This window comes from Tenrec ecaudatus, chromosome 10, assembly GCF_050624435.1.
Source record: "Tenrec ecaudatus isolate mTenEca1 chromosome 10, mTenEca1.hap1, whole genome shotgun sequence".
In the NCBI taxonomy this organism is placed as follows: domain Eukaryota; kingdom Metazoa; phylum Chordata; class Mammalia; order Afrosoricida; family Tenrecidae; genus Tenrec; species Tenrec ecaudatus.
This window is the reverse complement of record NC_134539.1, coordinates 136055596-136126890: the sequence shown is the minus strand read 5'-3', so window position 1 is coordinate 136126890 and position 71295 is coordinate 136055596. Positions and strand designations below refer to the sequence as shown.

At 45.3% G+C, this 71295-nt stretch overlaps 2 protein-coding genes and 1 pseudogene across 3 annotated transcripts; 2 read left to right on the top strand and 1 right to left on the bottom strand.

Moving 5' to 3' along the window:
* The first annotated feature begins 32295 nt into the window (after positions 1 to 32295).
* On the top strand, positions 32296 to 41472 carry KRT222 (keratin 222). The gene is made up of 6 exons (XM_075559334.1): positions 32296 to 32419; positions 35947 to 36075; positions 36790 to 37010; positions 39239 to 39315; positions 39688 to 39823; positions 41244 to 41472. The coding sequence occupies exons 1-6, from the start codon at positions 32324 to 32326 to the stop codon at positions 41470 to 41472; spliced, it is 888 nt and encodes a 295-aa protein (XP_075415449.1). The 5' UTR covers positions 32296 to 32323.
* On the bottom strand, positions 33487 to 34155 carry LOC142460236 (NADH dehydrogenase [ubiquinone] 1 beta subcomplex subunit 10 pseudogene; annotated as a pseudogene).
* A 6204-nt stretch (positions 41473 to 47676) lies between the features above and the next one.
* On the top strand, positions 47677 to 65657 carry SMARCE1 (SWI/SNF related BAF chromatin remodeling complex subunit E1). 2 transcript variants are annotated; one of them, XM_075561796.1, is made up of 11 exons: positions 47677 to 47830; positions 49837 to 49889; positions 50066 to 50109; positions 52989 to 53093; positions 57168 to 57248; positions 57885 to 58016; positions 58245 to 58416; positions 60624 to 60796; positions 61834 to 61935; positions 63124 to 63334; positions 65424 to 65657. In XM_075561796.1, the coding sequence occupies exons 2-11, from the start codon at positions 49883 to 49885 to the stop codon at positions 65630 to 65632; spliced, it is 1236 nt and encodes a 411-aa protein (XP_075417911.1). In that variant the 5' UTR covers positions 47677 to 47830; positions 49837 to 49882; the 3' UTR covers positions 65633 to 65657. The 2 variants fall into 2 exon arrangements, with proteins under 2 accessions (XP_075417911.1, XP_075417910.1); XM_075561795.1 differs by lacking the exon at positions 47677 to 47830 and adding an exon at positions 47834 to 47967.
* The last annotated feature ends 5638 nt before the right edge of the window (positions 65658 to 71295 follow it).

The window sequence follows — 71295 nt, the reverse complement described above, 5'->3', positions numbered from 1 at the left end:
AGCACAGAATGGAAAAGAGATACCCCATGCCCTTTAGCCATTGGAGCTGAAGCCGAATTCCAAGAATAAAAGCAAAACCTGGGTGAGAACAGCTTTCTAGGTAGGACAGGAGCTGGGTTCCGGTAAAATCTGGATCTGGACATCCATTTCATAATCTTTAAGTGATCCCCAGGGTGGGGGAGGCTGGGTGGGGGAGGGCGGGGAGCCAAAATAACAAACTCATTGCCATCAATTCAATGCTGACACATAATGACTGCCCCCACCCCCCGTGGGTTTCAGAGACTGTAACTTTATGGGAGTAGAAAGCCCCATCTTTCTCCCAAGGAGTTATTTGTGGTTTCGAACTGCCAACCTCAGGGATCACAACCCAACACGTAGCCCCTACACCAAGCCAGGGTACATTGAGGAGGACAATAGTTCACTGAAAGCTAAAGTTTCATTTACAAGAAGAACACTGATGTACTATTTAAGCAAGAACCGTTTTATAACAATAAGGGGGAGAAGGACGGCTGGGGGGTGTTCTGCAGATGAACACACTGCTTATTTTGCAAACCTTAGCCATGTACTTTATAGCTCTTGTACTTATAGCCTATTGGTGCCACTGATAAGTGGGATTATTCGTGCCTGGAATCTGCAGAAGCTCGTGAGAGCACTTTCTCCTAATGCTCACACCTCGGTTGGTTAATCCCAACACACAGCGCCTTGCACTGCATTTTACCCATTTCCTACAGCTGTCTGTGAAGGAATCGCTTCACGGGATTCTGTATTCATTGCCCTAAAGCCAAGAAGCCAAGGGCTACTCCTCCACCTGTACGTGAACAAGAGCTTCATTGCACCATTTCAAGGTGAGGCCACTTTGCTGTACCCCGTGGATATTCCACACCCAAGAGTTTCCATAGAGATTAAATATTAGTGCGGCTGATTTCTATCACAATCATGCCCGAGGTAAGGGGGTAGGGGGTTGAAAGCAACAACTGCCATCGAGTCGAGTCCACCTTAGGGAGACCTGTATAGCCTTCCAGAGACTGCCCATCTTTAGAAGAGCCTCTTTCTGCAGAGGGCAGCTGGTGGCTCTGAAAGATGAGCTTTCCAGAGAGCCGCCCGCCGCTTGGACCCCACAGCGCCACCAAGGGCTCCTTCTCGAAGCGACATAAACTTTCAAGAGTTGGGAAGTGACTTGTAGTCCAACTGTTAGATCTCTCCGGTGAAACATACCTCGGTTCTTGGCTTCAAGCAAGAAAGATTTCACCCCGAAGCCTGTTTTTTTGTGATCCGAGTACGTTTTATAAAGGATACAAGACATTTCAGGTTTGATACAGACGTCCACACGGAACTTCATGCCCGCGCGTGGAGTGCCGAGGCCAGAGGAGATCCCCACAGGCCACCCAAAGATGCTTCATACACACACACAAAAAGAAATTGGGTAGTGGACTTTGGGCTTTTTCAGGCCCTCCGCTGGGAGGCGTGGTCCAAGGTACTGGTTGACCCCGTTGGCTGAATTAAGCTCACCTGGTGTAGATGGGGGCCAATCCAGGCATACCGCCCACCTAGGTGCACCACCCCTTCCTGTGTGGGAGCCCGACTCTGAGCATGCCCAGTGGACACCCTGGTCCCTGTCCTACCTACCACCACCTTCCACCCTGAACCGGAACTCTTCCTGAGAGATCTGTCCAGAACTTGAGGAGCGCAAGGCTTTGCAAGACAGAGTGCTCAATGCAAAAAGCAGCGAATCCAGCCCTAGGACTCCCGACGCTGTGATCGGAAAAGGTGCCCACTGCAGCCACCGACTCCTGCAGAGCAGCTGGGCCAGTCTAGGGAGGGTGCCGGCCTGCGTGAAACAGCAGGTGTGTGTTCACCTGTGTGTTTATTCTCTGCCTCTGACAACAAACATTAGGAAAGCCATAGATTTTGGTACATGGAAACCACGTGCTCTCCCCACGGGGCCGTGGGATGGGGCGCGGTTCGCATGACCTGTCCGAGTGGTCCTCTCCAAGCTTGCAGTACATGCGCTCACAGAACTTTCCCAGAAGCAAGGGCAGTCCCTGCAGAGGTTTGCGAGGACATGGAGACACTCACACTTTAGGTACCTCCTCCTAAATCTCACTGCCAGCGGGTCAACGCTGACTCAGAAGGACCCTCTTAGACAGAGTAGAACTGCGCCGTGGGTTTCCGAGCCTGTACATCTTTATGGGAGCAAACAGCCTCCTCTTTCTCCCACGGAGCAGCCAGTGGTTTCAAACTGCTGGCCTTGTGATGAATGACACAATTCATAACCCACTGCACCACCAGAACTGCTAGTGTTAATGCTCAGGCAGCCTAAAGCCCCAGATGGTCAGCTCCTCTCTGTCTGTTTCACGTCATACTTTCTTAAAAGAAGGAAAAACACATCAGCTATCATTAGTCACTTTGCTAGTCCATGACAAACTTTCAGAAACATTATTTTATCATAATTGACAAAGCTGAAAAATAGATAATAGGCAAGTATTAAAATAATGATGCCTTTTCCCTTCCTACATTTCTTTTTTTTTTTAAACATTTTATTAGGGACTCATACAACTCTTATCACAATCCATACATACATCAGTTGTGTAAAGCACATCTGTACATTCTTTGCCCTCATCGTTCTCAAAGCATGTGCTCCCCACTGAAGCCCTTTGCATCAGGTCCTCTTTTTTTCCCCTCCCTCCCCGCTCCCCCCTCCCTTATGAGCCCTTGGTAATTTACAAATCATCATTTTGTCATATCTTGCCCTGTCTGGCGTCTCCCTTCACCCCCGTTTCTGTTGTCCGTCCCCCACGGAGGAGGTCACATACAGATCCTTGTAATCAGTTCCCTCTTTCAAACCCACTCTCCCTCTACCCTCCCAGTATCACCACTCACACCCCTGGTCCTGGAGGTATCATCCGCCCTGGATTCCCTGGGCCTCCAGCTCCTATCTGCACCAGTCTAAATCCTTTGCTCTATCCAGACTTACAAGGTAGAATTCGAATCATGGTAGTTGGGGGAGGAGGAAGCATTTAGGAACTGGAGGGAAGCTGTATTCTTCATTGGTGCTACATCGCACCCTGACTGACTCATCTCCTCCCCTAGACCCCTGTGCGAGGAGATTTCCAGTGGCCAACAAATGGGCTTTGGGTCTCCACTCTGCACGTCTCCCTTCATTCACTATGGTAAGATTTTTTTTGTTCTGATGATGCCTTATACCTGATCCCTTCGACACCTCGTGATCGCACAGGCTGGTGTGCTTCTTCCATGTGGGCTTTGTTGCTTCTGAGCTAGATGGCCGCTTACCTTCAAGCCTTTAAGACCCCAGACACTATCTCTTTTGACAGCCGGGCACCATCAGCTTTCTTCGCCACATTTGCTTATGCACCCGTTTGTCCTCGGCGATCGTATCATGGAGGTGTGCACCCGATATGATTTTTTTGTTCTTTGATGCCTGATAACTGATCCCTTTGGAACCACATGATCACACAAGCTGGTGTGTTCTTCCATGTGGGCTTTGTTGCTTCTCAGCTAGATGGCCGCTTGTTTATCTTCAAGCCTTTAAGACCCCAGATGCTATATCTTTTGATAGCTGGGCACCATCAGTTTTCTTCACCACATTTGCTTGTTCACCCGCTTTGGCTTCAGCGGTTGTGTCGGGAGAGTGAGCATCATAGAATGCAATTTAATAGAAGAACATAATCATGCATTGAGGGAGTTCTTAAGTAGAGGCCCAAGGTCCTTCCGCCACCTTAATACTAAACCTATAAATATAGGCACATAGATCTATTTCCCCATCCTCAATATATATTTGCATATGTACATGTCTTTGTCTAGACCTCTATAAATGCCCTTTGCCTCCCAGCTCTTTCCTCTATTTCCCTTGACTTTCCTCCTGTCTCGCTATCATGCTCCGTCCCCACCTGGGTTACAGCTATACCTCTTCGTTACCTTACCCTTGATCATTCCCTACCAAGCCTGCCACTCCCACCTCACCACCAATTTGGATCCCTTGTTGTTCCCTTGTCCCTGGGTTTGTTAACACCACTTCCTTACCCCCCACTTCCCCCTATCCCAAGTCCCCCCAGAACTGTCTATCCCGTTTTTTTTTCCTCCAGATAGTTCATCCAGCCTGTCTTATTTAGACAGACCTGTGGAGATAATAACATGCACGAAAACAAGACAGAGGAAAACAAAGCAACAGTATACAACCAGACAACAAAAAAACAACAAACCACTGACAAAGAACAAAACACATCAAGAAAGAAAAGTTTGTAGTTAGTTCAAGGATCCTTTGTTGGCCTTTAGGAGTGTTTTCCAGTCCAGTCTGTTGGGGCACCATGCCCTGGCCCCAAAGTCCACCTTCAGCATTCCCTGGGGACCTTGCCGCTCCATTCCCTTGCTGTTCCGCTGCACTCCCCCAGTGCTTTGCCTCGGTGTGGTGGGATCAGGTTGGGCGCAATTCGCACACTGTGTCTCCGGTGCCCTTCCTACATTTCAATCTTAAATTCTCCCACTATTTAGTGCCCAAAGGGCAGGAAAGCCTTTAATGTCCAAACAGCATCATCCACCCCTCTCTCTTATTTCACCAACTGTCCCTAACATTGATTTCTAATCGTCTTGTCCCCTTTTAAAAATAGCCAAGGCACCATATAATTCCCAAGGAAAATAAATTGCTATAATCAGAGTTATGATAATCGTTAAAAATGTATGAAGGCAGAAATTCTGTAAAGGAACATGTAAATTCATCTAGGCTTCTGTCAAGTTTACGTGCTCTGTTTATATTGTCGGCTTCACTTCTCCCATCTGAGATAATAAGCCAAAGGCACCTTCTGTGCCTTTAAATAAATGACATACTCTACCAAGTTTAATAGTTAAATAATAATATTACAGATGCCATTAAAAATCCTCAAAATGATTATAGCAGAGCTGAACCGTCCGCTCTGCCAGCCATAAAAGGACTCGCCAAGTGGTAACAACCGTAACACTCTCCTTGAAGGCTTCAGGCCCTACAGACCGGAAGCTCTTCCATCAACCACGTCCTACTTGGGTCTGCTCTTGGGAAAGGGAGAACTGTAAGGAGGGAAAGCTTTCCCACTAAATTTTGGAGTACCAGCTTGGGAGAAGATGAGAGTGGGCTTCTCCCTGGTAATGAGAAAGACACAATGCAAATCCTGGATGCCCGTCTGGCAGTTTACCTGGACAAGATACAAGCTCTGGGTCAGGCAAGCGGTGCACTGGAGTCTAAAGAAGAAATCTGGGCTTGGGGATAGCAGCCTAGGAGGAAGACAGGACTCCAAGAATTATTTCCAGGTAACTGAGGAACTCCAAAACAAGGTGAGAAAGTTCTGCACAGAACACAAAAGAACCACATGAAAAACAGCAAACTGAAGAAAGATCTGGAACCTCTGACATTCCTACCTGCCTCCAGTTAGCCAGGTTCAGGAAGCCCACACGGCAACCGAATCTACCTCTCCCTATGATCACTTGTTGTCTAAATGGCTTATGTTCATAGTGTTCGTTTCATGAAAAGAATTTAAATGATATTGAAATTAAACTAAGCAGATGGTTGGCAGTTCTTTTGTTTCCAAAGGCTGAAATACATGCCTAGAAGAAACACTTAAACGATGATTTAATGTGCATAATTCGCCATTAAAGAGCCGTGCACATCTAAAAGTTCTTCCAATGGAATTTGAAGTGCCTGGTATCTTGATGCTGCGGAGCAGCGGGTGGATAAAGATGTGAAAGTCAGGGCCATCAACACAGCTTGTGTGTGTGTCCGGCTTTTCCAGATTTCAATGCGGCCATCAAGACCGCCGGTGACTGGCCCCAGATGGACAGCTGGAAATGAGTCGGACTTCAGGCAAAAGTAAGGTGCCTTCCCGGCATGACAGGAAGCAACCATCTCTGGTGGGACCCCTACATGAAGCTGTATGTTTTCTTTATATTGAATCACCGATTACTTAAAGGGTGTTTTGGTTTTGAGATAGGGTCCTAACAAGTGAGGAAAAAAAAGAATTTTAAAAAATCATTTTATTGGGGGCTGGTACAACTCTTATCACAACCCATCCATCCATCCGTTGTCTCAAGCACATGTGTGCATATGTTGCCATCATCGTTTTCAAAGCATTTTCTGTCGACTTGAGCCCTTGGTATCAGTTCCTCATTTTTCCCCTCCCTTCCTCTCTCAGGAACCTTTGATAATTTACAAATTATTGTTATTTTTTTCATGTCTTGCACAGTCCAATGTTCTCCCCCACCCCCTTGTCTGTTGGCCATCCCCCTGGGAGTGGGTTATAGGTAGGTCATTGTGATCGGTCCCTCCTTTCTCCCCCACCCTCCCCTTACCCTCCTGGTATGGCCACTCTCAATATTGGTCTGGAGGAGTTGATCTGTCCAATATCCCTGTGTTTCCAGTTCTTATCTGTACCCATGTACATGCTCTGGTCTAGCCAGATTGGAAGTGGGTGTTAACAAACCCAGGGACAAGGGAATGAGTGACCAAAAATAGATGGTGAAGAGGGTGTAGGAGGTCTGGTAGGGCTTGTGCAACGGCAATGTAACTGAGAGGAATTACTGAAGCCCATATGAAGGCTGACCATGATAGTGGGACAAGAGGAAAGTCAAAGGAAATAGAGGAAAGAACTAGGAGACAAAGGGCATTTATAGAGATCTAGATACAGGCATGTACATATATTTATAAATGACTATGGGGAACATATCTATGTACATATATTTATAGGTTTAATATTAAGGAAGCAGATGGACATTGGGCCTCTACTCAAGTACTCTCTCAACACAAAAGAATATTTTTTAACTGACTAATTACCCCTAAACCAAACCAGGTGAGTCTAACCCCTTGTGGACCTCCTGTGTCTGGGTAGACACCCACATGGTTTCCAGTGGCCAAATTTGGGGGAGTTGGTTGCTTCCCCAGCGCCTCTGGGTGACTCAGGCCGCCCACATTTCTATCCATCTCTGAGCACCTGTTTGAGCCATGGGGCGGTGCTAGGGGGACTCCCTAGCACCACGATTTGCAAACATGCTATGGTAGAATGGACTTCACCTAATTCATGTTGCTTAAGAATTCTCATGAGCTATGTTTCAACTGAGGTCCTTAGAAAGTACCATCCTCAACACACATGTACAAATGTCCTTGACACAATTGATGGATGGATTTTGATAAGGGCTGTAAGAGCCCCCAATAAAATTTTATAAGTGCCATCCTGTGTGTCTGAGGATTCTTCAATTTCTCTAATGTTGTGTGGACCCAAGGGCTCTGGAGGGCTGAAAACTGCACGGTCAGCGGTTTGAGACCACCAGCTGCTCCGCGGGAGAACAATGAGACTGTGTGCCTCCCCTCAAAGTCACCGCCTCGGAACGCCTCAGGGGAAGTTCTGCTCTGTCCTCTCAGGTCCCTGTGCATCAGAATCGACTCGGTAGCTGTGGGGTTGTGTGTGTGTGTGTGTGTGTGTGTGTGTGTGTGTGTGTGTGTGTGTGTGTGTGTGTGTAGCCCTCAGCAAACAAGAGAGGAAGGAGTGTGGCAACTGTATCCTGAAAGAAAGCATGGCTAAGAGAGCTTACCCCCAAAGCCCCCAACGCTCTTGGCATAAGATAATATGGCTTGGGGCCATCAGATTACAAAAATAAAATGGAAATTATTAATATTTATTAAAATTAATGTCTTAATATTAACATCAAATGATATTAACACAAAACATTGGCATAAAGGCTAGCATCTCTGGAAGAGTTCTAAAAAGAGGATGGCTTAAAATACAATGTACTGTTACCAACCAAATGGCCACTGAAAACATGTAAAACTTCTTCCTGGTTTGAGACTGAGCTGGCCCTGCGCCAGCGTGTCCAGGCTGACCTCAGCAGTCTGGGCTGAGCCCTGGACAATCTGGCTCTGTCCAAGACTGGGCTGGAAACGCTGATGCAAACCCTGGCAGGGGGATTAATTTTTCTCAAACCATGATGACAGATGCTTCTGTACACGAAAGCATAACCTGCTTCTTTCTTACTTAATTCTTGGCTTCAACCCCAATCTAATGAGGCTTAGGAAAACCCTGATACATGAAGCAAATGTGACTGCCATTCAGGTTGGATTTCCCCATTTCTGAGGCAGGGCCAGTGAAGAGGGCGGCTGTTCCTGGAGCTGATTTAACAGAGCTGACCCAGCTCTTAATGACACGAGAGCTCAAAAGGAAGCCACGGCCGGGCAGAGTCACCGAGACGCTGAAATCTGGTTCAATAACAAGGTAAGCCGGAAACACAGTCACGGTCAGCAAGTCTAGAACAACTCCACTGGTAAATGACTGCTTACTAATAATGGTGTTTCAGAGCAGAATGCCTCCACAGAATAGTTTCTCTGTTGCTAATGCACCTGAGTCGACTAAGACTGAGATGTATGAACTGAAGCGGACTTTTCAGGTCCTGGAGCTGATTGAGCTTCAGTCTGCAGCAGCCCTGGTGTGTCAAAAGTCTCTTTCTGGGTGAAAATTACAGGAGCCCTCGTGGCATAAATGGGTTACTTGTTGGGTTGCTAACCACAAGGTCAGCAGTTCAAATCTACCAGCCACTCTGCCAAAGAAAAATGAGACTGTCTGCTCCCATAAGGATTTACAGCCTCCGAAATACACAGGGGCCGTTCTACTTTGCCATAAGGTCACTGTGCGTGGGACTCAACTTGATGGCACTGAGCTTGGGATTTTTGGTTTGGGGTGAATAATCAACAGATCACCATTGTGCACAGAGATGATTCCATGATTTCACCTTAGCAGTATGTTTCTGATATATTATATTCCCTAATAAAGTGGGGAAGGGGTCCTGGTGGTGCTGTAGGTTAGGCTTGAGACTGCTAACTTCAAGATCAGCAGTTCAAATGCACCAGCTGTTACAAGGGAGAAAGATGAGGCTGTTTGCTCCCATACAAATTTAGTCTAAGAAATCCTATAGGGTCGCCATGAGTATCAACTGGACTTGATAGTAGTTGGCAAGGGCAAGGAGGGCATAAATAAAGTGTGGAGTCCCCGGGTGGTACAAATGGTACTGTTAGGTCTCTCTCTCCGGCCTAAATCTCAGCCTCGGTCCTTGGCTCCGCACGAGAAAGATTTCACGCCGAAGCCGTGCTCGTGATCCAAGTGAATCTAATGAAAGTTCAAAGAAGCATCAGGTTTTACGCAGCACCCATAGGATTCCTTTGACCTTGCGGCCTGGCAGAGATTGCTCTGAGACACGAAAGGATCTCTCCCCTCCCACGAAGACGACCAGACCGCACAAGCAAGCCAAGACAAAAGGAGACCAAGCCCCTCTCCCTTCCGGTCCCTGCCTTTTCTAGAGTTCCCGGGGGAGGTGTAGTGAATGACCCCAGGTTGCTCCCATTGGCTGAATTGCTATCACCTGGCCCAGGTGGGCTGCTCCAGGTGTAACGCCCATCTGGGCCCACCGGTGGGAAAATCCAGCTTTTGTCTTTTGCTGGCTCTCCTAGGCATGCATAAATGGACTTCCCAATTCCCTAGGCTAAGCTACCTAACAGTACCAGGCTGCTAACTAGTAGTGATAGCTAAGCAGGTTCAAGTTCCCCCAGACACACCCAGGAAGAAAGGTCTGGTGGTCTACTTCTGAAAAACCAGCCATTGAAAAGTCTATGGAGCACAGTTCTAGTCTCACCCCATTGTTGCCGCGAGTCAGAAGTGACCCCGTGACAACTGGTTAACGAATAAAGCTTCTCTTTAAGGGCTCTTAAGAAAACTCCAAGGTTTTGCCGCATTTTCTTCACTTAGTAACTCAGGTAGAAAAGCATCCATGACCTGTATGAAAGCTAAGTATCTAGAAGTAAAATGATGAACTGCACCTATCAGCCCCTATTTTGCGAATGTTGGGGTGACCTGGTGGCATCATAGTAAAACACTGGGCTGCGAACCAAAAGGTCAGCCGTTCGAATCCTCTAGCTCCTCTGTGGGAGAACAAGGGGCATGGCCGTCTGTGTCTGTGAAGATTTACAGCCTTGGAGACCCTATGGGACCACTGGACCCTGTCCTGCCGAGTGGCCATGCGTCAGAATCAACTCCATGACAATAATATGCACAGAAAAGTGTTTGTGCTTTGGGCCTGGCAATTAAGACAGCCTCCCCGCAGATGTCGACGAGAGATGGCTGCTGGGCAAACGCTGGCCCCCGTTCAGAATGAGATCACTGTTTGCAGGTTCAGGTGAGGCAAGGCAGAGCTCCTGTTTGAAGCGTGTGAGCATTCCTCTCGACAACATGTATGTAGGTCAGCTTGGGAGTCGTTAAATGTCAAGCTCTGTTTTAATGAAGAAGAGTCAATACACTCAAACTTGACAAGCCATGCTTCCTCTTTTAAAATCAAGGTTCACTTACACACACACACACCCCACCACCACCAAAAATACTCCCAGCTTGTCCAAGATACATAATTATTAAATGTCCAGTGTTCCAGGAACAGGGACTTCCATGGAAGCCAGGATGATGGCATCATCCCCATCTTCAGTATTTTTACCATAAAACAAATCAAGCACTTTGTCATCCGGTTGATTCCCACACATACAGCCCTATATGACAGAGTGGAACTGCCCTGTGTCCTCAGAGGAAAGGGGGGGGGCGGGGGAAGTGCATGGGGAGGGGGGAAGGGGGGCGGGAATACAAAAACCACCCCTGGTGGAAAGCCACTGCTCCAAGGAATGAAAGCCGCATTTTCAAATGCTCACTCTGGATGCAGCTAGGTCCCTAAGGGCATCCTCAGCCTGACGTCCCCCCTCCCCATGCAATCACATAACCCAGCCCACCTCCCGGAAAAGAGGAGTCTGGTTGATGTGAAAGCGAAGAGCTTGGAAGGGGAGGAAAGGGCACTGCGAAGCATGTTCTTTTATGGCAGAGTGAAAAGGAACAGTTTGTGATGCTCATCTGTCCAAATGACTCCTTGAGGCTTTATTTTGATGTTGCTGATGATGATGACATACACACAAAGGATACACCCATTCATCAGTTTCCACACGCACAGTTAGGGGCACTGATTAAGTTCTGTGAAGTGTGTAATCATGCTCACCCTCCTTTCAGAACGGTTCCTCCCTCGTGAATATAACCCCCACGTAGGCCCTCGTGAATATAACCCCCACGTAGGTTGCTGGAGTTGCCCTTGTCAGTCTGGTCCCATATCCATAGTTCTAGAAAGAACAAGACCCAAGCATACCTTTTCTTACTAGTCAGCTATGTGGGGGGAGGCCAGGCGCTCACAGCCATCCTCCCTAAGGGCGATCAGTTGCCAGATCAGTTGCCAGACTGCAGTGGCCCCACTCCCTGATGTTAAAGACAATGGACGCCTGCAGACATCTATTTGGTTCCAGTAGGTGGGGTTTACACCCTACTGATAATGGTTCCTATGGAGATCTAGGGAATAGGTCAAAGTTAAACAGACATCCTAAATCTAGGATCCGCCCATCTTGTCACATGTATACCCCCACTCCCTCCTCTTCCTATTGCGTGTATGTCCCCAGACAACCCCCTCTCGTTATCATATTACCTATAGTACAGCCCCTTCCTGGGACGTATGTCCTCACCTGTAATTGGGGGGCTTGCATGTCCCCAGAGAATATAAAAGGCCTGGACTGGCATTAAAGATCGCTCTCTCTCCCTCCACGTGGACCATCGAGTGGGGTGAGGTGAGCATGCTACCATCGATCGTGTCTGACTCCATTTATTTCAATACTTAACTTCTATCTCTCATGCTCTCTATGACTTTACTATGATCTTTACTTATTATCGCTGTACAATTGCGCCTACCGGACCTGTAATGATGTATTAGGGGCTGGCTTCCCCCAACACAGCTAGCTCATCTAAACCAGTGAGTCTCAACCTCCTGACGCCGTGGCCTTTTCATACCGTTCCTTAAGAGGTGGTGACCCCCTCAACCAGCAGGACTTTCTATTCCTCAAAGAGTTACAATCTCGGAAGCCCACAGGGCAGGCAGTTCTACTCTGCCCACGAGGGTCACTATGAGCCGTCACCAACTCGGTGGCAGTGAGTTTTTTGAGAATATTTTAAAACAGGGTAAACAAAAGTGCAAACAGTTAAAATTCAATGACTCCAACTTAGAGTTTTAAAATTCAGGCCTGAGAGAATTCAGTGGCTGAAATCAGCCCCGAGGGGCAGGCAAGTGGGTGGGGATGGGGAGGAGTCACACCCAGGGGTGGGGATGCTACTGGGATACATACTGTCACTGTTTTTCGGAGTTGGGCTGTGCAGTTACATATAGTGTGTTTCCTTTGCGTGTGTGATATTCCACAAATAAAAGAATAGCAATAATGAATAAGATTACAATTTAAAAAGAGAAGGGTCCTAGCCATTAGAAACCCTCCAGACCCCTTCCCCTGTCAGATTTAAAAGGAAGACTGAAACTGACTTCAATTCTTTTGTGACACACAAGCTAGCTTCAAACAATTTATGTTCATTTAAAAATAAAAAATAATAAAATAATATTACAAGTTTTGTGAGCACCTAAAATAATCGAAACAAGAATATAAAACATTCTTCAAGTTCAAGGTCACTTATGAACTTGAAGCTAGATCAAAAAGAGGAAGTAACATCAAGGATAAGTTCTGAAAGGAAAAAGAAAATCCATTATTCTCTTTCATTCTCTTCAGAGCAATAGTACATTCTAGGCTAAGGATTACATGTTTTTAATATCAATTCTTCATTTATATTAAGCCATAAGAGTCAAATGAAATCAAGGCTCTGCTTATGGATTAGTTCTATTCATTTATCAAAGTAATACTATAAATTTTTTTTCAAGATCTATGCTCATAAAAATAAATGTTTTAGAAGCAATTACTACATCACTTTTAAATTATTTCCTTTCAAATGTTCAACTTCAAGAGAGGAGGAGAGGCTTTATTATCATTGACTTTGAAAGATTAAAAGACGTTAAAAAGGAGAGGACATATACTAAATAAATAAAATAATGTTTCATTTGAGATAAAAAAGGGTGATTAAATGAGAAGGTTTAAACTCAGGTTGGTTTTAAGACTGTTTTTCAAGCAGCATGGTGTGACTCATTTGGTAGATCTTCAAAATTATTGGGCCATAATCTGCATTTTTAAGTGGAATGGAGTAGAACAGAAAATACCAAGGTACATCTCACCTGGGACTATCAAATATTATTACATAAAGCTTTGCTTCGATTCTAAATATCTGGATGTTGTATGCTGAAGCCTCTGTGCTAGAGCAGCGGATCTCAACCTGTGGGTCGAGACCCCTTGGGGGTTCCCTCACTCACACTCTCCTGACTTCAGACCCAGTAAATCAGGCTTTGTCCGTTGTTGTTACTGTTTCCCTTCGCTTATTTTAAGTTTAGACACACAGAGTCCGGCAGAATATTCTCCTTTGTGTCTGGCTTCTTCGACGAGACGCCTGTGAGACACGCTGGTGCTGTTGACGCGGTCGTAGATTCACTCTGCCCGTAGTGAAGACCCCGGAGAGGCCAACGGTGAAACACTTGGCTCATAGCCGAAACGCAGGCGGATCGAGCCCAGCCTCAGGGACCGAAAAGACAGGCCTGAAGATCCGATTCTGTAAAAGCCATGACCTTGAAAACCCGATAGAGGTGTTCCACTCTGCACACATGCGGGCTCCTTGGGTGGCATGCGGCTCAAAAACAGCCTGTTAGGTGCCGGTCATACAAAAGTACGGGCCCTGTCTTGATGAAGTTCCATCTGGGAAGAGGAAAAGGCTTTGTAAACAAGAAATGTGCATATTGACCATTAATTGTCATTCTCACCTGGCTTTATCAAAATCGTCCGAATTAGTGAAGCTTTATAAAAGTCAAATGTCATTGGCAGGCTTACTTTTCAGACTACTCAGTAGAGTGGGCAACGAAGTGAATCAATGTCCAATTAGAAAGTTGTCTTCCTTTTGATTCAGTGGAATGCCATATTGGTTGACCTCGGTTCCATCAACATAGACTCGGCACTTCACTTCCTGTTCACAGAGCAAACTAGAATGTCTTAATACAAAACAGTTGTGTAAACGGCAGTTGACGGCATTGTTGTCTTATCACAAAGTGTTCACCAAAGACCAGCTTATAAAGCCATCACACAAATCAGCCACAAAAACTAAGACAGAGCCATTAGATCAGTGGTTCTCAACCTCCCTAATGCTGCGACCCTTTAATACAGTTCCTCTTCTTGCGGTGACCCTCAATCATAAAATGATTTTCATTGCTACTGCATCACTGTCATTTTGCTACTGTGATGAATCGTCATGGAAATAACTAATATTCGGGATGTATTTTCATGGTTACAAATGGAACATAATTAAAGCATATTGATTCATCACAAAAACAATATGCTAGTGAATATTGTGAAATATTTATTTCTAATGAGAAATAAATGAAATTTTGTCTTGAAGCAGGGTGTAATGTAGCATGGGTAACAGTCTTCACGCCGGGTACTCAGATGTGGGAGTATGTGCATGTGGGTGGACCGGTCTGGAGACGGATAGAGCAGCGGTGTCTCGGTTCCTAAGACCATGGGAAATATGTGTTTTCTGATGGTCTTAGGTGACCCCTGTGAAACGGTCGTTGGACCTCAAACCCCCTCCCTTCCTCCAAGGGGTCGTGACCCACAGGTTGAGAACCACTGCCTTAGATCCTGGCCATGTCTGTAGGGCAAGCCCTTTGAGTTGCATCTTCAGAGACTGAAAGTACCAGTTCAGAGTTAAACACTACTGCTCTTGAAGGACGGGACGGAAAGCCAGAAGGATATTTAGAAAGTTTGGGGTGCTTTTGGTTTGCTTTTGCTCATTTTCAATGAAGTTGTAAGAACAGACTCAACAGAGATTTATAAAATCTGTGTAGACGTCTTAAGGTAAGTACATTTTTTTTGTTTGTTTTACTTTTTATTCCGATTTGGGTGAGCGTTGACAGAGCAAACTGGTTGTCCATCCACCAAGTCACACCCCTTTTGTTTCGTGACACTGACTGTAGTCAAGGTAACAGCATTCTGGCCACTTCCGCCCCGTGTTGACCATTTCCCTTGGTCCTTCTTGCCTACGCCTTCCTGCCTCCTGAGATGTATGCAAAGCAGATGCTGCCCTTTTGATCTGGAATGGCTGATGGCTCTGAGGGAGTGCTGATCTGCCTGTGGTTGTCTCCCTGACTGACCTGCCTGTGGTTTGGCACAACACTGAGCCTTAGCGAGGGTGAGTTCAATTCCAGGCCTGAAGGATGCCTAACGACCACAACCTGAGGCCTTCCACCAGTCTCTATCTGACCAGTAAGCCCGGGCTTTGCTATGGTTTCTAGCTTTGTCCCCCCCTAACCAGGACCTCCTCTGATGATCCCTTTCAGAGGGGTTTCTGGGAGCCTGGCATTCCGTAGTCCTGTTTGTTGGTTGCTTGTTTATCTCAGGATTATTGGAGGCCAAGGTCGCTGAGGTCCCTGAGTCCTCTGGACTAATTGTTTCCATGTGCCTTTGATTTTCTTTGATTCAGACAAGGAAAGACCAGGGGTCGCGCTGTGAAAATACGTAAACTTTTAATTCGGGTTTTTTATTCTGATCTGAAGCAATAAACTGGGATAAGAACACTAGGAGATTAACTACTATCTTCCAGATGCTACGATCTAGCTGTAGACGTGACAGATACTCACAAAATAATTTGAAGGCATCAGAAAACTGAATGACACAATCGGATGGAGCAGGGTGCCACGCGGAGTTCACTAGAGTTCAGTTTGACCCAGCGAGGTCAAGGGAAAGCTCACGAAGCTGTAAATCAAAGCTACGAGGAGACTGCTTCACACACTCAGAAGCAAGCAAAAACTAAAAAGAGATTTCAAGTGTAGACGATGATGTGAAGTAGTGGGAACTCACATCTGCTGCGGATAGGAGTATAAGTTGGTACAACTGCTTTGAAAAACAGTTGGCATACAATTGATGTATGTATATGTATGGATGGTGATAAGAGTTGTATGAGTCCCTAATAAAATGTAAAAAAAGAAAAGAGGAGAAAAAAAATGATTAGGGCAAAGACTGTACAGATGTGCTTTATACAATTGATGTATGTATATGTATGAACTGTGATAAGAATTGTATGAGCCCCAAAAAATTGTTTTTAAAAAATAAAAGAAAAAATAAATAAATAAAAGAATTAAAAAAAAAAAAGAAAAACAGTTGGCGTCGTGGCAACCCTTCCTCGTTCCACACATATTCACTGAGCACCCGGTATACACCATGCTCTGTTCTAGGTACAAGGTTGTATTCGAATCCATCCTAGCTCTATGACCTAGCGGCACTTGTGTCCCTGTATGACAGAAAGAATATTCATAGAAGCACTGATGACTAGGGTGGGGGGGTGGGGGAATGAAAGCATGCAAAATGACAATCAGTATTAGTATGGATAAATAAACCGTGAGTTATTTTATAATAACAGAATCCAACACACAACAGAAAATTAATAAGCAAGAAGATACACAATGACAAAAATAAACTTCAAGAGCATAAAAAGCGAATATGAGCAATATCATTCCATTCACATAAAGCTCCAAATCATGTAACACCCTAAAAGTAACATAGTTTAAGTGATGCAAAAAGCAAGAAACAGAACTAAAAAGAACAACAGTCTAGCAAAAGAAATAGAAGCCCCAAATTCAGGGTTGTGGTCATCTCTAAGTAGGGCGGCAAGAGGAGGGGGTTTGGGGACAGACAAGGGGCTCCGTGGTACTGGTAATGATGTTCTATTTCTGAGACCGGGTAGTAGCTCATGGGAGTTTGTTGAAGTGTTATTATATGTTGTAAATATCCGTTTGTGTCTTTGTTATCCAGTGCTCCTCTAACAGCAGTGTCACATGTGGAAGTCTTTCACAAAGAGAAATGTATTCCCTCACACTGTTGGAAGCTGGAAGTCCAAATCCATGGTGACTTTCTGTGTCAGCGCCGGGGGAAGATCCAGCCCCTGGGTCTAGGAGGTTCTCCGTACAGGGACCCTGGGTCTAAAGCATGTGATCTGCTCCCAGCTCTCCTTCCTTGGTGGCAGCAGGTCTCTCTTAGCTCTACTCAATTGTACAATCTAATTTACATCTCAAAAGAGAGTGTATCTCAAGATACAGCCTATTTTATATATATAGCTTAATGCTGTAGATTGCATGCATCCTGTCTCGTGAACATGATGTCGTTCGGTGCCATCAAATCGGTTCTGACTCATAACAATGCTATTGTCAACAGAACATACTCCCTGGCCCTGCACGAGCCCATAAATGGAACTTTCTCTGGTGCAGCCTCATTAGCATCATAGAAGAAAAGACAGGTGGGATAATTACATCAGGTGTGAGTCAAGTGGACCATGCCTATATCGCATCTGGAATCATGATACATGATTTGGGGGACACAATTCAGTCCATGGCATTTTTAAAAATCATTTTATTAGGGGCTCATACAACTCTTTTCACAATCCGTACATACATCATTTTTGTCCAGCACATTCGTACATAAGATGACATCATCATTCTCAAGACACCTGCTTTCTACTTGAGCCTTTGGTATCAGCTCCTCATTTTTCCCTTCCCTTCCTGCTCCCCCCTCTCCCTGAACCCTTGTTAATTTATAAATAATTATTATTTTATCATATCTTACACCATCCCACGTCTCCCTCACCCAGTTCTCCGCTGCTGTCCATCCTCCAGGGAGGAGGCTACATGTAGACCTTGTCATCTGTTCCCCCTTTCTCCCTCAACCTCCCTCCACCTTCCCGATATAGCCACTCCCACCACTGTTCCCAAGGGGCTCATCTGTCCTGGATTCCCCGCATTTCCAGTTCCTATCTGTACCATTGTACATCTTCCGGTTCAGCCGATTATGTAAGGTAGAATTGGGATCATGATAGTGGGGGGTAGGAAGCATTCACGAACTAGAGGAAACTTGTATGTTTCATCATTGCTACACTGCACTGACTGGTTCATCACCTCCCCACAGCCCTTCTGCAAGGGATGTCCAATTTCCCCCAGATGGGCCCTGGGTCCCCACTCTGCACTCCCCCTCATTCATAATGCTATGGTTTTTTGTGTGTGTCTTTGATGCCTGATACCTGATCCATTTGATGCCTTGTCATCTCACAGGCTGGTGTGCTTTTTCCATGTAGGCTTTGTTGTTTTTCAGTTAGATGGCACCTTGTTTATCTTCCAGCCTATGGGACCCCAGATTCTATATATTTTGACACTGGGCACCATCAGCTTTCTTCACCACATTTGCCTGTGCACCCATTGTCATCAGCAATCGTGCCAGGCAAGTGAGCATCTCAGACTGCCAAATTGTTAGAACAAAGTGTTCTTGTGTTAAGAGATTTTTTTCTACTTTTGTGTTGATGGCATTTTTTTATCTACTGCTTACAAGTTGAACAAAGTGATCGAGCTTGAATTTTTAAGGGAGAACTTGAATAGGCAAAAAGGAAGCCAGTCAATTGACAGGACTGGCCATGAAAAGCAAGGGTCGGTGACAATGAATCTGGCAGCGTGAAGCGTTCACCTTGGAAAATAACAAAAGATAAGGCTAGAGATGTGGAATAGGTAGGGGTCACATCAGGAAAAATCTTCAGAACCTCTATGAAGCAGATAGACTCTATGACAGATCACAAGGAGCTCTTAAAGACACCAGGTTCAGGATTAACCTGATCATGGGGTGCATAAGCAACAAATCAATATGGGCTTTGTATGCCAGATGGATTGAAGTGTTGGAGACCAGAGAAAAAGTTAGAAGCCGACTGCACCAAAGCAAGCAGAAGTTCAAATGTATCTGAACTGAGATAACCGTGGAAGAAGCAGAGAATCTGCAACACTGAATTTAGTTCATTCTTGGGCTTTAAAGGGCTAATACACAACATTTTTAGATTTCAACGTGGCATAAAAATTGCAAACTTGAGAAGAGCAACATTACAAGGAAAGACAAAACAGTCAACTGTAGGTACACTGAACTTGAAGTCATGATGGAAACCCCAAGTAGAATTATCCGACAGAAAACCAGAAATACAAATGGGTAACTGCCAGCAAGTCACACAGAGGTCTAGGTGGCACAGTGATTGCTCATTGGCCTGGGATCCAAAGAGTCAGCAGAGTTCTACTCCCATAAAGATTTCCAGCCCCAGAGACCCACAGGGGCCGTTCTACTTCATCCCAGAGTCACCTTGAGTCAGAAGTGACTCTATGGGAGAGGTTGGGGTTTTTTTGGTTTTTTGTTTGTTTTTTTTAAACATTTTATTAGGGGCTCATACAACTCTTATCACAATCCATTCATATACATATATCAATTGTATAAAGCACATCTGTACATTCTTTGCCCTAATCATTTTCTTTTTTTTTTCTTTTCTTTTTTTACATTTTATTAGGGTCTCATACAACTCTTATCACAATCCACACATATATATACATCAATTGTATAAAGCACATCCGTACATTCTTTGCCCTAATCACTCTCAAAGCATTTGCTCTCCACTTAAGCCCTCTGCATCAGGTCCGCTTTTTTTATCCCCTCCCTCCCCGCTACCCCTCCCTCATGAGCCCTTGATAATCCACAGATTGTTATTTTGTCATATCTTGCCCTATCCGAGTTTTTTTTGTTTTTAAGTCATTATTTCTATGAAAACTTATTACACGTAGCAAAATCCTAACCAACGGATGGCCACTTGAAAGTTTAGACAGCATTTCTTTCTTTCTTTTTTCATTTTTTAGACTGCATTTCTAAAATCACCTTACAACACATCAAAATTCTAAAATTCCAGGGGCAACATTCCAAAACTCTAAAATAGGGTGTTTGGGGAGTGAATTGTCTCAACCCAAAAACTACAACACGGAGGCCTTTCCAGTAGGGAGTCACACGTCAATCATGATAATCCTGTCACATTCCAAAAAGAAGCCTTCAGATAAATCTGCCTTAAGACTCAGCTCAACTGTTTTTGATGTATTGATTGCTTACAATATACAAGGTACTTACCATATAGACTCGAGTATTAGCCAACCTGAGTATCAGCAGAGGCACCTAATTTTACCACAGAACCTGCATAAAAATGTGCTGGGAAAATTTGGCTGATACATGAGTATGTACTTAGATATTATAGCACTCTTATCATATAGAACCACGCAGCTCAAGGAAGGATGGAGTCTGGTTTTACCCTTAAGATTAACTAACATTCAGGATTAGCAAAGACAACTAAAAATGTGTCCCTAATTCTGAAATGCATCTTTTAAGAAATGCATCCCTAGTGTGGGGTTACTTACAGAAGTTTCCAAGATACCGACTTTAGAGAGTAACTGACTTCTTGGTCCCCAGGTCAACATATCACTGAACTTCATTTCTGGAGTCAGCAATAACAGGTGGCACCAGGCCACCAGGAGATGAGCCATCTGAGGAGATGAGCCATCTGAGAAGGGTAATTAAAACAGAGCTGGCGCTTGGTGGATTAGTATAATGAGCTTTTCGGAAGGCATCGGTATGAAGAATACTTGGGAAAGGTGTGGCAAAATGTGGAATGTGTCTAAAACTACTATTCCCCTGCTAGCCATTTGAGGCGCTTGTTTGGGTTTGTTTTGAGTGGTGGGTGGGATGGGAGAGGTTGGGTCTGTTTTCTTTTTCATACAGGCAGACAGTAGCTCAGAAATGTCATTTCTTCCCAAATATAATTGTTTGCCATTTAAGCTAAGAGCTTAAAACTTCCAACTCAAACATTGTGTTTGTTTTGTTTTTAACTAAATGGTGAGTGAAATAGGAAACCAAGAGAAACAAGAGTGAAAATCAAGGACCAAAATTTTAGATAGATAGACAGATAGAGTTCATAAATGTGCAAAGCACCTTCTGTACCACAAAAGAGCTTCACGCTGAGGCCATAGCCTACCAGAAATGAGCAGCTGTGCTAAACACCAGATCAGAGAAAAACCAAGCACAATTTTCTCTAAAAACCAAACCGGCTTTCATGGATGGCTTAGCAGTTATTGATCACTCCCTACATGAAGGTACCATGGTAACAAAATACAGTGAAACCATCAAAAGTATCGTATAGAATCATTCTTTGAAAAAAAGGGGCGGGGATGTGTTTGGGTCCACTCAATTCTTAAGCGTAACACTTTGGATTCATCAAAAGCAACTGGAACTATTTCCTTCATTCCGAAACAAGACTGATTTCTCTTTGAGTCCTAAGTCACTGGTCTTGCGGCTACTTGAGGAGGTTTCAAAGGAAATGATGATCTTTTGGGGAGTAAACACTACAGACCTCAGCATTTTCTTCATAACTCAAAACTACTCAGAGGAGGATTAATAGGATTAACAGTAAAATAATGTGGTCTGTCGCTGTCATTTAAACTGAGTAATTGCTGCCATGCTATATTAACATAATATAGCTTATGCGATCTTAATTGGAATACGGCCCCACCCCCAAAACACAAAGATGATCGGGCTCTCCAGGGAACGACCCTCCTGGCGATGCATTCAGGAAGCCAAGGAAAACCTGAGCCATGTAGTCAAGATTTTCAGGACTCAAGGCATACTTTTTTATTTTTTCATCATTTTATTGGAGGTTCATACAACTCTTACAGGAATCCATACATACATACATTGTGTCAAGCACATTTGTACATATGTTGCCATCATCATTCTCAAAACATTTGCTTTCTACTTGAGCGTTTGGTATCAGCTCATTTTATTCCCCTCCCTCCCCACCTACCCTCCCTCATGAATCCTTGATAATTTATAAATAATTATTATTTTATCATATCTTACACTGCCCGATGTCTCCCTTCACCCACTTTTCTGTTGTCCATCCCTCAGAGAGGGGGTTATATGGAGAATTTTGTGATTGGTTTCCCCCTTTCTACATCACCTTCTTCTACCCTCCCAATATTGCCATTCTCAGCACTGGTCCTGAAGGGATCATCTGCCTCCTGGATTCCCTGTGTTTCCAGTTCCTATCTGTACCAGTGTACATCCTCTGGTCTAGCTGGATTTCTAAGGTAGAATTGGGATCATGATAGTGAGAGGGGCAGATTAAAGAACTAGAGGAAAGTTGCATGTTTCATCGGTGCTATACTGCACCTTGACTGGCTCATCTCCTTCTTGTGGCTTTCTGTAAGGGGATGTCCAGCTGCCTACAGATGGGCTTTGGATCCATACTCCCCCTCATTCACAATGATATGATTTTTTGTTCTTTGTGGCCTGATACCTAATCCCTTAGACACCTCATGATCACACAGGCTGGTGTGCTTCTTCCATGTGGGCTTTGTTGCTTCTGAGCTAGATGGCCACTTGTTTCTCTTCAAGCCTTTAAGACTTGAAGCTATATCTTTTGATAACCAGACACCATCAGCTTTCTTCACCACATTTGCTTATGCACCTGCTTTGACTTCAGCGATCGTGTCGGGAAGGTGAGCATCATAGAATGCCAGTTTAATAGAACAAAGTGTTATTGCATTGAAAGAGTACTTAAGAGGAGGCCCAATGTCCATGTGCTACCGTAAAACTAAATCTATAAATATATGCACATAGATCTATTTTCCCATCATCATATATAAATATATTTACATATGTACATGCCTGTATTTAAACCCTTATAAATGCCCTTTGTCTCCTAGCTCTTTCCTCTAGTTCCTTTTACTTTCCTCTTGTCCCACAATCATGTTCAGCCTTCATTTGGGTTTCAATAATTCCTCTGGGTTACACTGCCTTTGATCAAGCCCTACCAGGCCTCCTACACCCTCCTCGCCACTGATTTTGGATCACTTGTTGTTCCCTTGTCCCTGGGTTTGTTAACACCACTTTCAAGACATACTTTTTTTGTTTGGTTTTGGGTTGTTTGGTTTTTTTTTTTTGCATACTTTTATAAAATGTCTTGACACTATCATAGCAGATTATTTTTCAAGACTAAATATAAAGTCAATTAAATACTGGCTATGCTGATGTCCACTTGTTGGTTCAGAAGTATCGAAGGTTGCAACAACAGCAATGACAACCAGGAAATATGTATGAGGCTACACAAGGAGACGTGTGTGTGAGAGAGTAAGTGAATATGAGGGCAGGTCAAAAGGGGCTACAGAATCATTGAAACTTTCATTAAACAAGTAGATCAAATTGCGGAGCAATTGTTACTCAGGATATTCTCCATCTGGGTCTTTACACTTCTGCAGGCAGAAGAAATCTGAGACCTTCCATTTATATCACACCAAAACAGCAGTTTGGTCATCCTCCAACATCTCCAATTGTGTTTCTTTTAAGTGTTCTTTTAGTGTTAGGAATAAAAAAAAAAGAAGTCTGAAAGGTGGGGGAGTGATAGGGCAAGATCAGAGTGGAAGAATAGATGGGGCGAGGGCTCCCAACAAAGTTATTATAGAACAGTCCTTCCTACACTCTTAAGAATGAGCATGATGGAAAAAATGTTTGTGGCAACTTTCTGAGCCTTTTTCCTCACCCTTGCAATTTTCATGAAACTTTTTCGTAATACGCCCCCATGATTGTTCTGTATCCTTCCCGAAAATGTATCAAGATTTAACCCCTCCCCCTCAGAATAAATAAATAAATAGAATATTACACTCCAAAACCAAACCCACTAGCATCAAGTTGATCCCGACACACAGGACCCTGTAGGACAGTGTAGACCAGCCCCCCTGTGAGTTTCTGAAGCTCTACATCTTTACGGGAGCAGAAAGTCTCATTTTTCTCCCACAGAGCGACTGGTGGGTTCAAACTTCTGACCTTGCAAGAAGCAACCTAACTGTGCCACCAGACGTCTTTCTGATTAAGCTTTTCCCTTAGAAGGGCCCCCAAAATAGTCATCAAAACCTTCTACACTGACCTGTCTGCCTTGAATTGAGCTAGCCCAGCAGACTCACGGTTTTGATTGGACATGGGTTTCCCCAAATTATGCAACCACACTGAGCTGCTGAGGAGCCTCCATTGCTTAGACTGAGAGGGTGGAGGCAGGAAAAAACAAATAAGATGGGGAGAGTGCCAGATACCAGCGACACTTGACAGCATCTGGTAGGGAACAGAGTCCTGCCCAGAAAAGGTTGGAAGAGTCTTCCCTGGTATCTGAAGAAAGTCAGTGCACCAATGGGAAGCTTGGCAAAGCCGAAACCCAAAGACCAAACTCATGCCATGAGTCGATGCCAACTCATAGTGACCCTAGAGGATAGGGTAGAACTGCCCCCTGTTAGTTTCCAAGACTGTAACTCTTCCAGGGAGTAGAAAACCTAGTTTTTCTCTCATGCAGAGATGGTTTTGAACCACTGACCTTGCAGTTAGCAACCCAGTGAGTGTCCACTATTCCACCACAAGGAGAGGTCAACGTGAAGCAGGGGCAGTGAAGTGTTTGCTTCTGGACTAAGCAGTAACCAGTTGCCTTGGTGTCGACGCTGACTCATGACCATCCCTTGTGCGTGCAAGTGGCCTGTCAGCAGCTGACTTCAGAAGTTGGTCACCAGGCCTTTCTTCTCAAACACCCATGGGTGCGCCTGAAACTTCAATCTTGTATTCAGCAGCTGGAGTCATTAACCCACTGACCCACACCCACACCCAGGGACTCCAGTTAGGAAAGGTGGTCTAAATAAATATAGAGAGGGGAAAAATGACCGAGAACAGAGTAGCCAGAACCCTTCATAGAAATGAGAAACGGAATATTCAGACCATATTGAAAAAGAGAATCTACCTCACAAGTGTGCAGCAGGCAGCCAGAGGGCCACGCCACAATCTTGGTAGAATCTGCTCGACAAGGTGGGGACATAATCGATAACCAAGTGCCAGCTTCCCTCGATGGTTTCCCCACTTCCACCTGAGGACCAACCAGAGAAAGCCAAACATGCTCCCCTGGCTAGTCATAGACGATGCGATGCCTCACGGCTGGTTAGACCCCCTCCGGCTTCTTCAAAAGCCCCCAATCAGGGCGTGCCAGAAGCGCTCTCTCTCTCTCTCTATATATATATATATATATATATGTGTGTGTGTGTGTGTGTGTGTGTGTGTGTGTGTGTGTGTGTGTGTGTGTGTGTGTGAAAACGTATGCCCTCCCTTGCTGGCCTTGTGTTTTTTGAGATTTTAATTTTGTTTTGTATTAGATTTATTGAGATATAAGTAGCATAGCATACAATTGAACAGCTGGATCCTATGGAGAAGAATTGTGCAAAGTTGTGGAATCCACTTTGGCACGTTTGCTTCCTTCTTGTACCCATTGCTGTTGGGGGCCTTTGGGTTTTTGATAAACTGCTTGAGTTTATCAACTCCTTGAATGGCAGCCGACTCCCTTACTACAGCAAGCTCTGGATAGTGTTTCTTTGTTGTGGTTTTCATAGACTTCCATAGGGAAAGGTCGGTGTCATAGGTCAATGAAAGGAAGTCGTTGTTGTTGTTTTTAATTCTTTATTCCAAAGACAGAAAGAGCTAAAGATACACTTAGGCAGAGGTAGATGTACTTAAGATCCAACAAAGATTCTTCTTCCAGGGATGAAAATGGAAAGGTAACTATTACGGTACACAGGAAGCTAGGTGATGGACAGAGAACTATCATTCAAAGGTCTAGGCTGAATTAAGGTACTTTGGGGTGAAGAGGCAGTAAAGAAAAGGAAAGTTAATTCCTAGGTAGTTTTAGTTAGTCTTCAGAGCTAACATGACAAGAGGAATTGTACTGAGGATACAGGCAGTCCCCAGACTACAAATGAGGGCTGTCTTTAAGTTGGATTTGATAGCCCAGTTAGGTATGCTTCCTATCTAATGGCTGCTAGCCAAAAGTTTGTCTTAGTATGTTGTGCAATTTTTATATATATAAAACATTACTGAAACACTTTCCGTTACACTAAAACATGTTTAGCAGAGTAATACAGTAATAATGATGTTTTGATGCATGACACTAAGCTGGGGGAGACCCAGTGGGAGCCAGCTGGGCACTGCAGGTCAGCTCGAGGTGGTCCAGTCCAGCCATGAAGGGAGGCGAGAAGTCTGAGGGTCCAAGAGTTAATGTCTGGCTGATGGGGGGTCCTGGAGAAGACCACCACAGAGTAGAAAAGTTGAGGAGACACCACAGCAACCTGAGCAGGGAAAAAGAGGAGGAAGTGGCTGCATGGTGCTTGGCCAACAAAGGTCTGGAACTTCAATTAACCAGGCAATCGCATTTCCTCCCAACACAAGGTGGAGAGAGTGGGGAAGAGAGGGACAAACTAAGAAAGGCCACCCCGTGGAAGATGCCAGAGAAGACTGGACCCAAAGGCAAAGACCTTGATTGGATCAATTTCTCTCCTTTTTACCTTTCAGTGACAGCAGCAAAAAAAAAAAAAATCCAGAATCTTCTAGGAACAAGATGGTGTGTGGACTTCTATGACCTGCTTCATCACATCAAATGTATGTGCAGGACATATAAAACCCCATGTAAGCATTTCTCACGCACCGTGAAAATATGTTGGGAAAATGCTGGCACACGCATTCCACTCTTTATTGCTTCTTTATATAATTATATTCTTAACTGTTACATGAAGCACAGGATTAAACTATATCTTGTAGAGGCATGCTGCGGTGAGCAGAAAAGTCAATAAAACAAAAAGAGCCAAACCAATAAGGGCCTGTCATTTATAGTGATTCTTTTAATGCAAACACCCACCTTGATTTACTAATTATGCATCTATAATATGATTTAAATGTGTGCTTGATTAAAAAGAGGGACTCCCAACAGCCTAAACTGCTAAAGAAATTACATTTCATAAGCAAGGTAATATCTAAGGGATATGGGTTGAATTATGCACCCCCCAAAAAAAATGTGTGAACTTGGCTAAGCCAAGATTCCCAGTGCTGTGTGGAATCTAGGGCATTACATGGGTTGTAAGTCTTAATGTCTCTGTGTTAATGAGGCAGGGTCAGTTGAGGTGTGTCTTGAGTCACAAGCTTATCCAAGTCACGCCCTTCCTTACTCAAGTTGTTCTCTTGTACATCTTTTATCTTAGAAAGATCAAAGAAATGAGGGCTGCCCAGAGAAGAGGGTCTGTACTACTACCAAGAAAGAAGAGCCAAGAGTGAAGCACATTCTTGGCACGCAGGGTCCCCACAATGAGAACACCCTAGACCCAGAGCGAAACCGATGCCAATACAGCTGGAGATCTCCAAGGACTGTCAGCCCCACAGATGTGGAAAGGAGACAAGGACCTTCCCTTAGAGCCAATACCCTGAATTCCAACTCCTAGGGACCTAACCTGTGAGAAAAACAACTCTGATAGCGCAGTGGTTTGCTGGGTACCAAGCGTCAATGGCTTGGATCCACCTGCTACTCCACGGGAGGAAATGGAGCCGTCCACTTTCTTAAAGATCAACAGCTTTGGAAACCTTCTGACGAAGGTCCCCTTTGACCTAGAGGGGCACTATACTTTGGACTCAACTTGATGGCTGTGGGTTTGGTCTGGGGTTTTAACCTGGGAGGAAATAAGCTTCTGTTAGTTGAAATAGTCCACCTGTGGCATGTCCATCTTAGACAAATAACATTCTATGTGGCACCAGAATAGTGGGGTGCTGCTCCAACAGACACCTAACATATGGACATGGTATTGGAATTGGGTAATGAGGACCGACAGGAAGAATTTTTTTAACATTGTATCTATTTATTTATTTGTAAGCATTTTATTAGGAGCTCATATAACTCATTTTTTTAAATCATTTTACTGGGAGCACTTACAGGTATCATAACATTCCATAATTCAACCATATCAAGCAGTATTGTACAACTACTACTACAATCAGTTTTGAAACATTTTCTTTCTTCTTGAATTCCTTGAGATCAGTTCCCCTTTATCCCCTCCCTCCCACACCCTACCCCCTGGGCACCCTTATTTTTTCCCCCTATAATAGTCTTTTTTTTAATCACCAAATATTTTGAGAGGTCACATGACTCTTCATGGAAAGGTGATGCTTGGGTGTATAAAAAGAAACAAGGATTTTCCAATAACTTGAAAATGAAATTTTAAAAGCAAAAATGCTTACACAGTCTTAGATTTGAAAGTATTGCTCCTTTTGGTTTTGAGCCCCTTTCACTTTTCTCCCCAGAGAGAGGTCAGTGTAAGGCGTGCCCTTAAGTCAGTGGCCCAATTTTGAGAGGAACCACTGCCTGCCAAAAACCCTGACCTTCTTGGCATATCAAGAGACGGGCAGAGGAGCAGTGTTTCGGTTCATAAGGCCATCGGAAATATGTGTTTTCAGATGGTCTTAGGCGACCCTGTGAAAGAATCATTTGACCCCCAAAAGGGTCACAAACGAAAGGTTGAGAACCAGTGATCTTTTTTTTATTCATCATTTTATTAGGGGCTCATACAACTCTTATCACAATCCATACAGACATCAATTTGTGTAAAGCACATTTGAACATTCATTGTCCTCATCATTCTCTAAACATTTGCTCTCCACCTAAGCCCCTGGCATCAGCTCCTCATTTTTTCCCTTCCCTCCCTGCTCCATACTCCCTCATGAACCCTTGATAATCTACAAATTATTATTTTGTCATATCTTGCACTGTCCAACATCTCCCTTCACCCACTTTTCTGTCGTCCGTCCCCCAGGGAGGAAGTTATATGTAGATCCTTGTAATCGGTTCCCCCTTTCCAACCCACCATCCCTCCACCTCCTGGTATTGGTACTCTCACCACTGATCCTGAAGGGATCATCTGCCCTGGATTCCCTTTGTTTCCAGTTCCTATCTGAACCAGTGTACATCCTCTGGTCTAACCAGATTTCTAAGGTAGAATTGGGATCATGATAGTGGGGGGGGGGGGGGAGGAATCATTTAAGAACTAGAGGAAAGTTGTATGGCTCATTGTTGCTACACTGCACCCTGACTGGCTCCTTTCCTCCCCGCAACACTTCTGTAAGGAGATGTTCAATTACCTACAAATGGGCTTTGGGTCTCCACTCCACACTCCCCTTCCTTCACAATATGATTTTTTTTTCTGATGATGCCTGATAACTGCTCCCTTCGGCACTTCGTAATCAGGCAGGCTGGTGTGCTTCCTCCATGTGGCCTTTGTTGCTCCTGAGCTAGATCATCGCTTATTTACCTTCAAGCCTTTAAGACCCCAGATGCTATATCTTTTGATAGCTGGACACCATCAGCTTTCTTCACCACATTTGCTTATGCACCTGCGTTGTCTTCAGCAATTGTGCCCAGAGGTGAGCATCATGGAACGCCAGTTTAATAGAACAAAGTATTCTTGCATTGAAGGAGTACTTGAGTGGAGACCTAATGTCCATCTGCTACCTTAATACTAAACCTATACATATGTGCACATAGATCTATTTCTCCATCCTCATATATATACTTACATATGTACATGCCTTTATTTAGACCTCTATAAATTCCCTTTGCCTCCTAGCTCTTTTCTCTATTTCCTTTGACTTTCCTCTAGTTCCACTATCATGTTCAGTCTTCATTTGGGTTTCAGTAATTCCTCTCAGTTACATTACCCTTGGTCACGACCTACCAGGCCTCCTACACCCTCCTCACCACTGATTTGGATCATTTATTGTTCCCTTGTCCCTGGGTTTGTTAACACCACTTCCTTTCCCCCCACCTCCCCTCTCCCATGTCCCCCCGGAACTGTCAGTTTCATTGTTTTCTCCTCCAGATTGTTCATCCAGCCTATCTTTTTTAGACAGACCTGCGGAGATAATAACATGCCCAAAAGCAAGACAGAGCAACCAAGCAACAATATACAACAACAATAAGCCAATGACAACAAAACAACAAGAAAGAAAAGCTTGTAGTTAGTTCAAGGACTGTTTGTTGGCCTTTAGGAGTGTTTTCCAGTGAAGTCTGATGGGGTGCCAAGCCCTGGCCCCAAAGTCTATTTTTGGTATTCCCTGAGGAATTCGTTACTCTGTTCTTGCTGTTCTGTTCCACACCCTTTAGTGTTTTGCCTCGGTGTGATGGGCTCAGATCAGGCAGAATTCCCACAGTGTGTCTCCAGTGTTGTCCCCTGTAAGGCTGTGGGTCAGCGAGGAATGTCGTGTCTCATAGTGGGGCCAGCCATGTGGTTTTCTGTGTGGATTGGCTGCTCTGAGCAGGAATATGGTCCTCAAGAGTTGGTGGGGGCCAGGAAGAATGTTAAGGTGAAAAGCTTAAATGATTGCCTTTAAGGCTGTGTGGTAGAATCTTGAATTCTAACAGAATCTGAGGCTTTAAAAGAAACTGACGAACACATGACTGGACAATGGGGTCAATGAGTCCTATGCAGTTTCCAAGAACTTGTCGGGATTATTTGTGGAAAGGTAGAACATCTAGATTTAAAGGGGCTGCATGGTTTCCCATGGCACTTACAGTGACATGCAAAAGGAAAAAGATGAACTTAAAACAAACTTTAAAATGGGATCGTTGTGCTGTACAAACTAAAGACCATGTCCTAGAATTTTCACCAAGGATGTGGCCGCACAGACGTTTGTTAAAGAGACTAAGCCTGTGACTAAGGGACCTAACCAACTACCACTGCAGTACACCCTCCAGCTTAGCCCAAAGAGGACAGAGAAAGAAGGAAGAGAGAGAAAACGTTCCGCCCCCTTGGCATGCTGTGGACAGGACACAGGTCAGAGGAACTACATACGTTGTGCTCTGAGCAAAGAAAAGATCTGTCGCGGACACCGCTCAGATCAGCAGAACTGAACCAACTAAATTAGACTCCCCAGTAAATTCCCCCAAGCGATTTCAGGTTGACCAGAGTCCAGGGAGAGACCTGAAACTCTCTTCTCAGCACGGGCTGTGAGTCGGTCAGCTTTGCCTGTGGGGCATGGTGGGAATGCCCTGACCTTCAGTGCATTTCCTCAGATACTAAATGAATATAATTCATATGCAGAGAGGCCCAGAGCCAAGGACGGATTACTCCCAGAACTGCTCCCTGAGGAAAATCTCATTCAAGCCATCCTATAAATAATAAGAACAGATCCATTCTCAAAATTGCTTCTTGAAGCAACTTCAAAATTGCAACTCGATGGTCAGATGAAAGTAAACACAGAATTTAGGTGGAGAGAGAGACCGTGCAGCGAAAGACAGGCGACATATCCAGTATACAATCAAAGTTCTTGTCCCAAAAATGGCATCGTGCTACCCTATCACCTTGAGCAAGACACTTGAACCCCTCTGACCTTGGTCTTCCCAAAATGACAGGGATTGTGAAGATTAGATAAATGAGCCCAAAAGTCCTTCTGAAAGTCTGCTGAGGAAAGGGGATGTTTACTGTGCACAAGCTATGTTTACTAACGAGTGAATAACCCAACCACAGATCGGCCTCAATGAATACAGCCTACCAGGGGACCTGCTGCTTCTACGTCGTCAACTTTTAAATGCTGTAGAAACATTGACTCACAGCTACCAGGCCCTGTGAACCCTTACTGGAAAGCATTGGCTCTCTTACAGGGATCCTTTAGGAATTCACCTCACTGCCTCACAGCCCATCAGGCCAGCAGCCAGCCATCAAGCACACCATTTTTTTTTTTTTGGAGAGAAATATGACCTACCTGTCGTTGGCTAACAGGCTATATTTCTCTCCAATATAAATGTACCGTCTGGCTTCGGCTCGAGGAGCCCTGGTGGTCCAGTGATTACACACGGGGCTGTGACCCACAAGGTCCACAGTTTGAAACCACCAGCCGCTCCTTGAGAGCGGGACTCACCGGGACGGTTGTCCCCTGTCCTACAGGATGGCTGCCAGTCGGCATCCCCTCGACGGCCGGAGGCAGGGAATTTGGTTCGGGTCCTTGGCTAATGACTGCTGCCAGTTTAATCGGATCGTCCCTGTTTCCAGTCATCATCAGGACATTTAAGATTTACAGCACAGTCTAAGGACCCACCCTGGCATTCCCGTCAATAATCCGAGGGGTAAGAATGAGAGTGGAAGAAAAAATCAGGCGGCATCCTTTGAAACCAGATTTATTTCCAGGCCATGTCTTGGAAGAATTAATAATAATCTGCTTCCTATGTTCTTTCCTTTTTTACATCCCCTTTCCCCTCCCCTTCCCCCCCACCTCCAAAAAAAATAGTAAGTTAACCTTTTTTCCCCCGCCTCAAGTGCTCAATTTCGCAGGGAATCCATTCAGGCACTCCAGAAAGTCGGACCCAGCTGTCACAACAATAGGCGAAAGCCTTGAGCCCTGTTTGCATAATCCGTGAGAAATGGGGGAACTGCGGAGCCTCTTTTTAAAAGGAATCAAAAACGGAGCTCTGCATCTTTAAGGCTCCACGGGATCTCTGTCTCTCCGCTCCCTACGCAGGCAGAGCCGGCCCTGCGGCAGCGGCGACCCGTCCTATCGATGAGGTTCAGTTTAGCCAAGGTGGAGGATGGGAAGAGAATGGACCTGTCCCAGCTACTCAATGAGGTCAGGGCAAACTATGAAAAGCTCCTCACCAGAAATCAGATAGAGGCGGTGCTCTCAACACGGATCCAGGTAATGATTTCATACAGACAGGCACCTTCCAGGATTAGGAGACAGTCCATGTCTATCCAATTGCTGTTCCCGGCCTCTGGGAGGTACAGTATTCCCTTTTCAGTGCAGCCTCTACTGGGGAAGGAATGTAGGCTGGACGGCGATGTGGCCGAGACTACAGAGGGAAATGCTCGGAGGATGTACCGCTAAATGGCCATTCCGTAAATGGTGGTTGATGCCTTTGCTTGTTGTAGATTAGGAGGTGTCTGCCGTTAACAAAACATCCCAGAAAATGGTGCGCTGTGATCTCGTGAAGCATCCTTCAGAAAGCACGCATTTCAAATACCCTTCACCAATTCAACAGGGTTACTGACAGAGCTCCGGAAGATAGCATCTTTTAAAATGACAAGCGTTATGGGGAGAGTCCTTAGCTTGCACACTCTCTGGAGGTACAAGGCGATAGAATGTTGCTAGACAGTCTCTATCATCCAGCTGAATGAGCTCAGCTTTCCATCAGATGGTTATTAATAGAAATCGTCTCTGTATGTGAGAATGCATTTAGAAACAGCGATCTAAATTATGACCACCGAAACGCTCCAGACCGATGGCAGATTCTTGCTTCTGTACGATGCGATGAGAAATGTGTATTTCTGGTTCGGAGGTTCCTTTGGTGTTGTTTTGTTTTGTAAGAGGGATAACTTAAATAAGGGCGAGAGGTTTAAAGTGACAAGAACTGTGTTAGCAATTCAGTTCTCACGTCTTCCAACAAATTTATAGGGAAATGTTTCAGAAGCAAATATTCAGAAATGTAGTTGGGTTTAGTTTCGATGTTCGCTTCCCTCTCAGATCTGAGCTCAAGGTCTGTGGTTTACTTAAGAATGTTCCCAAGTGGGGCAAAAAAAAACAACAACATATTATCAGGAACTCACAGGTGCTTGTTCCATTAGCAACTCATTTTAAGTGACACTATAATAATTTTATATCTGGATAGCACTTTCATTTCTTTTCTTTTTTTTTTTTTACTTGGGGAGCCAGACTTTTATTTCAGGACAGTAGTCAGACAAAGTAGGCTTACAAAGTAGGTTTCCTCAGGCTGCAGCTGCCTCCTTGGCTGCCTTCTGCTCCGCCAGCATCCTCGGCTTCTGCTTGGCCAGGCACTTCCACGCTGAATAGTGAGTTCGCCGGTCTTGCTCGCTTTGGACACTCGTGTGAACTGCTCCAACTCCAGGCATAGTTGTGCACATAGCTCTCGCCCTCCCGCTGCTGGCAGGCCTTCGTCCTCTCTTGCACGGTGTTGGCAATCTCCCTGTGACTCTGTAGTCCCACCGCAGTTTCGAACACGCATAGGACATCTTTTAGTTGGTACTCGGTGGTAGTAGCGGGTCTTGTTCTTGGCGGGCTGCTGCTCGATGGAGTCTTACACTCACGAGGGTCATGGGCCGGTCCACGAGGAGTCCAAAGACCTTGGTCCTGTAGGTGATGGGGTTGGGCAGCAGATCTGCGGAGAGGGCACCGGTGTGCGGTGTCGGGGTCCGGGTCCTTGTCCCAGCTGTCCCGCACAGCTGCGGCGGGATGCAGGGTCAACTCGCTGGCCCCAGCCTTCCTCCTGAATAACACTTAGTATCGTCACTAAGAATGGCCAGGGTGCTGGAGGAAGCAGCGATACTTGCATATTTGCACTGGGTGTTAGAATAGTTCACTCGGAAAGACCACTTCTGAACTAGATTAACCGCATAAGCATTTAGTTTTGCGCGCATCGTTTGTAAGTCACAATGCTAAAATGTGTACGTTTAAACCAAATACAGCAAGATTACAAAACGTTTTGTCTAAAGCCCTTGGAACATAAAAATCTATGTTAGAGAATTGTTTTCAAAAAGTCCAGAAAATCAACAGGAATAAATTCAAGAAAACCTGATAGATTATTATGAAATAAAAAACCACAGGCTGTTTTAGGTATCTGTTACTGAGAAACAAATCACCCCAAAACTTAGAGATTACAACAGCTGTTTCCTGATTTGAGGGGGGTTGATTGGGCTCAGCTGGTAATTCTTCCGCTGCGCACTGTGTTGACTGGGACCCAGGAAGGCTCCAAGGTCCACAGCGGCTCTCATTCACGTGCCCAGCAAGGAGTTTACTGGAAGACTGGCTCTGCTGGGACAACAAGCCTATTTCTCTGTCTCCACGTGATCTCTGCGTGATCTCTCCAACGGGGTATGCAGACTTCTCACCGAATAGCCTAGGGTCCCAATAGCACCGAAGTGGAACCTGTCAGGACCACTGACGGCCTACGCCTGGAACTGACATGATGCCGCTCCTGCGACAAGTCAATTGGCTAAAACAGGACACAGGTCAATCACCCAGAGACTCGTTGATGAGTGGTTCGTTGGTGGCCGTCTTTGAGACCTAGCTACCACACAAGCTGAGCTGGCAGCCCAGACCCATATCTATCTATCTATCTATCTATCTCTCTCTCTCTCTCTCTCACTCTCTCTCTCTCTCTCTCTCTCTCTCTCTCTCTCTCTCTCTCTCTCTCTCACACACACACACACACACACACACACACACACACACACCCTCTACATTGTCATCTGAGGGCCCTCCAGTGACACAACCATAGGAATATGAATTTTGCTAACACTTTCCCTCCTTACACTTTGTCCACAGATTTTCATTTACTCCAGTAAATAAGAACAGAAGAAAGCTGTGATTCTTACTGCAAAATTTCCGTCTATTTGCTCCCACTTGGGGTTCAATTCTGCCATTACTTCCCACACCAGCAGAGCACTATTTAACACCGAGTATTAAATATTTAACTTGTCGTTTCAGGAGGGCATTTAGAAAACATTTTTAATGTCATTTTTTGTTACTATCCAGAGACTCATGCCTCCTCAAAAGACCAATTTGAAAAAAATAAACCAACAGAGGGTGCTCTTAATACAGAAATCCAATGCAGACCCTCTAATACCTATGGGAACTTCTTTAAATGATTACTAACACGTTCTCCGGCAGTATTTGCTCCATGTCTGTGTACTTCGTCCCAGAATCAGAAGTCACGGATTTAGAGCCTGACAGCTATTTCTAATCATTGATTCAAACATATTTTTTTCCATATTACATAGACCATCCCTGGTGGTGTAGGGGGTATGTGTCGGGCTGCAATCCTCCAGGCCAGCAGCTCAAAACCACAGGGTGCTCCGTAAGAGAAAGATGCAGCTTTCTAGGCCTTCATCTCAGACGAGTTCGTCTCAGGGCAGCAGGTCTACTCTGTCCCCATAGAGTTTCTATGAGCCGTCGCCAACTCGCTGGCGATGAGTTTGAAGCTTATGATCGTTGACAGGAACTTTTGAGTCCTGACAAAATGGAAGCCGAGAGGGCAATGGGTTTGCTCACACAGTTAATGAATGAGCCACTGAGCACTAGGACACGATCTTTGGGGTCCAACCATTTAAAGGGGGGCAATGATACAGGTCCTCGACTACTTTCTGTCAACTTGCTATGAAACGTCTCTCTTTTCTGTGCCTTTGGTATTGTTGTCGGGTCTCCTATAGATGGAAGAAGACATAAGCAGGAAGATGGACAGAGATGAAGAAGTTTTAAAGGCTGCTCAAGCTGAACTCAAAGAAGCCCGGAGGCAGTGGTACCACCTGCAAGTGGAAATTGAGTCTCTCCATGCTGTGGTGAGACTGCTCGCGAAAGGCACTGGCCCAGAGTCCTCAGATGTTATTTGACTTAGGGGATTGTGGGGTCAGGGGGGGCATGTCAAGGAAGACCGTCTATTCCTGCCCAGTGAGAGACTGAAACCCAAGGCCATTGAATACTATTCCTGGTCCTAGCTCCACTATTCCAACGCCACTGTGGCAGCGGGCGGCTGTTGTGGACCCACCCGAGGTCTGCTTCATGCCTACAAAAACGAAGCCAGGCTTGCTCACCACCCTGGGGTGCTCCAGTTGTTGAAACAAGTGGGGGAGAAGGAGGTGCTTGGCATCCAGAGTATTTGCGGTGCCTGCCTCTGGAGACAGTACCTTGCGTTTCCCTAAAGTGCTTTTTCTAGTAAGTCCACTCTCGCTTTGAGATGCACGAGTCTATCTGCTTAATATTTTAAGAAATCTAGTCAATCAGAATGATAATAGGTTAATTGCATGGCAGAGGATATTTTGGCCAGAGGATTCCTTTGAAACGATAAGCTCTCTAGCTAGGTGTATCTTTTTAAAATATGTTTTTAACTTAGGATGAGAGTTTGATGAGCCTCTCTTATGTCAGTGAAGGACAATGATCACCGCTTCCTCGGAAAGATGAGTCCGGCAGAATAAAGACACTCCCCCATTTGATTTCATGACTCTCCCTCCACCCCACTCCCCACTTCCTCACTGAGGAGTGTTTCTTCCACACAGGAAAGGGGCCTTGAAAACTCCCTGCAGGCCAGTGAGCAGCATCACCAGCTGCAGCTGCAAGACCTGGAAGCTGTGATTGAAGGCCTGGAGCGCGAGCTGCAGGACGTGAGGCGGGGCATCGAGAAACAGCTGCAGGAGCACGAAATGCTTCTCAACACTAAGATGAGGCTGGAACAGGAGATTGCGACCTACCGGCACCTCCTGGAGCAGGAAGAGCTCAGGTACCTGGTTCCATGTAGTTCATGCCAAGTGGCCAGGCCTGCAGTGCCACGTCAGCCAACACGGCTGCAGAGAAAGCCGTGAGAGCTGCCATCACAGCATTGCTATAGATACAACGGCAGTGCTGCCCACTGCAAGGGGTAAGGAGGTACCACAAGGAAGGGTTTGCACGGAGGAAGGGCCTTAGTTCTCAAAGGCCTTCCCAGCAACTCCAAGCACATGGAGCTAGAACAAAACGCACACAAATCACAACCGCTACAAAAGTGACCTTTCTCAACTCGCTCAGTCACCTCTTTGTGAATGCAGCTGGGCTTTGTAAGGACCACCCCCATCGAAAGCTGGGGAAATTCACGTGTGGTCACATGACCCCAAGTCTCCCTCCCCTTACATGTACATCAAACATCGAAATGATGATATGCAATATGAAAAACAGGTCATAGTGGAGAACAGGAGCACTGGTGACATGGTGGGTTACATGTTGGGCCACTGGCCACAGGTCAGCGGTTCGAAGCCACCATGGGAGAAAGAAGAGGCTTTCTATTCCCGTAGACAGTGAGTCTCAGAAACCCTCAGAGGCAGTTCTACCCTGTCCTAGAGGGTCTCTGAGTCGGATGGACCCCGTCCTAGAGGGTCTGAGTTGGATGGACCCTGTCCTAGAGGGTCTCTCGGAGTCGGATGGACCTGTGGCAGGGAGTGAGAGGGACACTGCAAAGCAGTACTTTTCCCAGTATATTATTTAAAGGATTTCCAGATATCCTGAATAAAGAAAGATATCCAAATAGGAATTCTTTCTAATGCACACAATTTCCTAATTGCAATAATTTATAAGATCATACAGCGTTGAGCATAGCATAACCTCCCAGTCTCCTTGTTCCTATAAAAAAGCCATTCTTCTTGCCAGCTTCAGACTTTAAGTCCTCTACAGAACTTGATGGAGCCATTTCAACCCGTAATGACACTCGTAACATTCATCAAATCTTTGAAAATATGCCACTTGCTAGCCGAGTGGACCTGGGGCACGTCGTTTTAAGCTGTGTCTTCAGTTTTGCTCCTCTGTAAAACAAGAATGATACCATCACCGACATCCACCAGCAGTGTGAAGCTTGGAAGAGCGAATGTTCACATGGCACCTGGTTGGTGCCATCTTGTTCAATAACTGCTATTGTTGCTAGATGCCATCGAGTTGGCTCTGACTCATAGCCGAAGGAAACCCTGCCCAGTTCTGTGCCCTCCTCAGGATGGTGGTGATGTTCAAGTCTCCTGTGGCCGTCACTGGGTCACCCCAGTGACTCCCCATGGAGGGTCTTCCTCTTGCTCGCTGCTGCTCTAGTTTGAGACGTCCTTTGCCAGGGACCAGTCTCTCCTGATAACCTGCCCAAAGTACATGACACGAAGCCCCTCCATCCTTGTTTCTAAGAGCATTCTGGTTGCACTTCCTCCACGGGGGGAAAGAGGGGGAGTGGGTGTAAATCTTATTTAATGGCTAATTATTCAAGATGTTGACAAACTCGCCCTTTCATATTTCTATAGTATAATTTTATTATGCTATATTTAAGAAGCATAAGAAGATATCAAGTAAAATGTGCACATAATGAACACTCCTGTATCTGCTCCCCACCCCCACCCCCGTTTAAGAAGCAAAGTGTTTTCAGTGCGGTTGAAGTCCCCCGGGTACCTAACCAGCCTACCCTGTCTCCTTCCCTTCCCTTTCTCCTGCTCCTGAGTTTGATGTTTACCAGTCGCATAGATTATGTATGACTATGTATGTATTCCTAAAAAATGGGATTCTTCTGCTAAAATTAGCTGGCAGTTACCTCTCTCTCTCTACTCAATGTTATGCTAAAGCAGTGGTTCTCTACCTTCCCAATGTCACGACCCTTTCCTACAGTTGCTCATGTGGTGGGGACCCCCCAACGGTAACATTATCTTCATTGCTACTTCATCACTGTCATGTTACTGTGATGAATCGGCGACCCCTGTGAAAGGGTCATTTGACTCCCAAAGGGGTCACGACCCACAGGTTGAGAACCGCCGTGTGAGAGGCATTCCCCCTTAAGGACCCAGCATAAGCTTAGTTCATGTATTGTCACTCTAAACAGTATTTCCCTAAGTAGCGTCTGCGTGAAAACGGTTAGCATGTGCTGCCATTCCTCATTCTTCCCCTGGGGACAGTTAGGTTGCTTCCGTTGTTTGCGACTGAATGTTGCTCCATCATCCTTTCCATTTTCAGATATTACGGTTCTGCCCAAGGTGAGCACAAAGACCAAAAACCTACCACAAGCCGAGTCGCTTCTGTTTTACCCTCAGGTGAGTTTCTGATGTGAGCAAACTAGCTTAAAAAGTGAAGTTTCCTGTGCAGGGCTGATAATGAAGGAAAATCCCCTAAAGTACCAAAGGAGCCTGGTGGCACAGCGCTGAAGCATCCCACCGTAAACGGAAAGGTCTGGACCGCCGTGGTCCAGAGCGAGAAAGGCCTGGCAGTCACAGCCAAGAACCACCCCCCCCCCCCGGGGCAGTTCTACTCTGTCCCGTGGGGTTCTGAATCAGAGCAGACATGCCAGCCCCCAGCAGCAACCCAGAAGCAGAAGCAAGCAGTATGTGACTACAGCTCAAAATAAGTTGACTGTGAACAGTTCTTGGATAATGTCCTTTAACCACTCATGAATACCATCTTTGCAGCCATTATAAATGAAATATCTTATTCGACCAAATTCCCACAACGGTATGAGAATGAAAAAGTGGGAACAGAAACCAAACAGGCGATGGTAAGCGGGAATGTCGTGAAGGAGAGCAACGAGGCACACGGCACTGTTCCGTAAGTAAGACGATTTTGACTAAGCTGTGAGAATACGCACATGGAAATGGGTTGATCTCAGCTCAGTAACCCCGGAGTCAAACGTCTTTGTTTAAATGCCTCCACACGTGCAGTTTTAATATGCAGATATGTGTCACCTAACATCCATTTGAGCAAAGTATGATTGCACACGGTCCCAGAAGATTTCTGTTGCTTTATTTTTAAGGGAAAGTTTTATTCTGTCCCCCTAATGGTCTTTCATGAAGCCCTGGTGGCATAACAATTAGGCACTGGGCTGCTAACCACAAGGTCAGCAGTTCAAAACCACCTGCCACTTCAAAGGAGAAGGATGAGGCTTTCTACTCCTGTCAAGAGTCACAGTTGATGCCGAGGTTAGACGTTCTGCCCCGTCCTTCTAGGGACTCTGTGAGTTGGAATCGACGCAATGGCAGAGTTGCCATTGTTGTTGTTGGATGGTTTCAAAGACCTCAAACCCAGTCTTTTGCAGCACTGGCCATGGGTAGGACACAGGACGGCGAGGCAGAGGAAACGGCTCTGAGCACAGGCTCTCCGGCTTTGTTCCGTGGGCAGGTGGCGGCTGTGGCAACTGATGCTCAGATGGGCAGTGCTGGGCATCTAACTACTTTCCAGTCACTTCCCACTCGACTCTAGCTGCCTCCTCCAAAGCAGCAGCAGCAGCGGCCGGAAAACCACTAGACGTGGACTTCCTTAAGATTCCTGATGGTGTTCATGCACTGCCCAAATCACACAGCATCCTGTTTCAAAGAACACACTGGGGATGTTAAGGGACGCGTATTGTGAATTTCAGTCTGACAGAACAACCTATTTCACAAAGCCAAACTCACTGCCGTCGAGTCAGTGCTGACTCGTGGCGACCCACAGTGGGTCTCCATGATTGTAACTGCTGGGGGAGTAGAAAGGCCAGTCTTTCCCCCACGGAGCTGCTGGCAGATCGCAGCCCAACATATAACCACTATACCACCAGGGAGATATATATATATATATATATTCATATATGATGATAGTGTATCAACAAAAAATCAGATGAATGAATATTTAATCCTTAAGTCATAATTTCTCCTGAAATTACAATTCATGAGAATTCTACAGAAGCTCCATAGACTAGAAACTCCACAGAAATCATATTCATGATTTTAATTATATAAATTCTAAATTTCATAAACTATAAAATATGCTATTTTCTTGACTTATTTTTCATAGTATAGCACATACGAGAGAGCTTTTAAAGGTCCCACACAAAAATCCACATCTGATTCCATTTTACTATATAAACTTGTTGCAGCCCCTTCATAGACTGTCTATAAAGATATTCGATATGTGTATGTACGTGCGTGTGCGTGTGTGTGTGATAAATACACCCATACTTCCTTACCTAGAAAGGCTTGTTTTATCGTTTCAGGACAGAGACAGTTGATGAAGTTATTAAAGAATGGGAAGGTTCCTTTTTTAAAGATAACCCTCCACTAAGGAAAAAATCTGTGTCTCTTCGATTTGACCTGCACTTAGCAGCTACCGATGAAGGATGCTTACAGACTAAGCAGGGTAATGTACCAGATATCGAAATCAGGCTTATCATGAGAAGATCCTGTAGTATCCCCTCTATCAAACCTCCATCAGCAGTTAATTAACCCAAAGACTCTATTTGGCAGGATTTACAAATGTCATTAGGATGGACCTAGGTGAGCCATGCCGGCCCCTTCCATCCCAAGTGTAAGTTGTTACGTCCTTAAGGAAAAGGTTATTTAGATCAGTGTACGGTTCTTTTCAGGGAAAAACGAAACAGTAAGGGACAAAGTTCTCTGACTCTAAACATAGATCTATTTTGTGGCGAGTAAGAGGCTTCAAAATAAAATTAGGAATTCAATGGAAATTCTTTTTCATTTATTCTTCAAACATTCTCTTTCCCTTGAAATTTTATCAGAGACTGTAAACTAATTGGGTTAGTTATATATTTGTGATTTCACTCAATACTTCAAAGAAAAACAATCATTTGTTTGAATATGAATTTATTATGAGTCATGCTAAATTAGTCATCATAATTCCATGACTGTTAAACTTTAAAAGTTTTTTTATACTTTGAATTTTTTTTTAATCTAGAAAATCTCAGAGGGACTCACTACAAACTTAACCAAGGTGTTTTGTTGCTGTTATTGTTTGGGGGGGTTGTTGTTGTTTTGTTTTGCTTTGTATTTTTGTTTTGGAGACAATCATTGGTACGTTATAGAAAAATGACTCTCCCAAAAGAGTTCTTCCCCTTGAGCAGTTCTGAGCAGGCCATTTGGTAAGTTAAGTAATGTTAGGTTCGCCTTCGCCTGTAAGCGTTTGCTACCATTATGTTCTAGTTTCCAGAAAAGTTTCTCTAATCGAAAAACCTTCAAAGTTGTAAATAAAATAAAATAAAACTTTAAAAGGTGTTTCCCCACGCCACCACCCCAAAAATCAGATTGACTACACAAACAACCCAAGGAAAGCAAATTTAAGAGGAAGTTGCTCTATACATATTCGCTAGGACAGAAAATTACTCAACTTCTCACTATCTAAATTTGTTCACCTAGAAAGTGAAATATAATTATTCTGAGTGCTTGCTGCAAGCCTTTGCTCAGGCATTAGGATGAGTATTAAGATCTCTCATTTACATGAACACTATTGCTATCTAAGCTAAGAGTACTTACAGTATTTACATTTTCAAATTGTTCAAACTGTAATAAATATGGATAGGAAATCTATTTGTGAATAAGTGACATATCGTTGCAAAGTTTTTAAGACAATCGAATTTGTGGAATACAGGGATATTTATTTTAAGACATTAAAAATTAAAACCTATTTTAAAACATTAGAATTTATAGGCTAGTCGTTTTTTTCTAAGCAGAAATGATGGTTGATTAAAACTCACTTTTTTTCAAGCAAAAGTATCATCTAAGGGCTACCGCTGTGGCAGCATTTTTAGTAAAGCCTCTACAAGATGTCTCTCTCATGCGCTCTCCTCTTTTTTAATTTTTATTTTCACGAAGGAAAAAGAATATGTTTTAACTAGGAGAAAACTATGGTAAATAATCTTTAGCATAATATAGGGTTATAACTTTTTCCTCAATAACTTTATATTTCATTTAGCTTGGTTTATTCTACTTTGTGAAAGGGGATGATTATGTTTTATCAAGGATACAACAGCATGCTAAGTGTTTATTCTTGCATAAGCATCTGACCGAAAATACATTCTATACATGCAAGTGTTTTTAATTCATGGTGGTTAAATGCTGCTAGCCTTATCAAAGCTTTTAAAATGTAATCATGGACGCAATGGTGATAAAGTTACTGTGCTAAGCAAGAGTACGCCTAATAAAACAATATATTTAGTGTCACCTATGTGCCGTGTTAAAATTTTAGTCCTGGGCATCCTGAATGTAACTGCTTGCGATAGTAATCCCACTATGCAGCTGTTATGTGTCTAACCTGTACATTTTAAAATACTTGGGATTTATAACCAAGTTTATTTGCATTTAAAATTGGGACATGAATTTACCAACGTAAATGACACCACGACAATAAAAAAGGAATGAAACGTGAACTCTGCAAATACAAAACTGCATTGCATTCGATGTTGATGCCCAGTCGTCCGACCAGAAGACATCTGTGTGTGCGCGGGGAAGCTTCGGTGTGATTAGCTCACTGGGGAAGGGAGGGGTTTTGGAACCACAATAGACAGATGAATGGATTTCATGATTTTTTTTTTCATTTTTGCCAAAGAGAAATTAAGAATTATATCGTGGTTTTTATCCTAATAAAAAGTGAAAATAACCATGTATCAAGCATAGCCACTGTTTGCAAAGAGCCTACTTTGGTCTGAGCACTACTTGTCAGATGCCTACATAATCTCAATGGTTATCCTATGAAATCTCAATGGTTATGACCACCCTACAAGGTACAACACCTTATCATCATTTTTAAAATGAACAGAGATCACTGCTCTCCATTCTCCCTGAAATATTTCTTTTCTTTTTTTTTTATTTATTTATTTTTTTAAACATTTTATTAGGGGCTCATACAACACTTATCACAATCCATACATAGACATACATCAATTGTATAAAGCACATCTGTACATATTTTGCCCTAATCATTTTCTTTTTTTTTTTTTGAGGAGATGGGTCTCCCTGAAATATTTCTAATGTGCACTTCCGCAACAAAGTGTAAGCATAAGGAGTTAAACCCAATGACAGACACATTGTGGGCCTCTGGCTCTGGCACTAACTGACCCTGTCACCAGAAGGGACCCACTTTAAACTCCCCAGGCTCCATTTTCACCTAAGAACAAAGGTGTGATGGATTGGATCGCGTTCCCCGAATAGATATGTTGTCGGTCCTAATCCCTGTACCTGCGATTACAATCCCATAGGAGAGTGGAATCTTCTCGTGACGGTAATGAGGCCCTATCAAAGGGACAGAGGAAGGCAGATGCTACATGAGACTTGCCAAGGAATCCAACAACAGACATGACGAGAGACGGGTATCTTTCCCGGAGCAGTCTTCTCTCAGAGCTGGCGCCTGCCTGCCTCCTGGACTTCGAGGAACTCGGCGTCTGTCCTCGGAAGGCCCCTGTTATAGCAGCACTGAGCAAACAGTCCTTGCTGCCCTGCAGAGCGCACGGTGTCTGAACACTTCTGGAATGATTCGATAAGGCATGGTTAAGGCACAGAAATGACCTCAAGTCAAAAGTCCTTCGTTTGAAAGCTTCGAATGGAAAGGTTTATGGTATATGGGCCAAAATTCAATCTTGGATAAATAATATGCACACACATTACTCAAAGTATCAATCATCAGATGAAACCAAAGGCAAGTTTGTGCACAGGGCTGAATCTGGTTATAAATTGATAGTTACCACCAGCATATGTACATTGATTGCCACTCTTCCAGCACAGATGAAGAATACATATTCCACAATAAGGCATTTAGGCAAATTAGCATAAGTTATTCCCAGTCACCTTCACGGACTCCGGTCTAGACTCCCACTGCCATCGAGTCGATTCCCACTCACAATGATATTAAAGCACATAGTAGGGCTGCTCCTAAGTCTTCTGAGACTGTGAGTCTTCATAGGAGCAGACAGCCTCGTCTTCTTCTCTCAGAACATCTGGTGGGTTCCAGCTGCTGATCTTTTCGTTAGCAAACCACTGCTTAACCCACTGTACCACCAGTGCCCCTTAGATCTATAGTAGGGATTGGCAAATTTCCCTGTTATTATTTTTGGTTCTACAGACTACACCATCCCTGTAGCAACTATGCAGCTCTGTTCTCCGGTCAGAAACAGGCAAAGACAATACATACAGAAATCCAGCTCTCTGTGACTCATTGGCAAGGTCAGCAGCGCACACTCACCAGCCTACTTGTGGAAGAAGCCTAAGGCTTTCTGCTCCTGTAAACATTTACAACCTCAGAAACCAAAGGGGGCAGTTCTACCCTGTCCTAGGGGTTCGCTATGAGTTGAAACCAACTCATTGCAGTGAGTTGGGGTTTGGTGTTCTAATAAAATGTTATTTATAAAACCAGGATTGGGCCCCCAGGGGAAGTTTGGGGAGCCCTGAACTAACCTCTCAATGAGGTCTGTGGATCACATACTAGGGCCATTCTGTTTTTAAACACTTTCCTCCTTTACCATAAAACTCAATATGTCTACCAATTTTGACTTATAGCAACTTTTCAAGGCAGAGTAGAACTGTCTCTTTGGGTTTCTGAGGATGTAAATCATTATCTTTCTGGTCAGTTTGAACTGCAGACCTGTGGTTAGCCAACCTACACTACGGCCCCAGGATTCCGGCTCCTGTTCCATACCAACTGTTTAAAAATTCATATCCCAAGGCTCCAAGGGGTACTCAGGTCATAGCTTGATGATGCCTCCTAGTGGGCATGACCTTCTCATGAGGATTGTGGGAGCTTCCTCTTTCTCCCTGGAGGAGGGCCACGTTCTCTCTCTCTGATTTCACCCTGCTGTTGACAAGCCACAGGGGCCGTATTTGAGGAGCCACACTCAGAGAGATGGAAGAGGCATGTGGAAACCCCACGCCAGCACTGAGAAGCTTCCACCGCCACTGGACCCACAAGATTTTCACCCACCGGCCTGGGATCTTCCTGCATTCAGCATCACTGAATGTGCTGTTTGAGTCTGAAGAGGAATTTATGGACTAGTCTCGGACTTATGGGGTAATATATCAGACTTATGGACTTGATCTGGACTGGGCTAGGATGTTTTCTCAGTACACAATTGCTTTTTGATATAAAGCTCTTTCCTACACATATCAGTGTCTCTGGATTTGCTTCTCTAGTCAGCCCAGACTAACACAGATTCATTACATTATATTATCCCTACATTCTTTCTTTCTTAATCTTGGAAGTCTCCAAGAGAAAATGAACCAGAGAGGGAAGATGTAAATGGTAGCTGGTGGATTCAAACTACCTGCCTTTCCATTCCCAACCCAGCGCTGAACCACTATGCCATCTGGGATGTTTGCTGTGGCTAGAACGCCACATAATTTTGACAAAATTAGGTAATATAACCAACAGCACATGTTTGTATCGCATGCAGAGGATACATGATTCGAAGTGTCACCGTAATTAAGTAATCATGACAGCTCTTTCCAGAACGTGTGTTGTTGTTAAGTGCCATGGAGTCGGTTCCGACCCACAGCAAAAACGGAAGGAAACACTGTACGGTCCTGTAGCATCCTCACAGTTGTTCTATGCTTGAGCACCTTGTTGCAGCCAGTGTCTATCCATCACCTGAGGGCCCTCTCTACCCAAGCCCTTTAACTTTCCCCAGCAAGGGTCTGGTCTCTCCTAACAACATGTTCAAAGAGTAAATTAGCATAGTTTTAGTCTTGTAGGTGTATTCATACATGTACACAAACAAAAAAATGTTTCTGTTGTTATAACTATAACTAAAAACCAAACTCCCTGCCATCAAGTTGATTCTGATTCACAGTGAACCTACAGGACAGAACCGAACACTGCCTGATCCAACACCATCCTCACCATTTTTCTGATGCTTGAGCCTATTATTGCAGCTAAGGTGTCGATCCACCTGCTTAAGGGTCTCCCTCTTTTTCATGATGCCCTTCTCCAGGGACTGGTCGCTCCTGACAACACGTCCAAAGTATGTAAGACAAAGTCTCCCAATCCTTGCCTCTAAGGAGCACTTCTTCCAAAACAAATCGATTTGTCTTTTTAGCAGTCTATGGTACTTTCAATATTCTTCTCCGGCACAATTCAAATGTACCGATGGGGATAATTTTATTCAAAATCATGCATTTCGACAAAATAATAATCATTTCTAAATTATCAAGGGTTCCTGAGGGAGGGAAGAGTGGGGAGGGAGGGTGTAAAAATGAGGAGCTGATACCCAGGGCTCAAGTAGAAAGCAAATGTTCTGAGAATGATGATGGCAACAAATGTACACATGCGCTTGACACAATGGATGGATGTATGGATTGCGATAAGAATTGTACGAGCCCCCCCCCAAAAAAATTGATTTTTTTAAAGCATGCATTTCTGCTGAAACACAGCACAAATAGACAATCATTTTACGTTCAACCGGGACAGTCTTCACTTCGCCACACCTACCTCAATCCCCCAGTGACACCAGAGGCTCCGGGCCCTCCACCCTACCTCGACGCCCGGCGCCCAGGAGCTATCGACCCGGCAGATGGAAGACAGACCTGTTTCTCACCACGTGCTCGCCGGCTTCCCTCCACCCAGCGTGCTGCGTCCCCGGCGTCGCTACGTGCTGACGCCCGCACGCTGGCCCCTCCCCGCCGCGAACACCGGCTCTCCCGGCGTGCGTCGCCGCCGCTCTTTCAGAAATGGCGAATCGGCGCCTGCCGGAGAAAGTACCCAACTTGGAGACGTCTTAAGGAATTAAAAGGATGTTAAGAAAAATCTTGGATTATACCCAGCACGACCCTAGCCTCGTTGGAAGTCGTATTTCTCTAAGGCAGAGTAAGTGAAGTCTGTCAACAAATTTAGAGGAAATGTCGAAAGTGCCAGTGCGGACGCTCGGGGCGCGAGGGGCGGGGCCTGCACGGGACAAAGGGAAGCGGAGTTGGAGCTGCTGCGGGCGCTCTGTTGGCCCGCCGGTGAGTGCTTTCCGTAGGGCCCGAGCGGTCTGGGGGGGGCGGCAGGTTGCGGAGTCCCCGTGTGACGGGACCCCGGCTCCCCGAGGGTGACTGGCGTTTCGGCTTGGCTGCGGAGCCAGTGCCGGGGGCCGGTTGCGGCCTTTCTGAGGCCTAGCGGGGTGAGCGCTGGGACCTGGCGGCGGCGGCAAGGTCTGCCCCCTCCAGGCGCCCTCCAGATTTCCTTGGAGCACCTATGCCTGCGCCCCCTCTTTAGCTGCGTTGCCGGTTAAATGCCTTCTCAGAAAAAAAACAAACAAGGAAAGTACATCACAGGAAGTGCATCACGCGGTCGTTAACTGGGTGCTTGGAGTCAGTGCGAGCCAATGCTCAGGGAGAGCGTGTCCTGGTTTTGAAATCCAGCTCGAGTGCTCCCCGGCGGTGTGCCTTTTGACGATGGACCCAGACTCCTGTTTATTTTTTTCAATCTGAGAAACAGAAGTGGCAGTGCACCCCTTGTAAGGGAGGGGTAGCTATTAAACGAGATAGTACAGTTAGAATAAGCTGAACCGGTGCCATGCGCTAGGAATGGCTCTGGTGTGGACAACAGTACCAGCCCCCTCCTTTACTGTGTCACCAGGGGGTTCCGTAACTGCAAACAGTTAACACTAACGTGATTGTAGGCCGGAGCTTGCTGCAGTTGCCATTAAGCTCAGCACCGCGGGGCCCACTGCATGTTAACAGCTCCCTGAATGATCAGGAAGGCATTGAGAGCAGACCCATTGGTTTCCGTCTGTTCATTAAGGAAAGATGGTCCATTGGTGAAGAAGTGATTTCTAGCCACACTAGGCCTCTCACTCTGTGGAATCCCCCCAACTGCAAAAGAGGACTCAAAAATCACGTTTGTTTCACATAATGTTTGCATCAAAATGCAGCAGTGGGCATAGACATTTATTTGCCCCTTTTTTTGCTTCTAAAGTGAATTTTTAGGCGTCTCTGATGTGCATTGCAGTAGGTTGCGAGCTGGTTAAAGGCTGGCACAGGTTATTCATAATTGAGCCAGGCACTCTCTCGGACTGCAGTGCTCGAGAAGGTTCCTGTGCCCAAGCAGCGCATGATCTAGTCCTAGTGATGGGGGAAAGATAAGATGGTCAACAGCCTCATAACGTCGTTAACAGTGCACTGCCATCAAGTCGGTCCTGACTCAGAGACCCCATCATACATTTCTATAAACTAGGAATGCAGATGAGGACACAGTAACTACCCAGGAAAGCTCCACTGGGGGAATAAATGTTGAAACAGCTGCTGAAGGTATGCATGAGAATTTCTAGGTCAACTCTCAAGTTTTGGTCCCAGTAGTCAGGAAGCTCTCTGGCACAATAAGATCGTGTTCATGCCCATCATAGCCGTTACCTTTTGCTCCGCCTCCAGGAGTGAAAGGCTGTGTAATTTTAATAGACGTTGTTGCCCTTAGAAGCTAAGGGTGAGCGGCCAAGCAGAAAGCTGTCAGTATCTAGTAGACTTCATTGGGGGTGGACCCTGATAGTGTTATCATGTTATCATGTTCTATTACCATTAACTTTTCATCAGTCAGATTAAATGTTTACAGGAAGTCTGCAGAAGGGGGAGTGGGGGTCAGTGTCAAAAGAAAACGCGTGAAGGAACCTCGTTTAATACACCCGACGGGTTCTTCAGTCATGTAACTGATCAACCATGTGATCTACAATAGCTAGTAAAAATAACACGCAAAGGGTTTGATTACCTGAAGTTCATGTGAACTAATTTTACTCAGAAATACCAATTAAACTACCCTGTTGAGGAAGACATTCTCTGAATGCTTGCTGAGTTTTGATTCTCTTTTTTTTCTTTTTTCCTTTTTTCCCCCCTTTTTAGTGTCTCAGATTCATTCTTAAGGAACTGAGAACTTAAATCTTCCAAAATGTCAAGTAAGTTTCATTTTTATACTTATCGATCTATGTTAATAAGAGACTAATGCCCTAGCAAATGGGAATTCCAAAATACGCTCATTTTTTTTTTCTTCAAAGCAGGACCATTGGTAGTTTTGTTGCATAGTATTATATCTCAGTTGTTTACAAGAAGTTATTTATTTTCTTTCAAACAGAAAGACCATCTTATGCCCCACCTCCCACCCCAGCTCCTGCAACAGTAAGTTTTAATTTTCTTGTTAATGTAATAGCCGAGTCTGGCCTTGATACAAAAACCCAGATGTCTTCCAGTGACAGTCACTCAATCCACACAATATGGGAAAGTCAGCTAAAAACGCCACCTTCTGACTAAATAAAATTGCTCTCTGCATCTCACCTAGAACAGCCCCAGCACACACACACGCTGCTGAGATTCCAGTCTAAGTGACAAGCTTCACACTGCTCTCTTCCTCTTTGTGACTCTTATCGAGTTTTTATTGAGTGAATGCTCATTCTGGCTTTTTTTAACCTTCTATTAAAACCCAACCTTCAATGGTTACATTTCCGTCTCCTTTTTTGTCAATATATAATTTTCATTTTAAATCCAGCAATAATTTCTACAATAACACTCACTGTCGATCTTTATTTTCAAGCTGTTCAAGTAAAGATTTTTATCTGTGGGTCATACCTTGCCTTTGGATTTCATTCTCTAATATTTAGTTTTAAGTCTGAGAATGGATATACTTTAGATTGTCTATAAAGAATAGTTGTGAACTCATTTGTTGTTGTTTTTCAACCAGCAAGCTCTGGCCCAGCTTGGTCAGCATGTAAAATAATAGTCGAGTCCACCAAACAGATAAGGATAGCTGTGGGTTCCTCGTTGTTTTTTAAACAAACACTTAACATTGTCCGTGTCCGACAAAACCAGGTTTTTGACAGCTGTTAGCTTCCTTCCACCTCCCCTGTCACCCAAATTTCAGGCTAGTCTACTTTTCTCTACTACTTAGGTGCTTGTGTAATCTCTTCACTCAGTGACTTCTTTTGTTTACTAACCCTCAGCTGTGTGTTTGTAGTTATTGTTTATCAGCAACTTGGTTTCCCTCCCTATGATGCTTGTTATGAAGAGATACTCTTGTCGTATGTTCTCCGTCCATGTTCTATTACACACGGTCTCTAAACTTTCTTCCAGTACATCTGGAAGTTTGGTGTTGGGTTGGTTTCCTTCCTAAGTGAAAGGACATTTCTTCTGACCATCCCCTGGCACTCTGCTAGTGTCGCGACAGGAGGGGTGGAGCAGTTGACAGCGCTGACCTCCGCGCTGATCATGTACTTCAGTCTGGGAAACGGCAGAATTGTGATGTTTCCGTTTTCCTTTACTGTTTTTTCAGTTCCCTCACTTTTCTTACATTATTGCCTCGTATTGTTGAACAGTGATTTTTTTTAATTGTATTACAACCTTCTAAGGTGTCAGTTTGATGCAGATACTACTTCCTTGACACAGTGTGGGATGTCTTAGGACAAGCTTGACGTTTTGAGATTAAAATAGCTCAAAAACCAAGTGTGTCCCCCTTATGACTTCTTAGCTAACGAAATAGATTTCTAATTTGTTTTTATTTTTGCCCGCCCTTAGTCATATTATTGTATCATTATAATTTCACATTGACACACAAAATCCAGAAGACTAGGGATTGATTAGGATGTGCGACAGATAGCTATGAAATGAGTTATTCGCTCCTTCCATTTTTATTCCCATTCTACCATCACCACTACTCCCTCCACCATCACCACTACCACTCAAACGTATCACTACAAGAAATCTATATTTCTTTTGTGCCTTTGATAGTTCATCTGTGTTTTGCATACTAAATATGCTTAATTTGCGTCTTCGCCTATATAGACTAGAAATTGGTCAGTCGTCTCTTTTCTCCTAAAGACTATTGAATGCAATACCTGCTTGAATGCCTGCTTTCGGGACACTAAGGATTTGTGCAACAGCATGTTTTCGAAACTCGCGTTAATTTCTTAACAGCCACTGCATAGCGGGGATGTGTTGTTGAGCGTATATCACATTATACAATTCAGCACTGACACTGTTAATTGCATGTTAACATGAAATGACTGCCACTTGTTTTAATTGTGTTTCACTGGGTACAACGTCCTACTTTTGGCCTCTCTTTGCTACATTCCTTTTACACATTGTGCCTTGGTTCTCATGAACATTGGAGGTCACTGTCGTAACCCCGAGGGCACTGTACTGTCAGAGCCCGTCTGTGTTCATATCCACACTTAATTCACAAAGCCCGGTTGTGGTGTGAGAGGGTGACCAGGAGACTAGATGGGAAAGGAAAGCTCAAGTGTCAACTCGGAAAGTGGGCTAAAGTCAGACCATGTTCGTGATGGACCTGTGGACCGTGGATCGAAGAAGATGGAAGAGAGAAGCCTGTGAAATACTGACTGGGTCAGAAAGATCAGGCTTCCACCCCAGAATGAAACCCATGCATTTCTTACAAGTCTGTGTTTTGAAATCATGTATGTGACACTCATTGACTCTGACATACGTTCTTTTCTATTGGCAACGTCTGGCTTCCTGATTGGAGTCTCTCATTCCTCACCTTATATAAAATGACCTAAGACGGTCTTGGAGCAGATCCATTTCTTGTTTTTGTTTTCAGTAGATGATTACTTTGGTGACATCTACAGAACATCAAATGAATCATGTTGTTTTGCATGTAAGGTGTTTCAGACTCGTAGTTTATCCCATTTCAAGCCTTCCTATCTTGGTGGTCATATGTCACTGGATGGTTATATCATGCTGTGAATCATAAAGTAATCCTGAATGTTTAAGACACTTCAGTGTATTGCTTAGCCCAGAGCGCAAGCCACATGCAGTCACATGCGCACAAACACTCCTCCCCCTGCAAAAAAAAACAAAACGCCAGATTTCTCAAGGAAAGAAAATGTTAATTTTCTCAATAAAAGAAGGAAACAATGAAAACACCTCATTGCTTGTTTAAGTTCAGGTTGCTTTTGCATGCCATATGCAGATCATTTTTCATTTGTGTGTTTTCCTCGTTTGAGCTCATTTCTCATTCGTGTTTTTGTCTCATTTGTTTCCATCAGCAAATGCCCAGCACACCAGGGTTTGTGGGATACAATCCATACAGTCACCTCGCCTACAACAACTACAGGCTGGGAGGGAACCCGGGCACCAACAGCCGGGTCACGGTAGGAGAATCAACTATTAACGGCATCCGGCAGACAACTGGAGTTGGCTAGAAATGGCTTCAGAGTTAGGTCCTTCGGAATCATAAGTACAGCCATTAAATTTCTTTGATCTGGCATTTCAGCTATTTCAAACATTTGTTGTACGAGCTTATGTGGCAGAGAAAATGTATACCACCTGGATACCATATGTGGAATAAAAGAAAAATGTGCTCTGTTTGGTGGTCGATAGGAATAAAGTCTTGGGCATTTTATTTATTCTATATATAGAGAGAGCTAGGGTTTCTTTTTTTAGATAATTTTCTTAGACATGAAGATGATCTAAAGTGATAATAGGTTAACGAACTCAGTTGCTTAATATATGCTGAGCCTATGGACCTGACTTTCAGGGCTGGAATGCTTTCAACAGACCTACCAGAAGATTCCATCTCGTAACTATTCATGGTTTGGATTTAATAGTTGATCTGAGATTAATTTCTCACCAATGAAAACAAAAAGGATTCTTATGTCAGTATTTCAGGATGAAATTTGTTTGACCTACCAGACCAGATATGTACAAGAAGTGTGTTTCTCATCTGTAGGAGAAAGTATCTAATTTCTGAACCTTCTGGTATGTCAACCCTAGGGATCGAAATTGAATGATATCCTTGAACCTAAAGCAAAATAACCTACATGCATTGGAATGTGATATTGGTGGGAATGCAAGCAACCCCGAATTGCTGTGAATTTGTTTAATGCCTGGTTTCCATTTGCTGTATTCATGGATCAGAAGTTCCTTCAATTAATGTCACTGCACAGAAGCCCTCTGACCCCGTAGTCCTGCTAGAGCAGGAAGCGTGTGACTATCTCAAACTCGGTGTCTGTGTTGGAAAGCGTAATGCTAGCTTGATGGTTCTGTTTGTCTAAATTTCTCGTTGTACCTGCATAAGTTGTACTTCTTAAGCATATCAAGGTCTGTGTGCCATGCATAGTTCATGGTATTGTAAAAGAATTTGGACAAAGTGTGTGTCCATGCATTTCACAATGCGTACAATTTCCTGTGCATCGGTACGTGTGTTTTCCTGACCTAGGTGTGCTATTTCACAAGTGTCGTGGGCAGCAAAGCTGTCGAATGACAAGAAATGTTTTGATTTTAACAAGGTGCAGATCTATTTTGGATCGTCATATTAATGCAGAAAATTATTCGTGGACAGTAAACTTGTAATAGCTCTGGCAGTCAGCTCTTGAGTGCCGGAATTAGCAGAGTGGCAGTGGAGGGCCAGCAGTACTATTGGCTTTGAGTGAGCATGTTGTTCTTAGCTTGGATGTACCGGGACGTTTCTGGTGATAAAGGTGAGGTCATCAAGTGGAGATGTGCTCGGAAAAAGAAAGGGCTTTGGGGTCCTGTACTCGGTCGACTCTTTTTCTCCCCTTTTCCTTCTTGGGGACACTGGAACCCACATTTGGGGTGGGTACCAGCTTCTCTCTGGACTAGGAGGGCTGGAAGGAATGGAAACGTGGTGTTCTGGTTTCCTGTGCATCCTTGTCCTCCCGGAGCCTCATTCAGGAACTCTCAAACTGCTGTTCAGACATGGAACACGAGGGCCTGAAAAATGGGAAGGTTTTTAGCCTGTTGCCTCTGGCTCCTGGAACCAACCTCACATTGCACGTTGGTGACGTTCCTCCGAGGTCTCTGAGTCGTTCTCTAAGAGAAGTGAGCGCGCTTTTTTACCTCTTTAATGTGCTGGACTTGGTTCTAGCTCATAGTGACCCTGCATATCCCAGGACTCATTTTTTTAATCAAATTTTAACCATTAGAAAAACAATTTACGGTGACCCTATTATATGCTACTATCGGTGTGGGGTTTTTCTTCCCCCTCTATTTGTGGGATTACCCTCAAGTCTTGACTGGGATCGACTTAAAGGGGTGATCCTGGGGAGTAGCTTTCTGTCGGTTAGAGAGAATACTGGGGTTCTCTGCTGGGAGACACCAAACACTGAAGCAGGCGAGTGTTTCCGTAGCTGTGATAGGAAATTTCGTTCTAATCAGTTCTTCATCCAGTGATGATTAGCATTCTTAAAGTACAAGATGTGAAAACAGATTGAGACTAGAAATGTTAAAAACAGCCTGTTTTTCTGTACTTGAGTAGAACTCCATTGCAGGGTGGGGGAGGGTCGCTTGCAAAGCTGAGAATTGGAAAGGAAATAACAAAATGAGCAGGTAAGATCAATCCCACAAAGTCATGGGCTTTATTAGCAGGAAAATCCTAGGACCGTGACGCAAGGTGAGCATAGTTTTAGCGGCATAATTGTGTTTTTTGAAAATTAGCAGCAGAAGAGTGGAAAGAGGGAGAGTTGTTGGTTGAGTCAGGCCTCTGTTCTTATTAAGAATCATCAGCACCACGAAGGAAAAAGGCAGGCTCCATCCAGCATTGCCCCCTGGGCCAATACTCAGGACCAGCCACTTCTCACGCCTCCATTGTCACTGACTGCTCAGTGTTATCACGTTACCACGTGATATGTAAGTGATTTGCATACCTTTCTCTCCATTATCATTAGGAAAAGTACTTTTTACCCCCCATAAAACAAAGAGCAAGTATTACTTTAATTTGGACCTTTTTTTTAAGTATTTTAAGTCATAATTAAAATTCCCTACTTATATTACTAGCAGTGCTCTGCCATCTTCAACTGTTGGCACAGCTGCATATTGACTTGTAAACCCACAGGGATATCCTGACAAACCCGCTGGGTACAAGTGACTGCTTTCTACGCAGCTCTCGGAGGCCGTGCCTAGGGTCGGCCTTGCGAGACTCCCTCCCCTCTGCACGAGCTCCCGCAGGGAGGACGCACACCCCAGTGCTTAGGGGCTGCTGGTAGCACTGCTGTGTCTGTGCCCGCGGCCCTCTCTCAGGCAGGCCCCGAGTCTGTCTGCAGGCCGGGATGAAGTGTGCTGAGAGTGCCCGAGAAAGGGCGTGGTGGCGCAGCGGGCATAAGGCTCCCAGCTGGAGCAGAGGACTCTGCTGGGGCTGAAGCTAGCACACTGCCCCTCTCCCCAGCCAAGGGGGCTGTACTGGTATTAGAGCTCTCCTGAGAATCCGAGGAGATGGGTGTGATCCCACCGGGCTTTTTCTTATTCTGAGCTCTTGACCAGATGAAGGTCACCTATGTGAAAATAAGACTGAGGCTTTCAGAAGTAGATAGACTCTGCTAACCTTGGAGTTAGCAGAAACCAGGAATCTAGTGTCTAGTTATTAGAGCAGAGGACTAAACATTTCTCTCATCTTTCTGTGTTCTTGCTCTTCCTTCCCCCCCCCCCCACACACACACATTTTTGCCACCTACTCCTCCGCTTCTGCCTGTCCTTTCTTGTATGTACCCCATCTTGTCTTTTTCATTTTTCCCTGGAGTCTTCAGAATACCAAATCATCCTAATGGAAGAGGGGCAGCTTTTATAAGACGTAAAACTTCTTCATCAAGCCCCAGACCTGCACTTCTTGATCTTCTCTAAGAAAACCGCTTGATGGGGACAGAAAATTTAAATAGAAATCACTTAGAATCAGCAGGGGCTTGGTTTGGTGTGCTCTTCGGTGTGGACCTGGAAGGCAGTTAGGCAGTTTTGTGTGTCGTTGATGGAGCGGTGCAGAGCCCCCTGCAGAGAGTGCATGTGCGAAGTGGTAAAGGAGTTTAGACTCCGGTGGGGGTTACGGGGTTGGGAGCCATCGAGTTAGTTCCATCTCAGCGACCAAAATGCCGCAGAGCCCACTGCGGGGCAGGTGATCAAGCCTGGACTGTGCGGAGAGACGTGAACTGAGGGTGCAGGGTGTGAGCCGGTTGCTGTTATCTTACTGTGTCATGTTTTATTCTTACAGCCAGGTTGTCGAAGCAGTGCAATAGACTGCTGAGTAAAACACTTAAAATGTATGTGTTTACAGTCGTTTCCTGTGATGTGAATGTTTCTGAATTTTCAGTGAGAGCTATTTTCAGTGGAGGAAATATAAGACTCTGTGTCCATGGAGGAGTACAAGAAAGAGACTCTCTCTTCAGGTGGCTGGTGAACTCCTGGCAACTGAATAATGAATGTGTTTAACTCTTTTGTAGGCATCCTCTGGCATTACGATTCCAAAACCCCCCAAGCCACCAGATAAGCCGCTGATGCCCTACATGAGGTACAGCAGAAAGGTAGGTGACCGGCGCCCACAGGACAGCGGACAGCTTGCTGTCTCTGCTGCCGGCTCTCCATCAGATACCAGACGTCCCGAGTCCGCTCTCCCTGCAGCTTCCCTGAAATGAACGTGTTGTCATTTTTTAGCCAGATTGGTCTGATTTCAAAATTCCAAGCTAAATCTACCAGGAAAATGATTAAGTAAATTGGGATAGAGGCTGGGAATCCTTATAACAGAAGGTTCTGTCACCAGTAATGTCTTGGAGAATATGAAATGGTCTGAGAAAATTAGCAAGTGAAAAAAGGAATACCAAATTTTACTTATTTATATATATATATATATTTCAAATCCTTTTAATAAAAATAAGCCCCTAGACAGTGGTTATCTCTGAGCAGTAAAAGTCTGATCATCTTTCTTTTCTTGCAATTCCTTAGGATTTTCCTAACTCTTTGGGGGAATAAAAAGGCAGCATTTGGATAGTTTGACCACTGAGACTGTGTGAATATATACGTGATAGTTGTGTACGTATTTGACATGACTTGCGGTATTTGAAGACCACTTGTATGCGCTTGTGAGCTCTCAGAGGCGTGTAGGAAGTACATTACTGGATTAACTTACCTCGAGTCTTCACTTCCACTCTTTTCTTTTCAAGGTCTGGGACCAAGTTAAGGCTTCCAACCCTGACCTAAAGCTGTGGGAGATCGGCAAGATTATTGGTGGCATGTGGCGAGATCTCACTGATGAGGAAAAGCAAGAGTATTTAAACGAGTACGAGGCGGAAAAGGTAGGGGGGGCGCGGTCCTCGCGTTGGCCCATTATTCCGAAAGGAAACTCACGTTGACCAGAAAGCTGAGCCCGGACACAGGCTCCATGCGCCTTGGTCAAGGCAGTTCATTTCTCTCCACGTCCTGCTCGGTAACGAGAGAGGATCATCACAGCTTTCATCACGTGTGTCTCGATACTCGTACGAACTGATGTTAAACTAAGAACCTGGGCCTCGTTTGCATTTCAGATCGAGTACAATGAATCTATGAAGGCCTACCATAACTCCCCCGCGTACCTGGCGTACATCAATGCAAAGAGCCGTGCAGAGGCCGCTCTAGAGGAGGAGAGCCGGCAGAGACAGTCTCGCATGGAGAAAGGAGAGCCTTACATGAGCATTCAGCCTGCCGAAGACCCCGATGGTAAAAGCAAAAATGAGAAAAGTGGAGTTGTGTTTATGTTTGCGCGGAATATTTGGTGTCCGTGTGTTTCTTTTGCTCTGGGGTTGAAAGAGAGAAGCCACGTGGCCTTGGAGTGTCTTGATTCACGGTTTTGAGAAGATGGGTCTGTCAAGAACGCAGACTGCCCCCCCCCCTTGCCCCGGAGAGCAAAGAGCATGTGTTGTTAATGAAATTCACTATGCTCGGAACGCAGGCGCTGTTACTAAGGCATAGTCAGGATTTTGTGCTTTTAAAAAGCTAAACATGTTCTGACTCTGTCGTAGTTTCTTACTGGGTCCCTACACTTGCTGAATTAGGACTCTTAAGGAGGAAGTTACTGAGTGAATAAAAGTATTATGAAATTTCCTTTGGAGTTAATTCAGAAACCCGACTAAAGTGTATAAGTGTCACTCATAACCACTTGTGGGTGCGCACACACAGTCTACACACCTACACATAGTGAGAGGACTTCAAAACGTTTGTGGAAATGGAATTTGAAGTCTTGGACTATTTCCAGCCAGTTTTTGAAGCCCCTGGCCTCTGCAGCCGCAGAGAGATTGGGCCCCTGCTCCTCGGAAGGAGCCTCTGAGCATGCCCACCTGCATACCTGGCGTGCCCTACTTTGGGCTTGCCCGCAGAACTGAAGAGAAGGAGCAAGGCCTGAGCGGTGGAAATACGCTGCAAGCCAAGAGAGGGCAGCAACTCCACAAGCCCAACAGCTGCTGCTCATAGCTATTAAACGAACTTCCCCCACCCCCGGAGAGACTTTTCATGAAGACAGCTGGTAAGTGGGTAACGAGAAAGATATAAGGAGAAAAAATCCAAACACAGTCTGAATTGCTCTATCCCCCCTACCAGTCGCCAGCCTGGGGCCTTCTGTGTGAGAGAGAGGGGCAAAGGACAACAAAGATGGCCTGGGGAGATGGAGGTAGCATGAGTGCACGCTATGTAACCTCAACTCGGATGTGAGGACACTTCTGAAAGGTCAAAGACATCCTCTTTTAAGTTTCCTTAATAGAATTCTATGAGTATATATATACCCTAAAGCAGCGGCTCTCCACCTTCCTCATGCCACGACCCTTTCATACAGCTCCTCCTGTGGTGGGGGGTATGAATCGGGCGACCCCTGTGAAAGGGTCAACACCCACCCACCCCGGGGCCGCGACCCACAGGTTGAGAACCGCTGCCCTCAAGCTACTTAAAAGGAAGCAAGGTCATGTGCACAACAGTTTACAGCTGCCCTCGTGGTGGTGATGAGATTTAGAAATTTAATAAATGCCAAATAATTTGGGAGGTGCTGGTGATGGCATCGCAGCACAGTGTGACGCAGGGCTGCCGAGAGTGGTGTCTTCTCGGAGGGTCACCAGGAGGAGGGGGCAGGGTGGCACCTAGAGGGGCACTTTTGTCTGGCTATTGCTTAAGAGAGAGGTTCTTTTAAGTCCGTGTAAAGAAAAGTATAAAATATCAGATACTTCAAAAACTGACAACGATGATAAAGCAAAGACTGAGGTGAACTGCTAATGTATAGCCGTTAGAATTAGGCACACAAAACAGACCCCCATTTGCAAAACTTTGATGTAAGGAAGCATACGTAAATTGACAGAAAAGGAATTTGGAATCAAACGTCGTTTTTTACCCCCATAGCATAACTCCGGGGCCGTACTGGAGTTTGCAATCTGCTGGATGCAAATGCTGCTGAAAACAGTCCTGCTGGAGGAATACTCGAGCAACAGTGATAGATTAATTTTGCAAATGAGCTTTGTCATTGCTTCCATACTGAGCTGCCGCAGTGACAAAGGCCCCACTGAGTTCATATTGCCCATTCAGGGCCTTACGGTATTGCCAGGAGGGAACATTTGGCAAAATCCAACCTAGTGCTGTCCCTACGCCTTTGTATCCATTCACAAGGCGAAGACATGAGGCTGTTTCATTTGTGTTTCAGCCCAGACCTCCTCAGACACAGCATCACTGGATGATTGGGGGCGAGGTGGGGGGTAGTATCCTGGCCCGTGGGCACAGTGTGAGTTTATCAAAGGACTTGTGGGTGGCTTGGATCACGTGAGAGCCCGTGGTGTCCCGGAGGCCAGCAGGAGCAGCTGCTGCCCAGCACTACACGGGCACGTTGTTACACTCACTCCCCTGTGATGCTAATTGCTGACCTGATTTCCAGAACATCTTGTTGATTGCAGATTATGATGATGGCTTTTCAATGAAGCACACAGCCACCGCCCGTTTCCAGAGAAACCACCGCCTCATCAGTGAGATCCTTAGTGAGAGCGTGGTGCCAGACGTCCGCTCGGTTGTCACGACGGCTAGAATGCAGGTCCTCAAACGACAGGTCCAGTCCTTAATGGTTCATCAGGTAACGTCACAATGTGTTTCTTGTCGAATTGGGGCTAAGCTGCAGGTCCCAGGTGACCTGATTCCATCCCGTGCGTGCATGTACTTGTTCAGTTATTTCTGTGTTCAACCCAACCCGTTCCTGATTCAGAGAAAAGGTTTAAGGGAGTGTACCTTCCCCGGGGATTGTAAGACTCCAATATACACTCTTCAGACCTGGAACTGAAACCCGCTCCTAGGGGTCACCTTTCAGCCAAGCAAGCAACAGCCAGGAGGAGCCCACTCCTCCGATGAGGCCCCCGCATGAGGCCGGAGAGCAAAGCTCTGAAGGCAGGATGGGGCAGGCAAGGGGAGCCCAACGGGGAGAGGGCTTGGTCATGAAGGAATTGCACCTAATGACAAAGTAAAAAAGTTTCGGTGGTTGGATAAGAAACTAATTTGCTTCAAAAACTTTCTCTCAGACATATGTATATAAATTGGAATATGAAACTATCTGCCATCGAGTCAGCTTTGACTCGCAGCAACCCTGTCGGACACGGGAGAAGTGCCGCTCTGGGCGTGAGACTGACTGCATGAGCAGGGAGCCCCGTCTGTCTTGCAGTTGAATGGAGACAGGGGGGGGGTGTGTGTTTTGAGGTTTCCTGTCCACGTACACGGCTTTGCGGCTTTTTCCCACGCCTGAAACCGTATTCTTTAACCTATACTAGCCCTTCACTCGACCCTGCATTTTCCAATTACGCATCTTAGCTCGACACATTGCAGAGTAAATTAAATCAATGACAGTGTTTGTTACCTACTGAGGGGCTTCAATTTGTGGAAAACCTTTTTAAATCTAATAGTTTTTAAATTTCATCTTTCCATGAACTTTATAAACCCCCCTCATACATGTTTGCTAAACTTAAAAGGTTGAGAGGGGAGAAGAGAGAATCGCTGAAAGTGAGTTTTGTTCTGCACCGACACCTCTGACACCTTCCCCAAGAAATGTTTTTGCAGCGCTGCGAGGAAGGATGGCCCACAAACCGTCGCGTTTGGAGAGTGACTGTGTGTCCTCTTTTCCAGCGGAAGCTGGAAGCTGAGCTGCTTCACATAGAGGAGCGGCACCAGGAAAAGAGGAGGAAGTTCCTGGAAAGCACAGACGCCTTCAACGACGAGCTGAGAAGGGTATCAGTCTGACACGTGCCGACTCCGCCACTGTGCACTCATTCCTTCCTCTCTTTCACCACAGCAGTATTCTTATTAAACGGGGTTAGCTTGGCGACAGCCCCTAAGGGATTTTTCCCAGTCTTTGATTTATAAATTTTTCCCTTTTTTTTGGGGGGGGGGCGGCGTTGACACACCACGTCCACACGTGCACTAGTCCTATAGACTGTAGCCCTCAGAGGGTTTTTAACTCCCCATGTAGTTGGCAGTTTTCATTTCATTGAGATGTATTCGTCAGCTGTCTGTGAGACAAAATTCACAGCTCACACAGTATCAAAGCCAGTAAATGTAGAGTCTGTTACCCTGAGTATGTGAAGCAAGCGCGCGCGCACGCGAGGGCGTCATAAAGGTTGTGCAAGAATTAAATGAAAAGATATAGAATTTTCCCACAAACCTTTTAAAGCCCCATCATAGCCCCACAGAAGTGGGATAAGGAAGGGATGATTCACCCAGGACGACTCGCACATCATTCCTCTAGTTCCTGAATGCTTCCTCTCCCCCCACCACTACCATGACCCAGTGCTACCAGAGAACACACAGTGGTACAGACAAGCGCTCTCGACACATGGAATTCAGGACAGATAAACCCCTCAGGAACAGTAGTGGGAGTAGAGGGAGGGGGGAGGGTCAGGAAGGGGGACCCATCACAAGATTGAATATATAGCCCCCCCTCCCCAAAGGGATGAATAACAGAAATGTGGGTGAAGGGAGACAATGGGCAGTGTAAGATATGAAACAAGAATAACAGTGTTTAATTGATCAAGGAAATACACGGGTGGGGGAGAGGGGAATAAAGAACTGATACCAAGGGTTGAAGTAATGTTTTGGAAATAATGGCAACATGTGTACAAATGTGCTTGATACAACTGATGTCTGGGATGCTGTGATAAAAACAAATAAAGCCCATCATGTAGCTCAGTATTTTCAACATGGCTTCACCGGTACCTATGTTATTCCATGGCTGCAGGGCCACTAGCTGCCGCTCCTCCTGACACTCAGACACTTAGGGCCACAGTTTCTCACCCCCTTGCAGACACACACACACACAGACACCACATGTTTGTGGGCAAGAAACACCATTCTGGGCACCACTTCTCTGGTCCCAGGAGGCTAAGCTCGTCAACGGGGGTTGTTGTTTCTGACTTCCAGCTGTGCGGTTTGAAGGTAGAAGTGGACATGGAAAAAATCGCCGCCGAGATTGCGCAGGCAGAGGAGCAGGCCCGCAAGAGGCAGGAGGAAAGGGAGAAAGAGGCAGCAGAGCAGGTGGAGCGCAGCCAGAGCAGTGCCGTCCCTGAGGAAGAGCACGCAGCAAGTAAGGCGGAAGAAAAGAAGGAAGATGACAGCGGGCCGATGGAGACAGGTAACCTCCCTCCTGACCTCAGTCCATGTTGCAGCTGCTCGCGGCCCTTTTTGTGTGCATTTTTTCTTTCTAAATACTCTGTAGAGGTCGCTTTCTGAACCTTGCCTCTTGAACTAGTCTTCCGATGACCTTCCCACCTGTTTCTAGATTTCAACCTATGAAAACAAATGGAGGTGTCAGTGTGAAATTGGTGTGGTGTGGTCTGGTCTGGCTTTTTAAGACATGGGTTTTGTGCAGAATGATTCGTGTCACTTTCTACTTGGAGAATGTAACAATGTAATGATGGATCTGATGCGATACTGCCTCACTGCCTGCTGGCACTACTAGACTTCTGGATGAGTTACCGAATCTGTTTCCCCCCTTAGTAGTCTAGTACCTGCCTCCAAGAGTGAGGAATTGCAAAGGGTGAATAAGAACATGTGGCTGGAGCGGGGAGGGAGGGAGAAAAAAAACGAGGAGCTGATAGCAAGGGCTCAAGCAGAAAGCAGATGTTTGAGAATGATGAGGGCAACAAATGTACAGGTGTGCTGGACACGGTGGATGGCTGTGTGGATTGTAAGAAAGAAAGAAGATGTGTGGCAAGCATTGAGCACGGGCTTGGCGCAGTACTGCACACCGAGTGTGTTCATCTTAGTTTCTAATGTGAATTAACCAAGACGTGGTCATTGCGCTTAAGCTGGTCATCTCTGATGGCCTAGAAGAAGATGTGACGAAGTAGAATTTCCAGCTCAGTTAGCGCCACGCTTGGTTTTGTACGTAGGGTCTAAAGCTCGTTTTGAACTGGAACAAGAAAACTGAGACATGCAACAGACCCACAAAGTCTGCGATACTTACTGTCTGGCCTTTTACAGAAGGTTTGCCTACCTCTGTCTAGAAAAGTTCTTAATTCCATATACTGATTTTCCTGATGGAAAGGTTCCCTCGAAGCAAAAAATTGCACATGTGAAATTGGCACAAAGCATGAGTCAAACCAATCATTACTTGGAATGTTGAGATCTTGACTTGTAGCAATCTTTGCCCAGCCAGGACATAGTGTGGACAGGAGGAAACTACAAGTGATCCTGGAAACACCGCCACGTCTCTGCTGGGCCGTCACTACCGTAAGGGGGGTTGGAGTGGGAACAGCTGTCGTATTCTATATTCAAGTGACACCTTCACATTTGACATCTGAAAGCCTTGCAGGGAAGGTAGGCGAGAACTACCAGATAGTTCTGCAGAATTGAGTTCAGCAGATTGGCGTTTCCGATAGTCAGATTTTAAGTTTCACTACCTTAGTCTGCCTGTTTTGTAGGAACATGTTTCTTAGCTTAACAGCTTTGGATCATGAGCACGTGTTTGTGGTTAAAGCAAGAGTGAGAATTAGGCTTGAAGATCTTTGCTCGTTTTGCTCATTGGCAGCACTTGGTCCTTTGTCTGCTCATCATGGTGTGCTTGAGTTGTTTTTGAGGGCTTGATGGCTTCTTGGAGAGGTGCTCAAATTTTTATCCTTACAACTAATTGAAAGTTTTTGTTTATGACTTAAAACAAGGACCTGTCCTCTTAATTTCTTACAGGAAAGAGCATAGCTTGCCTTTTAAACAAAGTATCTAAAACAGCAACCTCGTAGTCTCTCTATACCTGCCTTCTCACTTGTTTAATCCAGAGAATTCTAGAAAGAAAATGCAAATCGTGTGAGTAATAGGAACATTTCTGGTAGCAACCTGTACCAAAGAGTGAGGTGAAATTAGTGCCATTAATGTTAATATACTGTATTTTATTTCACCCAATATGTCCAAAATAATACCATTTCAACCTGGAATGAACTGTTTAATTATTTCTCATTTAATAAATTGTTGAGATAACCAGCATTCTTTTTGAAATATGGTATCTTCAAAATTTAGCATGTTTTCTACTTAAAGCACATCTCAATTTGGAATCCAAATTTTCTGCCAAAAGACTTGGTCTGTGTGTAGATTTCATGAAACGGACCAGTAAAAAGTAGCTTTACATGCCCTGCGTGATCGCAGACATGCCTAGAAGAGCCTCGTCACTCGCTGGCTGCCTGGGTGCACGTGGTCTCAGAGCTGATGTGACAGATGTGTGCTTTCAGAGGAGCCCCACCCGGAGGAGCCCCCAGAAGGCCAGCAGAACGGGGAGGCAGGCTCGTCGACCCCCGAGGACAAGGAGAGCGGGCAGGAGGGCGTTGACAGCCTGGCAGAGGAGGGGACCAGTGACAGTAACACCGGCTCGGAGAGCAACAGCGCGACCGTGGAGGAGCCCTCAACAGAGCCCGCACCTGAAGATGAGAAAAAAGAATAAAGGTTGCCTGGTTCTGTGTTTCTAACACCTTGTGTTAAGGAAACGATGCTTTTTTTTAGTGTCCCAATTTTAATGGTGTTACGTGGTTTGTGCATTGATTTTCTTCTTACCAGTATCATACCACCAAAGGCTTTGAGACCGTTTAGCACCGTGGGCCTACTGGCGCGGTCACCCTTCTCAGGCGGATGTGAAGATGGAGCGGTTCTCGGGGTTGGGTTCCTGCCCTCAGCTGCTGAAAACCTTGGGGGGTTATTTAGCTTAGTCGGGAAAACGCGCCCCCCTTCAGAGAATTCTCCTTCGAAGCTGCAGAAGCTCCTCTTGCAACTGCCTTCTTGTGACCTCTCGGGTGCTCACCAAAGCCATAGCTTTAAACATCTTCTCAAAGTCCCCTCTGCAGTTTACTTCTGGAAATTGTAACCATGTTTGAGTGTGTGTATTTGTTCACGCACCTTTTTTTACTTTTAATCAAAATCTCAGATACCAAGAGTCGTGTTAAGGAGTCGATTGCAGTCTTTGACTGTACTTGGATGGATTGGCCCAGAAGTGGCCGCTGTGTCCGTATTTAGAATAGTGACTACAAGACAGTGGACACAGCACGCAGATGGACATCACACTCTGTTATAAGTAATATTGAGTATGTGCCAGTAGATGTACCCTTTTTCCCATGCCCCACCCCATTCCCCAATGTGTCCTTATTGTAAAAAAATATATATACTTTTTTTTTAACCAAGTTTTCCAAAGACAAAGTATATCTCAAACCTAAAGGACTGGGATATTCTTGTAACAGAGTCAGTAACTTCAAAATGATTAGCCCACTCCTGGAGGGAAAACAGCTGGGAACTAAGTTGGTCCACTTAAAATTGTTTTATAATCAAAACATTCAAAACCTCAAGGCTCAGGATCCCAGAGATCAGAGCTACCTTTTTGATAAACTCGTAGTTAAAGTCTTGGAGACTAGAAGCAAAATAGTTTCTCACATGTATGCTTCACAAACTAGGATAGATTTTTACTCAATAGTGGTATATCTATTGGTATATGTTTCTTAAAAGGTCCAACTGTGATAATAAAAAAATGAATGAAAACAAAAGTCTCCGTGTTTTTAATGCATTAAATATTCGTAAGCAAAGGAAGCATACAGTGTTAACTGATCTAAAGACATGCGGGTGACCACTCACAGCTATTTCAAACTTAAGCACGGAGCCCTTTGTTGCCACTGCGACCTTAACCGCTTAAGTCCAGTGTACAAGCCGCTGTGAAAACTTGGCTCTTTACCTGACAGTCACCCTGCATCTGCAGGCCGGTCTTTGGCTCCATAAGGCTCCATTGACAGATGGGAAATAGAGAGCAGCCATGGCGTTGACGTCATCTCTGAAGGAGGGAAAGGCTGAGAAATAAATGTGGGCCTGGCATCCGTTTGAGTGGAGATGAGCACTCTGTCCAGCAGGACTTCATTTGTGATCCACTCCCTGGCACATGAGGTGTGTCCATGACTCCATCCTGCCTTCGCTTTCCTTCCTGAGAGCCAGGCAGGACACGTCAAGGTACGGGCGAACAGCCCAGGACGACTTTAAATGTATGCAACCTTTCTCCCATTTTGTTATCAAATGGAAACACTACCGGGCTGCCAAGAATTGCTGGGCCGAGAACTTCATCTTTCCCTCGAGTGGAGCAGCCTTTTTGATAGATTCTCACAGTGAAAAGAGGGCAGAGAAGCTGTTAAATGATGTGGGTGGAAAACTCACAGCAAGATCTTAGGTTGTCGTCTGTGTCGTGGAAGTCTCTAAGGGGACGATCCCTTTCTGAGCACGAGGTGGCGCCGTGTACATTAGCGTGCGTGGCTTATGTGGAGCAGTGAGTTCCTTCTAGCCGCAGGACAGTCCAGATGGGCTTTACCTCCTCTTCCTGATGGATGGGTCGAGATGACAGAAGGTGAGAAGGTGCTGATAAAATTACACAGTTCAGTTGTGAGTAAATGTTAACAGGGCTAATTGCAACTAAGACGGTAGAACTCGAATAGGATCGGTCGTTTTTGCCATCCACCTGGGGATACGAGGAGACACTTGAGAAGCAGGAGAGGGGTGAGTCCTTTGACTGTCTTTCTTGACTCCCGTCAAGAAAGAACCAGGAATGGGGTGAGTCCTTTGAACTCAATCCCTGCGTGCTGGACCTCCTAGATCCAGGCAGCAGCAGAGCCAGAACAGTGAGCTTTCTGGTCCACAGTGAGTCAAAAGCTGCTGTAGGCAGGAAGCTTGCTTATAGAATGGGGAACCCCCAGGCACTTAATTGGAAACCTAGGTCTGCTGACCCAAAAAACTAGAGCAAGCACCTTTGGGTTGAGACTTAATGAGTTTCGTGTTCTTTGGGCCCACTGCTTTATAGTAATACTTGAGGGGGGCAGGGGGCAGTCAGTAGAGGTCCACTTAAGGGTAAATCAAGAGTGTCCTAACCAAGGAACTGTCTTCCTAAACATACATGATGCTGACTTGTCATCTGTACCTCCCTAATCCCATAATCATGAGTGTGGTCTGGGAGCCCTATCGGCCCACTGCAATGAGTTGTCATCGCTAGCGGTCCTCGAGTCAGCTCCACAGAAGCCCTGCAGCCCAGTGCAGCCCAGGCCTGCACCAGCCTCACATTTGTTCATTGTTGCAACCATTGTGTCCATCTGGATGCCGCCTCTTCCCGGGACTGGACTCTCCTGATAACATGTCCAAAGTACACGAGACAAAATCTCACCAGCCTCACTGTTAAGTTGCATTTCTTTAATGTGAAGAAAAAAATCATCACAACTGGACCAAAAGACATCTCTGGAGAGAAAATTGAAACTCAAAGGATTTCATGGCACATGGCTCCACAATCAACACTCCCGGAAGCAGCAAGATGTGTCTGTCCTGCAGTCCTTTGTACTTGGAATGTTCCCCAACCCCATGATTCAGGTGCACCAATTCTTCCCCAGTCTCCTTCATGGTCCACTTTCACATGCACATGAGGCCATCAGCAATACCACAGCTTTGGTCCAACGTGACGTCGTGGCTCTTGACTCGAAGAGGTCTGGTGCAGCACCTTTGGCCGGTGCACTGGGTCGTTTGATTTCTTGACCGCTGCTTCTGTGTGTGCTGACTGGAGCCAAGCAGCAAGAAATCCCTGCCCGTTTCACTCTTCTCCATACATGATTCTTTTGGCCCGCTTGCGGTGATTTGTTTTCTTCACGTTAAGTGGTCGTCCACGAAGGTGTACAGCATGACTTTCATCTTCGTCAGAAAGTGCTTTAAACCCAGCAGGAGAGGGAGGGAGTGCCCTGGGAGGGAGGGCTGGTGTCAGAACCGGTGGAGAAGAAGACGCTTGGAGGATGAGGGCATGTCTCGCCTCAGCCTCCTAGGAATCAGCCTTGGGCAACTAATGACGATTCTCTCTGGTCCTTGTGAAGTCAGAGGCAGCCAGATGCCATGCCATTTTTACAGCTTAAAAAAAAAATCTAAGCCCACTGCCATGGAGTTGGTGCCACCCTGTCGTACAAAGCAGAAGTGCCCCTTGGGATTTCCAAGACTCTACCGGAGCTTCATCTTTCTTCCTTGGAGAAGCTGGTGGGTTGGAACCACTGATCTTGTAGCTAGCAGTTCAATGTGAAGCTCGTGAAGCTATCAGCATGCCTTTTTTTCTACAGTTTAAACGTAGAAAAATTAGCTAGGATTTGACCGTTCTTAACCCCCCAGAGGGATAGGCTTACATTTCAACTTTAAACTGAGTGGCTTCAGAGCTCAGTGCGCCTATCCTGATCCTGAGAACTGTGGTTGGTTGGTTTTCAGTGTGACAATAAGCTGTGGGAGGGCGGGGTGGGGGGTGTTAAAGCTTATTTTTAACAAATGGAAGAAAAGAGGGTTCCCTCTAGCTTCCTCATTTTCTCACAGGAATTTCAAACTGTACCGTTTCCCAGTCTGTTAAAAGCAGGTGTGTTTCAGGGTCTCCCCTACAGCCCGTGACCCTTGCGTGTCCGGGAGAGAACTACTGAGCGATGGAAAGAGGGGTCCCTCGTGCTCATGTCGAGTGGCAGACTTCCCGTGGAAAAGCCAGGGCTACCTTGGTTCACTCCATTTGGAAAAGCAGGGGCCCCGGTGGCATAGTGGTTACGAGTTGGGCAGCAGTCTACACAGACAGCAGTTCGAAACCACCAGCTGCTCTTTGGGAGGAAGATGGAGCTTTCTCTCACTCCCTTAAAGAGTTGCAGTCTCAGTACAAGAAGGCAGAAATAGAGCTACAGTCTTGGGAACCCACAGGGGCGATTCTCCCCTGTCCTGAAGGCTCGCCCTGAGTCAGCATGGACTAGGTAGATGGCAGTGAGTTTGGTTTTCATTATTCTTTGTAAAGAGAACCTGAGGTCACACCCATCGACTACTAAAGGGGTCACAAGCCCCAGCAACTGGTTGGTTTTGAGCCCCCTGCATATGGGCACTCGCTTTGCTTGAAAGCCAGGAGCTGACACTGAAACCAGCCTGTGCCCGCAGGATGATGAAGCATGGGTTTCCCCTGTGAACGGGCGGTGAAGCCAGGGCGATGCTTCCTGAAATCCTTCATTTCAAAGGATCTCCTCCACCCCCCAGCACTACCACACACAGCCTCCTCGCCTGCTATTAATGAGTGCTGGAGTTTTATCTTGATGGGGTTTGTTTTTTTCCCCACCTCTGGGCAAACTCTGCTGGAAGGGCATCGCCTTCTTAATGATTTGCACATGACAGGACTTAACGTCTGTGCAGAGGAAGCATGGGCTGTGCAGTAACAAGCTCAAAGGGGTTGGAGCCTTTTTGGGAAGAGAGCACCGGATTATACTTTGGCTTCCTGTGAGCTTGTTTCTTTGATCCGTATGGTGAGAAAAAGACTGAGATTAGTAGAAGTTCTAACTGCATTAAGCCTTGCGAAGCTGTGTTAACCGTAGATTGGACTGGACCACGTGAAATTTCCCAGGCAGGTCCTTAGCCACAAAATGCCCATTTTCCCTTGTTCGGTCTGATGTTGTGGTGGGACGGTCCCATGTGAACTCGGCATGGCTGCTCTCATGACCACGTGAAATGATGGGATGCTCGTTCACCAGACAGGGCCATCCGTGCACGGGAATGAAAGCACGGGGTTAAACAGCCCTCACTGCAACGCAGGGTCCTCAGGGCAGCCGAGAGGGTAGCTAGTGGGCTACGGGCACAGGGCTCTCGCTCAGCCCCACAAGCTTCTCTTCATGTTTTGGCACAGAGTTGGGCGTCAAAACATGCCGTCCGAGCCAAGGGAAGTTCCAAAGATGGGCACCTTTTCTGAATCGGAGGCAGACTCAACTGTGGCTAGAGAGCCTGCGATGAGTCCTTTGAGGAGGTCACTGCAAACTCCTCAACACGACGGTGGCAGGACCTTCGAGAGCAGCCAGCCACCTCAAACAGCCAGCCAGCACGGCACGACGCTAGAGAACATTCCCTCGCCCTTGTCCCCCCGAGCCCCGATTCTGCTTAAATCCATACCACTAGTCTTGGGGAGCCCATCATCTCTTAAGACACCTCAACTTTTCTTCCATTTCAACCCCCTACCTAGCCCAGCAGTTCTCAACCTGTGGGTCACGACCCCTTTGGGGTCATCCTATTCATAACAGTAGCAAAATGACAGTGAGGAAGTAGCAACGAAAATCA

What these genes read in the sequence shown, in the direction of transcription:
- KRT222 (XM_075559334.1), top strand. Translation starts at nt 32,324, where the DNA reads ATGGACCTGTCCCAGCTACTCAATGAGGTCAGGGCAAACTATGAAAAG. An exon ending in TTGAGTCTCTCCATGCTGTG is followed by an intron (nt 36,076 to 36,789) that starts GTGAGACTGCTC and finishes TCTTCCACACAG; the next exon opens with GAAAGGGGCCTTGAAAACTC. An exon ending in GAGGCACACGGCACTGTTCC is followed by an intron (nt 39,824 to 41,243) that starts GTAAGTAAGACG and finishes TTATCGTTTCAG; the next exon opens with GACAGAGACAGTTGATGAAG.
- SMARCE1 (XM_075561796.1), top strand. An exon ending in CCACCCCAGCTCCTGCAACA is followed by an intron (nt 50,110 to 52,988) that starts GTAAGTTTTAAT and finishes TGTTTCCATCAG; the next exon opens with CAAATGCCCAGCACACCAGG. An exon ending in CAGCGGGCCGATGGAGACAG is followed by an intron (nt 63,335 to 65,423) that starts GTAACCTCCCTC and finishes GTGTGCTTTCAG; the next exon opens with AGGAGCCCCACCCGGAGGAG.